At 40.4% G+C, this 61,638-nt stretch overlaps 1 protein-coding gene across 14 annotated transcripts; it reads left to right on the top strand.

Annotated features, from left to right (window-relative positions):
- The first annotated feature begins 3,864 nt into the window (after positions 1-3,864).
- Positions 3,865-45,674, top strand: EMSY (EMSY transcriptional repressor, BRCA2 interacting). Of its 14 annotated transcripts, none has more exons than XM_085074220.1 (22): positions 3,867-4,024; positions 5,034-5,142; positions 8,556-8,655; positions 9,296-9,370; positions 11,599-11,774; positions 13,031-13,183; positions 17,404-17,534; positions 22,068-22,332; positions 23,876-23,971; positions 24,339-24,608; positions 26,698-26,847; positions 28,577-28,750; positions 30,973-31,109; positions 32,682-32,855; positions 33,758-33,956; positions 35,249-35,413; positions 35,670-35,828; positions 37,488-37,547; positions 38,595-38,746; positions 40,201-40,764; positions 41,752-42,120; positions 43,720-45,674. In XM_085074220.1, the coding sequence occupies exons 2-22, from the start codon at positions 5,073-5,075 to the stop codon at positions 43,912-43,914; spliced, it is 3,834 nt and encodes a 1,277-aa protein (XP_084930346.1). In that variant the 5' UTR covers positions 3,867-4,024; positions 5,034-5,072; the 3' UTR covers positions 43,915-45,674. The 14 variants fall into 14 exon arrangements, with proteins under 14 accessions (XP_084930383.1, XP_084930346.1, XP_084930302.1 ...); XM_085074176.1 differs by having other exon boundaries at positions 17,404-17,663; XM_085074187.1 differs by having other exon boundaries at positions 3,868-4,024; positions 17,404-17,663; positions 35,673-35,828.
- Positions 45,675-61,638: the final 15,964 nt, after the last annotated feature.

The raw sequence follows: 61,638 nt of genomic DNA, 5'->3' as shown, positions 1-61,638 counted from the left end.
ATGTCTCAGAGAGAAGGTTTCAATCTTAATTGAAACCTTGGTTTGTATAGAGAACCAAGATAGCATAGGGGCTTCCAGCCTCCAGCTGAGAGGCCTTTAGGATGTTTGGTCTTCCTGCCTAGCAGAATACTGGAACTAAGCTACAATATTAGGCTAAAAAATTACAAATGTATGCTAAGAATACAGAGGTATTTGTATGAAAGGTATTTAAAGAGATAAAAAATCATCAGGCATCAGTAGTAGTGATTGATGATAATTTCCCTTTCTGGGAGGAACAGATTTTGTTTAAATGCATATAATTAAGCAAATTCTTGAAAAGAATACCCAGCAGTTTGCTTTTTTAAAATTAATCATGGAATCCCAGAGTAGTTTTAGTTCAAAGGGACCCTAAAAGATCAGGTTCCAACCCCTTGCTATAGGCACGGACACCTTCCACTAGACCAGGTTGCTCCAAGCCCTGTCTAACCTGGCCTGGAACACTTCCAGAGATGGGGCAGGCACAGCTTCTCTAGGCAACCTGTGCCTCATCACCCTACATCTAATTCCTAGTTTTTATATATCATTGTCTGTCATTAGTTTTTAAAATGCATTATGAAAGTGGGAAACTAAGGCACAAGAGAGGTCACAGCAACTTACACAGTGTTGCTCATCGGTCACAATCAGATTTAGCAATTTGAGTTCTTAGCTCCCCTTGACTGACAAAACAAATTAATTTCACCTTGTGGGTTTTTTTGACTGTTGAGCTTTGCTTCCGTAGGAAAGATGGCAAAATGTTGCTATCAACAGGTGTGTCTCTTGTTTTGTTTTCTGGACACTCAAAAAGTGCTCTGTAATTTTGGGCCTCCTTAAATGATGGCTCAGAGAGTGAGGACGTAGGTAATGAGAACTGAGAAAATTATTAGTATCTGTGAGGTACCTAAGGCTATAAAAAATGCTGGCATTTGCACACTGCATTTTCTTCCTTTACCTACAGTGACTTCATTTATTTTATATGAGTTCACTGAGAGAATGTGGGACATTTAGCCATACATCATGTTGTCAATGTATTCATCAATGTATTAATGAAGTATTAATGACATAAACCTAAACCCTTCTGCCTTTTTTTTCTTTTCATTTTTTTAGGCTATATCTGGAACACTTGATATTTTGTTCATCAGACAGAAAGAAATGCTGTCAAGTCTCAGTCTCCTGGATTAGGCTAGGAGATCTGAGCTGGCTGTGTGCAGTCATTCTGAGTCCAAACAACCCTAGTTCAGTTTTACAGAAAGATCTGTGGTGTTCTTGGACTGAGTAAGGCTGTACAGCAGTATAGTGATTCTTATGTGATGTGGGATTTGGCTCAAGAAGACCCTCCTGACCAGACTCTTTTGGGCTTGGGAGTAGTTCTGGTCCATCTGCTGGGACAACCTTGGTTATTGATCCAAGCTGATCAACCGCTGCAGAGCTCTTGCCTTTTTATACTTTTCAGGACTCATTATTTATGTGCTTTGGGCATTTTTTTACTTTGTCCATGCTATCTCAGCCCTCCCATTTTTATGGGTACTGGAGAATTCATTGTAGGCTAGTCTGAAGTAAATGGTAACATTATGGCTTTAACTATAAGGAAAAGTTGGCTTTTGGACTTTCTGAACCTCTCATACAACTCCAAGTCTGAGTCTTCATCTTTAATATAAGTAAGTATTCTTGGCAATCATCTTAGGACATCTGTAGAAATGCAGCAATCACAGCTTCAGATATTTCATACATATATAGCTGACTCATTTTTTACATTGCTTTTCTGTTTTGTGTGCCAAAGGAAATGAAGCAAATACCATTTTCTTGACTACATACATATGGCCATACATGAGTGTCAATGTGTGTCTGTCCACCTTGCCCACAATAACTTTGATTCTATTGGCTAGTTTCATCCATGTTGGAAAAAAATTAAAGATCTAAAAAACATACAAAATTTAGCTAATTAAGTTTAATGAATTTAGCTACTAAGCAGGCCTGAAAAAACATATTTCTGCTCCCTCTAAGCTGCATTGTTAGCAGTGATTTCACTGTGAGAAGAGAGTACTTTCATAAACATACAAATTCAACATGCAGCTAAAATCTAGATCTTAGTAGTTAAGTTTTCTTTTAAAAAGCAGGTTTGGTAGTTTCAGCTCGTGGAATAATTTATTCTACAAATACAGGGGCTGGCTGTTAAATGCCTTAAGTGCAATAAAATTGATACTCTGCTAGAGCATCATAGTTACAACTGATGAATAAACCTCAAAAAGTTTACATTCTGATAAGTGGCAAGGCTGTCCTTGCCAGTTCCTATTGGCCAGAGTAGTCTGACTAAAGGACATATTTTGAGCTACCCGGTCTAGTGGAAGATGTTACTGCCCATGGCAGGCATTTGGAACTGGATGAGCTTTCAAGCCCAAACCATTCTGGGATTCCATGATTTTCAGATGTGGAATTTGTGATTTCCTTTCCAGTCGAGTCTCTGACCTGGAAAGGAAAACTTCAACTTCTGGTACAAACCTGCATATTTACATTTGTGCAGATCTTAGGACATTTATTAGGCAATATTTTGCAAGATTATGCTACTTGCCTCCAGTTGCATCTGTTTTCTTGTTTAGGAAGGCATTAAAAGGAGAAAAAAATTATCTAGCTGTCTCGTACTGTTCAGCATAATTGTTTTCAAGTACTTGAGATTTATACATCTGTGAAGAATAATAGGAAACTGCAAGTAAGAAAAAGTTCATCGGTGATCACAGGGAAGAAACATTTCTATGTACAGTGAGGTGGAAAAACCAGCCCTTGGGGATCTGCTGGAAATAGGTGTCACGATCCAGTGCACACCATCCATCCTGCATGGGAAAGGTCCAGCTCTTTCTGGCATTCTGAAAGCAAACTGTAGCACACGATTTTCTGGGACAGAACAGAACGAGCGGGAGCCCTTCGTTCTTGTTCAAACTGCCTGGCCCCAGGCGCCCGTGTGCAGAACGCTTCCAAGGCCGGAAGCATGGAAAACAACTGCCTGCAGCAAAAGCGGAGCCCTACGAGATGGAGAGCCGGCACCAAGCTTCATTCTGAAGGGGTCTGGGTGTGATTTTCTAGCGATTTCCTAGCGGGCACTTTTATAGACCGGATTCTTTTATACTTTCTCGCTGCAATATGCAGCCACGACTGGATGTGTTGCTTTTCAGCTGCACCCCAGAGACATTTTATTTTCTATTTCTGATTTGATCTGAGGGCTTTTAAACAGATAAAATTGACGGTACTGAATGGAAATCTTCAGGAAGAAAAGTTATAATCGCTGTAATATCCAAACCAGGGGCCAGGCCCGGAGCTCTGACACTGGCACTCGCGGTGTTGGGGTGCAGGTCGTTGCTGTACTTGGGGGAACAGAGACACCCCGGGCGGCTGTGAGGGGGCTGTAGGTGCGGAGTTTATTCCCTCATTGTTCCCTACACGCGGTTCGCTACAGCCCCGCTCGCCACAGGCATCCGCTCTAAGAAAGCTGCAAACGGCCAAATGGCGTAGGGGTGGTGTTCTCCCCCGCCAGATTTAGTTCCAGAAGCGGCGGCCAGCTGTCAATTCCTGGAATTTGGGGGTACACGGCTGCTTTGGAACCCCGCACAGCGCCCCAGCCCGCGCATAGAACGCGGGGTGATTTGTCCCCTCCGGCTGCCCGTACCCGCCCGCCGAGCCATGGCGAGACAGTGGACGCCACTTCCCATGCGTCGAGAAACACCGAGAGAACTACTATTGCTGGCATGCTCTGCGTCAGGGCGCATGCGCAATTCTCACTCGAACGCCGCCTTGGTACCTGTTTCTTCCATCTCCGCACGGTCGAGGTGCTGCAGAGACTACAATTCCTAGCGTGCCTCGCGGCACCCACGCATGCCTAGCGCTCTCGTCCGCCATCTTGACCCAAGTAAACGCCGTCGCCGCCGCCACTAAACAAATGCGAGCGCGGCACCGGCGAACCGGCTGCGGGGGGTGAGGCCGCCGCGGAGCCTTCGATGTGCTGGGCACGACCGGTCAGGTAGGTCTCGCTGCCCCGCTGCCCAGGGTGGTCCGCTTCGGAGAAAGGGGCAACTCCGCTTCCCCGGACGGCGGGGACCCGCAGCTCCCTCACGGGCCCGGGGCAGCACCCCGACCCCCACCCGCCAGCGCTGCCGCTCCGCCCCACGCGGGGAAGCAGCGCCAGCCGCCAGCCCTCTCCCTCTCTCGCTTCCCCCGATCCCGGCGGGGACCCAGCGCCGCTGGCTCCGGCCGGTCCCCCGCGCCCGGGGCCCAGGAAGGGCGGGCGGGGAGTGCCCGGGTGGCGGCTGGCTTCGGGCGTCCTTTTAGGGGAACCTCCCCCACTTCAGTCCCCCGCTGGAAGCTGCAGTGATGCCGGGGCTTTTGTTCCCGGTGCCCACTCCTTCCCACCCCCCCGTCGTGCCTTTCCCTGCCCGGCCCGAGCCCAGCTCGCCTCCGGCTACTCTTTCTCGTTTATTATCCTCGTCGCATCGGGAAGATGCGCCCTCTCTGCCCGCCAGCCCCGGGATCCCGATGCACTGGGATCGGTCAAGGAGGTGTTCCCGTGTTTGACGTATTTTTTGGGTGGAGGGGTCTAGTGTTGGTACATGGAGAGCAAATTTTCACGCCGATTTTGCAATCCTGTCATATACTATAGGCTGGCGCAAAATGCATTCCCCGGGGGGGAAGGGAGAACGTGCGGTTCGATGGAAGAGCTCTTTTAATAGGTACTCTGCATAGAGGGAGGAGACTTGAACATCAATTTGGAGAGCGTTTAAGTGTGGAAAAAAAGCCTTGAGAAAGAGATAGGAAACTCGGTAAAAAGGCTCGGGCGATGCATTTGAGCGAGACAGTATAAAGAAGTCCATGCCCTTGTGAAACTGCTGAATTCCTGCATGCCACTACAAAGGTTGGGGTGGGGATGAGAGCGAATGTGTCAGTGGAGTTGTGAGCAGACTAAGAGGAGTTTACATTAATCGGCTTGGGAAATCAATAAATTATGAACTTGATCATTTATATTCCTTTTTCAGTGAGGCTGAGCTCTGTGGGAGCACAGACACAAGGGAAGGATGCCTGTGGTGTGGCCAACTCTTCTGGACCTCAGTAGGGATGAGTGCAAGAGAATCCTTCGCAAACTGGGTACAGTAAGATACAATTTGTGGGTCTGCACGTTTGCCCTTTTAAGATTTGCCTTCATGCCACTTCCATGAAATACTTTGTCTACAGGCAATTTGCAAGTAATTTCCTGCGTTTTCCAGCCCTGGCTTAAAATTATGTTTGGCAGATAGTTCCAGCCCCAAAAAAATGAGTAGAGAAGAATTGTTTTGGTTTGGTCAAATCTTTCTTGGATGTCCTAGCTGCAGTGTTGCAGAGCTGGGGTTTTTTGTTACTGTTAACATGCAACAAGATTCTCTGTGAAAGGAGAGCCTTTGGGGTTGGTTTACTTTGTTTTATTGGGGCTTTTGGTTGTTCCCCCCCGCCCAATTCTGTATTAGACACCTTTTTGTACCCCCAAAAATATCCTGGTTTAGCTGGCACTGTGGGACTGAATTCAAGTGTTAAAAGTTACTATTGCGAAGACAGAAAGCAGGATTTAAAAAAAATGCAGTTACACAGGTTCTCAGGGAAGTGGGATGCCCTCACTCAACTGCCGTAACCACAGGGACCTTTTTCATTGTTTCAAATGTAGCTCAGTATTTGAGGCCTCTGCCCAAGAGATAGACACTGGGAGATATTTTTGTGCTCTGTCCTTGTAGATCTAAGTGTATGAAAAGAGATGCTTTTGTGTTCTGGAAAGTAATAAAAAAATTTACTCTTTCCTCACACATCTGTTTTTGGCTACCATAGGAGAGAGAATCCTTTGTTAGACCTTTGACGTGATCCAGCACAGTTGGTTTTGAACCAACTTAGGGCTGAATTTATGTAATTAAGGGTTTGGGGTTTTGCCTGTTAAATGATGCATAATATTAGAAGGGAAATAAAAAAGCCTTAGATTTCTTTTCAGGCTTTCTTCTGAGGACCATAATTTAGGAGACAATGTCAGGAAGAAAGTTGAGGCTCCTTCTAACTTCCTGTGACCATCATGTGGTAGCTTTTCTTGTTCTTATTTTGCTTGAATGGTAACAGATAATATGCTGTATTTCTTAACTGTGCCAAGATTCTCATATGTTGTGAAGCCATCCAGTTTAATTTTTGAGAGTTGAGAATTTATTTTCCCTTCTTTTGCCTTTTTAATTTCATTTCTTGGGAAAATGGGGTTTGTGTTCTGTTGAAACAGTGATGCAGACGTTGCACACAACATTGCAACAAACTGTACAATCTGTTAAAGTGATCTGCCCTAAGTCTTAAGCAAGGCTCAAGAGGTACAAAAACTTGGAGAAAGTGCAGAATGCCAAAAGCTTTAGACCAGATCTATACTACTAAATATCATTAAGGTGTGCTGTGCTGGGTGGAAGTATGGAAAAAAAAACTTCAACCCGAGCTGATGGCAGTGTGCTGGCAGAACCTTGCTGGTGCAGCTGAGCCAAACAGATCTGCAGCTACACTTCCTTCAATGACATAACTTATGCTGACAGGAAGGAAAAGAAATTTTTAAATAATAATTTTTGTTTTGCTGGCATAAGCTGTGTCCCCACAAGGGGGCCCTGCCAGCGAGGCATGGCTGAGGCAATGCCTCTGTGAGCTGAGGCACACCACGGGACTGGGAGGTGAAGGAGCCACAGGCAGTGGGAGCAATAGCTGTGTGACAGTCACATCCAGCAGTAGCCATCTGCTTTAGAGGCTACTGTCCTGCTTTTCCAGCTCATGGCCCAACATCTCATTTGGCTGATGGTTCAGAAGTAGTGGGAGTATTCCTTCAGAAATGAAGCGCAGGGATGTAGGGGAGGTTGAAATGCATCTTGAGGTATGCAGGACCTGGTGTTGATTGTGGTTTATTACTGAGTGAGGTGATGATGGTAGCACCTAACACTAGCAATAATGATATTTACTTGCCAAATCCATTTTAGCTATTTGATGTGTTTTGTTGGAAAGGGAATGCACCAGTTAGTGATTGCATAGACCCAGGGGTGAGGAAGTTACAGCTGTTCTGTAATCATTACAAGCTTCCAAAAGACCAGGACATATATTTTGAGAGTTCTAATGTAGAGGATTCTGTTTATTTATCCTGCAGAATGAAAAGATAGCCTATCCTTGATAAATAATTATATGGTTGCATTTGAGAATTACTTTAAATTGTTAACAGAGGAAAATAATTAGTGTCGTAAATATTGTTACATGGTTGTCTAAATAAATGTTGATATTAATAATAACCATTGCATTAATTGGCGAACGTTTCATAACTGAAGCTGTAAATGCTCCTGTATGTCACTCAGCATCCCTATGCAGGCTGCACAGTGAACCAAAGTGATTCTGCTTTTTGTTTTGTCTACTTAATCAGGACAGGAGAGCAGAACTTCTTATCAGCAGAATTCCTTGATTTCATTTGTAAAATGTAGCTCTTTGGAATCCTCAACAGAAAGCTTTTCAGAATAGCATCAGTCTTTTCTTTTGCAGCAAACTTTAGTGATGTTAGGTTTTGGCCTGCACCTTTTACTCTTGGTTTTGGTTAACTGGGATCTGTTGCGGGGTTTGGGTTTGGGCTGGGTGAAATAGGGGTGTCAATTGAAAGGCACCTATGTAAGCATCAAAAGAATTTGTATTTCTGGTTTCCCCAAACTGTGTGAAGCTGAGAATAGCAAGTCATTCTTTGGCAAATTAGCAGCCTCCATTGTTTGTATTAGCTCTATCTTCACCCTGTTTAGTAGGACAAAATTTAAAAGTATCAGTAGCCTTTTACCGTTCCATTTTTTTTTAAAACACTGATGGCATGACATCACAGTCACCTAGAATTACACATTTCTGGTAAATCAGAGTCACATTTTTGTGAGTTAATCTTTGGGATGGCTCCATGTTTAAGAATATCTGGATTGTTTCTTTTGTGTAGAGCAGGTTTAATTCAGTGTACTGCATTTCTTTCAGATTCAAGCAGTTGTACCGTATCAAATAAAGAAGCAGAAAAGATTATGATGATCGTATTTAACAAGCTAGAGCTGGTGTTCTCCATGCTAATTAAGGAAAGGCATTAAGAAAAAAAGAGTTGCTCTTTTGATAGTCTATTTCTTTTCCAAGCCAAGCTTTTCCATAGAACTCTTAATAATGATATGTGTTAAGAGAATTTTGAACTACTCTCTAAACAGTTTCTTCAATCTTTTTGCCTGAACTGTCAAGTCAGAGAGAGCTTGACACATTCATTTGGGTTTATAAACTAGATAATCCTCTGTGATGAGACAATTGCTTCATAGAAATGCTTTATGCTGCAGAGTAATTGACTGAGAGAGTTCTAAATCATCAATCTGTTTTGAAAAAGCACTAAATAATTGAAAGACATGTTCCTCTTAATGATTTTGAAAATTAATGGGATACTGTCAGTAATATGGAAAATAGCATGTTTCCCCCCCCCCCCGCTTTGCTGTAAGCAATGAATAGAAATGTTATTTGTTCTAATTCTTCAGAACTGGAGGCCTATGCAGGTGTCATCAGTGCCTTACGTGCACAGGGAGACCTTACGAAAGAGAAGAAGGATCTTCTTGGAGAACTCTCTAAAGTGCTTAGGTAACCCTGAACTTTTCTAACTAAGAACCATGACCTGTTTTCTTTGAAGGTGTTGCATGCTTTTTCTTTCATCAGAATCGCAAAGTAAATCTGAATTTGGAGAAGTAATTCTTCCTGTTGCAGAGGTTTCATTCCTGTCCTGCTTGGAGTTTTTAATAAGGAAAATAGCCATGTTTCTGTGGTAGAAGCTTTACTGGTTTGTTGGTGCTTTGTGGGATACTGAGTGTTAGAATGATTACAGCCAGGTCATGAATGTACACTGGCTTGTGGTTTTGTCAAGGTAAAACCTTGTCTTTGAGCCCAGGGTACCTCAAGAAAGAATGCTGCATATCCTGTGTGAATTTTTCTGCTGTATCTTTTAAATGTATTGCTCTCATTAGGAGGTTGGATTCTAGCTGTTTTTCAGAGATACCCTGTGAACGGTAATGTTCTTTTCATTCTTCAGTAATATTTTTGGGCAATAATATAATTAGTTCTCTCTCACTGTGATAGCAAAAGTTAAGTGGCAGTCTCTTAAATGTAAAGTCCTGTTCCCTTTCTTCTCTTAAATTATTGTTAAGTTTAATTTTAGCTGGAATGTTTAGATAAATGTTCGTATCTTCCTCTGATTAAAGTGTGTTGCTTTATTGTTTTTTAATAGTATTTCAACAGAGCGACATCGTGCTGAAGTTCGGAGAGCAGTAAATGATGAACGACTAACAACGATTGCACACAAGTAAGTTACAGATCATTTTGTGTGTGATTTCCAAAAGTACCCTTTGGAAAATCCATTATGCCTTAACTGAGTGGTAGAATTTTGAAGATTGATGGTGGTTTAAAGAATAGTAGTTAAAACACTGTATGGATGAAGGAATTACTGTATCAGATCTACTTCAGCGGAGTGGAAACAGTTACTCAGTACCATTACATTTTGGATCTGAGGCCATCGCATTCCTTGTACAAGTACAATGTAGGAAACAGTTTTTTGGCATACTGACCCTTCTGTAAGATAGACCAGAATAAACAAAGAGTGGAGAAACTAGAGAAGCTCCTAAGTAGGATAAATATGTTTGCTTTTTTTTTGCTTGTTTTGCTTTTAGTTTTATTTTAATCAGTTTGGAAAGGCTGTATTAAGAGGAGCTGAACTATGTAGGAAAGATGAAGACTAGTGGAAAACAGTGTATCGGCACAGAAGGGAAAAAATGGTCAGAGTAGAAAAAGCTGCAGCAAGCTGATGACATCAGTGTCCACCACTCTCTACGATGTAGCTGCTGTGCTGGCATCAACTGGGCTGGTTCCTCCTTGCATTTGCTTTCACAAGTTCCATGTGATTTTGAGAGGTGGGAGGAGCAAGAGATCAAGTGGTTATGTATCTTTGATAATTACTTAACAATCTTACTATTAGGGACTGTCTTTAAACAGAGCTGCATTGTTTCTGTATTTTTTTTCTTTTTCTGTGTTACAGCAGTTGGTTTTTAAAGCTTGACTGTTGTAGCTTAGATGTTGTGAGAAGGAAAAAAGGGAAATCACAGGAATAACAGAACACTTGGAGTTAGCAATTTTTGATCCAAGACTAGTCAAAATCAGCATACTGGTTTAGTGCTGTAGAAGGACATTTAAGAATTTTAATGTTCAAGTTTAAAGATTTAGAAGTATGCTGTCCACCAACCTAAACCCACCAACTTCCTTACAGTCCATTAAAGAAAGGTGGGGTGGGGGGGTGAAGAAGGGAAATAATGGAAAGCATTTATTTGTCAAATCAGCATTCTTTCCATGAATCAGTTTTTCCTTTTAGTAGTACTTCTGGTCTTAGCATTTTGCAGAACATGAATAGTTTTTCCTGTGGTGTTGCACTTCAAGGAAATATTATAATCCAGGCAAGGTGCAATTTTGAAGTGCTGCTTTTCTTAATTTTTCCTGTGGTGATTTCTTATGAGTAATGGTTGGTAATGTAGTAGTTGACTTACATAATTCTCTAACTCACTAGGAAAGCCTACTTTGCTAGCTTTTGTACCTTTTATTTTTTGCTTTTACAGTGTATTTTTACCTCAGGCTATGTAGCTCCCTTTATATGATATGAATATGTGTGAGGAATGGTGAAGCATATCAAGATTTAACAACAGAGCAGATCCTCTGCACTTTACAAACTACTTTGTAGTAGCTTTTGCTGCAACTTGCTTGAAATATTTCATATGAGAAGTTATTTTTTAGAATATATTAATACATTAAATGGGTTGATTTGCTTAAGAGCATTACAGCACGAAAAATAATTTGCCATTTTGGTTTTGCTGATTTGACAAATGACCCATGTAAAACAGTCAAAACCACTTAATCTCTATAAGAACAGTGCTTTTATGGAACATTTTAGTGTGTGTGTGTAAGTACTAGGGTTAGCAGCAAATCAGAACAGAAGACTGTTTTCTGTTTAGGAAGATGCTCAGGGTGAATTTAAATAATTACATGTTCTGTCACCTTGTTTGGGACGACTTTAGTAAGTGTCAGAAACTCTTCAGGTAAAATAAGATTTGCCTTAGAAGCTGAGGGTTTTTCCCTGTAGCATAATCCATTTCAATAGTCTTTTATGAAATCTATTGGGTTTTCGGGTATTTTTGTTATCCAGAAGTAAAGAGTGTACCAGCTCTACCTGACTAGTAGCTAACCTAATGTGGGGGATTTAAGTATGGCATTCACATACCTCTGGCCTTTGTACGGCTCTGTAAAACAAAATAACAAAGAATCAACTCTTCAATTTAAAATGGGAGGTTTTATATATGAGGTAAGAAAAATGCAAGGGCTCTCGTGAAATAAAGGAAGTTGAGTATTAGTGCTGTAGTATGTTAACATCTCTCCAAGTATTAAACTGCCCTTTAGACTTGCACCGTTTGGAAAAAAAATATACCTAAATGAGATACTGAGTATTTGGAAACTTGTCAAAATACTTACAGAATGTACATTTCTTTTTAGTATGTCTGGACCAAACAGCTCTTCTGAGTGGTCCGTAGAAGGTCGTCGACTGGTGCCGCTGATGCCACGACTTGTTCCACAAACAGCTTTTACTGTTACTGCGAATGCTGTTGCGAATGCAGCCGTTCAGCACAATGCGTCTCTTCCAGTTCCTGCAGAAACTGGAAGCAAGGAAGGTGAGAGAAAGATGGGATTCTGCTGCAATCTATGGAAATGTAAAAACAATGTCACAGTAGAAATCGGTGCCTTAGATTTTAAGTGTTTAATATTAAAGGGTTTTTTTTTGAGGCCAGGTTGGAAGGGGCTTGGAGCAACCTGGTCTAGTGGAAGGTGTCCCTGCTGATGGTGAGGGGTTGGAACTGGAAGAGCTTTAAAGTTCCTTCCAACCCAAGCCATTCTATTAATCTATGAAAAAAAAATCCATATCCTTCTTATTAAACATTATTCACAGAAATATAAAACCCCTGGGTTTTTTTAAGCTACCTTTGTGGTATCTGCAGCATTAATCTGAATGCTTTGTGTTATTGATACTCTAGCAACTGAAATATAAAAAATCCTAATTTGTCCGGAAATGACATTCACTGATTAACTTCTTCAACTCTGTAAACTTTAAAGTCTTGGACTAATGGCTTAAGATTTTGTAAAGTTCTATAAGCGATGAGAGATGTTTCAGTACGCTTTATTTTAAGAATGCCAGGTAGGTTTTGATGAAAGTCAAGAAAATACTGCTTTGGGCTTTTTCTTCAGATTAAATGTGCTATGGTAACAATTAAAAAGGTTGCATTCTGCTTTCTCTAGGCTTTTTAAATAATGGTAGTGCCCATTCCAGCTAGCTTGGCTGAGCAGGCTTGAATTAGGCTTCATACAATTGGAGAATGTGTAACACTTCCTGAAACAAGCTGTTTTTATCCTGGTTTTGTGAGAAATACCGAATCGTTGTGCTATTACTTATAAGCAATGGTTTAAAAAAGCTGATTAGCGCAATCAGTTCTTCATTACTGAAGGAATATTTTGGGTTTTTCAGCAGATGTACTGTTGAGAGGCACTAGCACTTTTCTATCAGTTACTAGTCTAGATGTAGTCATTTACAGAAAAGCAAAAAGATCAACATATTGAATTAATGCTAAAATTAAAAATAACAAATTACAAAGTAAAACATCAGAATAATAAAAAAAAATCTCGCATTGGCAGCACAGATTTTTGGGGATGGGAAGAGGGGAGGTTAGACTTCTGTGTTGTCTTTGAAGACCATTAATTCCGTGGCCATGCTTAGCTCAAACTGGGGAGTATTCCACAGTAACAGGATTGCAGAGGGAAATACAGGGATAATGACCCAGTAAGTCTTTGGTTTCCATTTCAGTTGTAAAAATAGCGATAGAATAATGGGATTCTGCACTTCAGTTATATGGAAGGTGTCTTTTCTCCTCTTCAGTGGTGGTTTGCTATTCCTACACAAGTACCACTTCAACCCCAACATCTACCCCTGTTCCAAGTGGCAGTGTAGCAACAGTGAAGTCCCCCAGACCTGCCAGTCCAGCCTCCAATGTAGTCGTCTTGCCAAGTGGAAGTACTGTTTACGTCAAAAGTAAGTGATACTAGAAACTGATAAACAAAAGGGAAAGAAAGGGAAAGTGTGGTTGAAGCATAGACTGAGTTAAACGGTCAGACCTTGGGCAAGTCATTTAAGGCCTTTGTACCTTCGTTTAGTCTAGACAAGGAATTTATTGCTACCCTTTTTCAGAGATACTGTGTTCAGGATGAATCCATTCACTGCAAAATGCTGCAAGGAGCAGTAAAGCTAAAAGGACAAGTGAAAAATATTATGAAAATTGAATATAGACATTTCTGTATATCAGTGGATTTCTTATCCATCTTGTTGAGAACTTGTTTTTAAGGTGACTCTGCTAGTTGCTTCTTCAGAGAACTTCCCTCTTCTTTCTGCTTTAATAATGGATAGTAGTTGCTTACTTGAGTTAGAAAAGGTCCCTCTTTTCCACTTTCCCAGTTGACAGAGACTTGTTATTTTGGATGCAATTTGGCAAGGGTTTGTGCTTACATACTATGTCTGGCTATTTTGTGATTTATCTGGAAGTCAGTCTTAGTGAGGCATATGTTTCTGGGCAGCTGTGAAGGCTTCATACGAATTCCTACCAGATGCCTATCTTCATGTATTTGAATCTGGAAATCCAGTGCATAGAATCTAGAAACAGTCTTTTCTTGAGAAGTGTGTGTGTCTCTATCTTTGTTTAGCTAATAAGTCAGCTAGTTCTAAAAGCAGGTTATGTTCTCATATATTTGCCCTCATCATGGGTAGATTTATTTCACTATTAAAATGTTTCCATCAATTCTTATTTGCTTCTATCAAAACAACAAATAAAGATTAATAGTGAACTAAATAAATGCTATTTTTATGCTTGTTCTGGATACCTTTAGTATTTCAAAAATTATTTTAGTCTTTAATGCTAAATGTGTACGTCTGTATAAGCTTCTAGCTAGTCAGAAAGGCCACATAGTGCATAAATATAATGTTACCTGCAAACAGCCATTATAAATGGCTGTGTTAGCCCATGAAACCCATTACATTAAGGTTTTTCATTTTTTTGATCTATAAACTAATCACTGGGCTTTAGTTTAAAGACTCAGGGAGAATGTTCTTAACATCTTAAAATTTTAATGTAGACTTTATTGAATTATTACATGGTACTATCAGACCAGTCTAGACACTTGATAGAGGGATGATAATTTTTGCTGTCTGTCCCTAGATTTCATTTTTCCCTACTTCATATGCTTCATTTTTTTGTTATTGTTTTTATTTACCTTTTTTTTAGGGAATTGTATGTCTTTCAGAGTATGTTGCTTCAGTCACATTGATTTCAACAAGTCTGCTTTGGAGCAAATTGGGGAGGTCTGAGTTACAGTCAGGACTTCGCCATTGGTCTGTGGTGTAACCTCTTCCAAGTCACAGTCTGATTGAGCCATTAACCTTTCCATGACTGTGCTTCTTTACTTACCAAATGTGAATTACAGTCAGGCTGTAATCTTAACTAAATGTCTGTGGAACACTTCGTACAAATGCAATAATGCAATTTCTAACATGAAATTATGAGAATAATGTTCTTGCAAAACCCCACCAATGAAAACAGAAGATGAAATGAGCTGTACTTAACATAAAATAATGCTGTGTTAGTTTAATCTTACTTTCTTACTTCTTGATTGATTATTTGATTTTTTTTTTTTTTTTTGGTGGTTGAGGACCACAAACAAATAGTTTTCTCTGTTTCATGGTGGCCCACCAAAATAACAACTGTGTCCTAACACGGTAGCCGCATGTGGATTTTGGATTCAAATGGATTCTGAGATTTTTAAATTCCTGCACATGTTCAATATGATTAGTGCGCTCACAGTTTTAAGTTTGCATAGCACACTGACAGTAATATTTAAAAGCCTGTCCATAATAAACCTTAAGGTTATGTAATCAAACCTCTGCTTTATAGATGGAGATAACCATGGGGCTTGTTCAGGGCCATAAAGTAAATAGTTTATTAGAGCTTTGAAATCTGTTCTTGTAGATCCACACTTCACTTGTACTGCTACAGCCAACTAAAGCTACATTTTGAAGTCCAAAGCAAACTTAAAATAAAGCCTTTGCTTTTCTTCCGTGGTTCAGTTTCCTGTCTGTGTGGATACAATTGTCAGCCTTTGGAAGCATACCTGCTAATGAGCTGCTACTTCTACTGAGAGAGAATACCATTTTTCAGAAATTGCCTATTGTGGTACTGGGCAGTTTCTTGTCCATGTTAGTTCTTGCAACTTCACTTTTTGAGTGCCAGAATATTTAGTAATTGTAATTAGAGATTGGCCATAATTAGATCGTGGCCCTAATTAGAGATTGACTACCAACCAAGTTTGCTTTGATTACCAGCAAGACTGCTTTTTTCTGTGATGGTGTTCTTTGTCTTTAAGCCCCAGGCACATGGAACAAGATTTTCAATTGTCTTCTGCATAGGCAGGATTGCATCTCTTCAGCTTATCTCTGATTGTTTTTCTTTTTAAGTGGTTTAAAACATGTTAACATGGTAAGCCTAAATCACAGAATTGCAGATTTGTCAAGGTTGGAAGAGACCTTCAAGATCATCTAGTCCAACCGTCAATCCAGCACCATCATAATTAGCCCTATGCCACATCCCCAAGTGTCTCATTCAGTTACCTTTTGAACACTTCCAGACTGTCATCTCCCTGGGCAACTTACTCCAATGCCTGACTACTCTTCCAGTGAATTTTTTTTTTTCTAGTGTCTAATCTGGACCTCCCTTGGCGCAACTTGAGGGTATTTCTTCTTGTCTTGTCGTTTGTTACCTGGGAGAAGAGCCCAACCCCGACCTGGCTACGCCCTCCTGTAAGGGAGTTGTTGAGAGCAAGAATGTCCCCCGTGCACCTCCTTTTCTCCCGTGTGAGCCCCCCCAACTTCCTCAGCTGCTCTTGGTCCTTCAGACCCTTCCCCAGCTCCATTCACTTCTCTGTACACAACACCTCAATGTCTCTTCTGTCAGGAAGCACTCCGAACTGGCTCCAGGACTGGAAGTACCTCAGCAGTGCCCAGCCCAGGGGATGGTCACTGCCCTGGTCTTGCTGGACACACTATTGCTGGTACAGGTCAGGTGCCATTGTCCTTGACCACCTGGGCACACCTGGCACATATCCAGCCAGCTATTGACCAGCATCCCCAAATCCCTTCCTGCTTGGCAGCCCTTAAGCCACTCTGCCCCCAGCCTGTAGCTCTGCATGGGGTCATTGTGATGGCAGGATCTGGCACTTGGCGTCATTGAACCTCGGCCAATTGATCCAGCTTGTCCAGATCCTTCTGTAGAGCCTTCCTGCCTTCAATGCTACCCAGTAACTGTGAGAGGTTTGCAAGGTTATTGAACTCTGTCTTTCTGTAATGTAGACTAATTTATGAACCTGTTACTACTTGCTACTTCGGCAAGTTTCATTCAGATTTAAGATCCATTAATCATGCTGTTATCCTTTGCTCAGCTGAATATTGCAGCAGATTTTTTTCTATGTGTGCAGTAGATGATTGTGAGGAAGAATGAATTCTTTTGAGCCTGGACTTCTTTTGTTTTTCATGATTGTGTGTTAAGGTGCCATTTTATATCTGTTGCACAAAATGCACCAAAGAAGGCAAAAGCTCATAAAGTAAGAATTGACCTTCACAGTTAAACTATATAATAAAATAAAAGATTACATCTCAAAATGCAGTATTGAGATGAAAGGCTGAAGGGTAGTGTATGGATAAACATAACGTAAAAGTAGGTGAAAAAGCTGAAGTCCAAGAAGGCTGTAGGGGGATAAACTTTGGTAGTCCAGGTGTTGTAAACAAAACCACTACAAAAAAAACCAATGTAGTGTGAAGTTTTAAACTAAAATGTGCGTGGCATTACCCCAGTCACCTTGTGAGTGTAGTCTGACTAGTCAGACTTCTGAAGACAGAATGAAAACCCTTTATTGGCTCTTACATTCTTTTAGTCTCTCAGTCTGAGTGAAGTAACCCTGGAACTGAGTAGCTTGGGGTTTTGGGTTATTTGTCTTTTTGATTCCTGGCACTGCAAGTGTGGCCTGTATCAAGGACTAAGAGCATCTGAGGTGTGATACAGGTTGGTTGTGACATAAGATGTAATTTATCCTTTATTTCTTTTTATCTTATTTGAAAGAGGCTGTAAGACTCAAAAAGGGTGTAGTGTTTCAGAAAGCACTGAGATCTACAGACAGGGGAAACATAATTTAGAAAAAGTATTTATTTTCTAGGTGTCAGCTGCTTGGATGATGATGAAAAGCCCCGCAAAAGACGGCGAACGAATTCTTCTAGTTCTTCCCCTGTTCTCCTGAAAGACGTCCCAAAGGCAGTGACTCCTGTCACTAAAACTATCACAGTGCCTGTAAGTGGCAGCCCTAAAATGAGTAACATAATGCAGAGCATCGCCAACTCCTTACCACCACACATGTCGCCTGTGAAAATAACCTTCACTAAGCCCTCAACACAGACAACGAACACCACAACACAGAAGGTATGTGGGGGAAGCTGCCAAATGTTACTTTATTCTGGTTTTATCAGTGAATAAGATGTGATGTTTGACTCTTCCTTTCTGTGATCTGACTAGCTGTTTTTTAAGGATTGCACTTGGGATAAGGTAATCCCTCTTTAAAACAAACAAGGGCAAAACCAAACTCTTGTATGATTTTAGTTCACCTGTATGTGAAAGGACCTGGATTGACAGCCGTGGAGACTGAAGCCCTCTTTTTATCCACAGAACAGGTACAGCACAGGCAGCGGGAGTGCAAGCTTCCCCCAGACTGCCCCACCAATGTGCCTCAACCCTGACCTGAAGGGACCACTTCTAGGGATGAGAGGGGATTCAGTCTCCATGCTCATTCAATTCTTGGCCTCTCTGGTGAGACTGCCAACAAGGTTACCAGTTAGTACCATTTGTGGTGTTGGGTTTTGTGATATGGACACTAGTCCACTGAGAACTGGATCACATAGGCCACTGAACAGCCTTCAGATGGTAACAGCTGTTGGTCAAAGGTAATCTTTCTTATTTCTATTTTCCTTATTTATAATTATTCTTTGCAGTAGTAGAATTCCAGGAGAGATGGCATGGGCTTTCTCTTGCCAAGCCTTTTATCTAGAGATTAGTGGTTTTGGGCTCTATAAAGCTTGTATTCTTGGTGCTGGTCAAAGACTGGGGGGCTTTATTTTCTGTTCAGTACTAGTGTGCCATTTCTCATTCTACATTAACAGTGTTACAGCGGTCAAAATCAGTTGCATTATTTCAGCTTAGTGTGCCTAACTTTCACCACAGTGCAGTGTGCCAAATAGGTATTCTTTGTCTAAATTTTGATTTGGACTTAGATTTTTAAGTCCTTAATCTATGGTATGACTATTTTCCCATTCTTTAGGAGGCATTTCAGTTGTGTCTATTTTTCTGTTCTTAAAATGTAAAAAAAAAAGATGCATGGTTCAGACCAAGTTAATTCTTGGTACAGTTATTAATTACAGCAGACTTCAGGGAGGGGAGTGTCTCTGTGGAATTAATTTGACCTCAAAACTGACAGACTTATGGTAGGCTGGCCGCTAACAAGCACTTTTTTCCAGCTGTGAGAGTTTGACTACTGAGCTCAAACCTTTGGCATGGTATTTGTTCTACTAGTCTTCTTAATTGCCTTAATTGGCAGAGTTCCTGTGTCCTGATTTTTGGAAACTTTAAAACCAAGTAAGATTTACTGAAGTAGTGTGCAATAAAGAGCTTGCTTTCTGGCCTCTTCCCACTCCAGGCCTCTTTGATGCTTTCATTTGATTGACTGTTCTTTAACAGTGTCGTTAATCAAATTTCATCTCTGAATACATGAGTGTGTAAGAGGAATCTATGAGTGAGTATAAACCATCAAATTAAGTGTTCTGCATTCAGTGCAGCAAATACACAGCTGCTATAGGACCTAACCTATCCATCCTCTTGCACATTAGGGTTATCATTTGTGCAGGAAGAATTTTTTGCCTTAAATATATGTAGGATTGTATTAAGTGTAGGTGTTACATATCACAGAAGTTAAAGACAGAGCGTACTAAGTCTCCCAAAGAGTGGGCTATTGATAGGGCCTTTCCTGCCGTTGAGCCTGTGCTTGTTCTGAGATGGAAATTTTAGAGTTTGCTTTGCATTCTATTTATTTGATTGTCTTACTAATATGCAATGACAGGAAAATCAGTGCTTGTTTCGTTAGGCAGCCAGAGTAGCATTTGTATCTGAATTTGTCACACTGCCCTCTTTGGTTGCATTTAGATATGCTAAAATAAATAATGATCATTTTGGTGGGAGAAATTCCCTTTAGTAGTTTTAAATTGAATGCCAATCTTGTGCATTCATATCCAACTGCACACTTCCAATTTTAGTGTAAGTTGTTGGATATGAATGAAATTCTTTGTTTCTGCATGCCAGCTCTTTGACTAGTTTTGACATTTTAGTAGGTTGGAGGAAGATTTGTCATAACAACTAGTAATGTCACAGCTCCACTTTCTGGATTCTCTTGTAATAAAGTCGCCTGTCTAGGACACAGAAGGAATCTACCTAGTGAAGCAGGTTATAATGCCTTTATTTTTTCAGGGACTAAGTTTTGACATCTCTTAGAGCTCACATGACTAATTTCAGCGCATATTGGGAATTAGATTTTACTGTAACAATTAAAATCAGCATCAACAAAATTACCACCTTGACTTTTGTGTATGTGTGTATGAATTTAACTTGGTCAGTTTCTGTGCTGTTAAACATGGGATGTAGTTTTGCTGTCCATGATGAGATTATTTGGATCATTTCAACATATGTGAGAAAATAGTATTTCAGAAATATAATGTGATTTGAATTTTAATACTTCTAAATTTTTACCTAAATTCTATATTTTCTGGATATACTTCATACATGAAGATTACTAAACTTTGCTCTGCTCTGTTAATTTTGAAAGATGAGATAGAATAGACCCAAACCTGCTTCGTCAGAGTATAGCAGTCACTGTTGAACTGTAATGCTTTACATGCTTTATTCCTTGCATGATTAAATTAAGTGGTTTTAAGTGACAGTCTTGGACTTAAGTAAATGCAATGGTCTACAGGAGTTGCGATTATGCCCAGATTCATTCTGCATATCTGTACTTAGTTGTGATGCTGAACTTGCCCTGTTGCAGTATAGCTTATATTCACATTAATTTATAATTTGCCTTTTTTAACTGCAAGTTGTCCTTTGACTGTATTCCAAAATTAATTATCCTGGTGGAATGGAGCTGACCCTAAACTTCAGACAGCTGGGAAGAACTGACAGTTTAAGGAACAGGATGAAACTCCAGAGGCATATTGTAGAATCTTTTCACTTCCAATTCTCACATTAGAACAAGCTCCGTCATGTTCAGCTCTTCTGCATGTTTGTAGCCTAAGAGCCATTTGAGAAAGGCATTTTGATTAAGTCCAGATTAGGCAGAACACAAAAATGAGACTGATGCAGAGAGAATGTTCACAGTGGAGAATGCAATCAAGTAGAAAAGCAGCAGAATGGGGAAACCTTGTCCTTCAGACACTGGTTAGTTGTGGTCAACCTGTAACTTGTAACTTGTGGGGGTGGTAAGGTTTTGGTTTTCCTCAGATTAAGAAATTAAAGGTTCAGCTAAGCAGCAGAGACCATCAAACTAAGAGCTGAAGCAAAAGGAGAGGCAAAACCAGCCATGGTGGTGAAATTTGCTGCTTTTCTTCCATCCATGTGGCTATTTCCTTTTTTTAATTTTTTTTTCATTTTTCTTATTCTAAACTTTTAATCTCTTGCTGCTTGATCTGTCACTTAAGTCTGTTTCTGGTGTCATTATCATATTATTTCTTTATCAGGCAAGGTTTCAGTAGTGCTTGGCTAGTGGTGTAAGACTGTGTGTGAGCTGACACAGGTTTTCTTTCCTACTTTTATACCTTTTTTTTTCTATTGGCTTTTGTTGCATTGAATCATTAATAAGTTTAAATTTTCAAGTTTTTAATAAACAAAATCTTTGTTGGAACAATAGCATTAATAACATAATTTCTCAATATTCTTGCATGATAAACTCAAAATATGTTGTATTTTTGTGTTTTTTCTATTTTAACTGTGTAAGTACAAGAAATTATGTATAAGTTGAATAAAAGGAATTTCTTTATGTAAACAGTCCCCATGTTCAATACTTAATGCCTAGTTTTCTAGGTCAGTTGCATAAGGACAGACCTCTTCTAATGCTGTCATGAATTCTGTTTTTCTGTGTCATATCAGATTCGTGGAGTTTTTACTGTAACTCACACTGGGGTGATGTTTATTCTCTTCAGACAGGTGGTTTTCAGAATTTCATGTTATTGAGAGCACTAAATAAAGCAGAAATTGCTTCAAGCCTACAGCGTTTTCCTTTCACTGATGAAATATTGTTTACAGCCTTGTAGATCAAAAACATTACCCATTACTGACTCAGCAAGTGCTTGTTAATTTTTAAGGAGAAAAGAAATCATCTACTCTCATTGCCATTTCTTGATATTTTTGTAAGGTTTGGGAGAATGGCACTCAAAACTTGCTGGAAATACATTCAGTTTCTCTTAAAATGGGTTTCAAGCTTCCTGGCCCAGTTTAATGAAGTCAAGTTCACTCCTGTCTGTTTGCCTTCAGACACGAGATAATTCTGCTTTAATTGGATAGTAATTGTTTTCCTTAAAAAATCCTCCTAATTTTAAGAAAATGTTAATTACCACTTTTCCAAAATAACTGAGATGTTTTTCTTGTAAGCAAACGTGATTGACACTCTTAAAAGCTCTTAATAAACATGTCTCCATAAAACTAAATACACATACATGTTACTGAAATTCAGTGCTTCTGAGTAAATGCAAAGAACAAATGAATTTCTTCTTGTTTTTTTTCTTTTTTCAGGTGATAATAGTAACCACCTCTCCAAGCTCAACTTTTGTACCCAACATCCTTTCCAAGTCCCACAACTATGCAGCAGTTACAAAACTTGTCCCAACATCAGTCATTGCCTCAACTACTCAAAAGCAGCCCGTGGTTATCACTGCTCCCCAGTCCTCTGTGGGCAGCAGCAGCAGCTGTTCCACTCCCTCCTGCAATGCAAATACTATTGCTGTGACTGCTGTAGTGTCGTCCACACCATCAGTGGTTATGTCAACAGTAGCACAAGGTATGGCAATTCTCTTATAAAGGCTCTTTCACTGAGGATTTGGACTTTGCTTTGAGAATAGCATAGGGGAGATGCGCTTTATGTTTATGGATGATGAGTAAAGCACTAGACATGTGAAAGAAGTCTGCTGGTGAAAGTAATCCAAGAGACTCCACAAAAGTTCTTGTTTAACTCTTTTCTTCTTTACATCAACAGTTAATGTGCAGATCCTCTTTTTAAAGATGATGTGGTGACCTAGATTTAAAACAATATAACCTCAAAATGACTGGCTTTAAGAACTCTACCTGATGCATAGAAAGTGTATATTTCCGATATTTGAAGATGATTGCATATCTAAAAGCCTGATTTACAAAAATATGCAAAGTTAACATCGAATAAATATAACTTATTAGCATGCCCAGATGACAATTCTGAAAGGTAGAGAAGTGTATACACAGTTTTATTGGTGTATTTTATCAGCATGTCAGTTTTAAATCCTTTATAACTAAGACCTGAGTGGGCCTATTTAAAATTCCTAGGTTTCTGATTTCAAATTCCAATTGTGTATGGTAGCTTGACTGTTTCAGCTTCACAGCCACCAGCGAGTATTTGAAAGGGAAGCTGTGAATGAATGGATGAATGAATAAGCCTTAGTGAGCAGCACTTGAAAGAAAACTGCCTGACAATGACAAGTGCTAGATCACAATTTTTCCTTGTCTGTATTTTCCGTTCTTGTTCCATTCCACAAAATATTGGGTAGCTGTATCAAGGCTGTGGAGGTATTTTCCTTCCCTATTGCTTGTATTAATATAATCTGTGGAGCAAAAGGGCTGACAGCAGGCTTTCATATTGTTTGAACCATTGATTTTTAGTTGGGTTTGATCATGGGAGAGACTTTAATGCCAAAGTACATTAGGTAGAATATCTCTAACAGTTTGTTTTTTTCCCAAGACTGTCCATGTTATTGCAGAAGATGCTGGTGAAAAGTTTTGTGACATGAACTGATCTCTCCAAATGTAAAGTTGAACTCAGGAATTAAAAGAGCTGCCCAAGAAAATGGTGTAACCATCTTAAATGATGCAGTGAGAAAAGGATTGCTTATTTAGATTGCCAGAACTGTACATTTACTATGATTTGTGTCATTATGACTGCCATCTGTTTCTGTTTTCCACTACAACTGGGATTTAGTTAAAAATTGCCTTCATAAGATAGCCACTTTGTCTGTCTGTTTTGGTACTTACGGATGTGCAGTTTAGAATTATATACAAAGCCAAATTTTTCTGTTGTGACAGCTGTGTAGGGGAATGACAGAAATAAGTAATAAGATTTATTTGGAAACTTTGTCTTTCCATCTTACTGCAGATTTCTTTTAATCACTTTTACTTCTAAGATCACCTAACCTAACAGCACAAAACAGGTGTCCCACAGTTTTATAACTTACATACCCTTACTTGATTTTTTTAAAATGCCAACTAACTCTTGGTAACAGATACTTCCTTCCAATATTGATGGTTTTGATATTTGACATTCTCCTATCTCCAGCTTTTTGTCATCATTATTTTAGAATCATTGTATCACAGAACGGTTTGGGTTGGAAGGGACCTTAAAGACCTAGCTCCAAACCCTCTGCCAGGGGCAGAAACACCTTCCACTAAACTAGGTTGTTAAAAATATTTATGTGTGTGTGTATAGATATATTAAAAGTACTTTCACTATAGGTATTTTGCTGTTTTGAAGCTTAAAGATGAGACTTTCAAAATGTTATTATTTGTACTACAAAAAGTGTAGAAGTAGACTGGGATCGTAGTCTTTCCATTATCTGCTGTTCTGCTGTCACATTGAAAATCTGTGTAAAGCTCTCTTGCCTCCTAACAGAGTACTTCTGCTGTGTGGGAACTTTATATCCTCACATATATCAATGCATTTTTCAGTAAGAAAGATAGTTGAAATGCAAAATTACTTTAGAAATTATAATGCTTTTCTTTCCCATTGCACTGTTCAATCTTAAACCATTTACTCTTTCACAGGTGTGTCTACATCGGCAATTAAAGTTGCCTCTACCAGACTACCTTCCCCAAAAGGTTTGGTTGGGAATCCAACTCAGATCTTAGCACAGTTTCCCAAACAGCATCAGCAGTCTCCCAAACAGCAGCTGCACCAAGTCCAACAGGCCCAACAGCAGCAGCAGCAGCAACCGCAGCAGCAGCTGGTGCCATGTTCTGTAGCCCAGCAGCAGCCACAGCAATCTCAGCTGCCAGCTGGCATCAAGCCCACCATTCAGATCAAACAGGAATCAGGTAGTTGGAGTTGATCTTGGGTCACATTGGTGAGGTCTAACTGCAACTCAGGAAAGTAGGGCAGAATTCTGTCCCAAAATTTATGTGGGGGAGTGGTCATGAAGGTATCATTTTTTGAGTACAAGACTTGGCTTTAAACATGAATATAGGTAGATAGTGAGTATGCTTTAATGTTTTCAAGTAACAGTAATTAAAGAATTTGGTTGTTTCACTCTTGTTTGGTATTACAGACCATGCTTGAGGTATATGTTTTATCTTAGAGGTTGAGAGGTATGTAAATAACTTCAAAAGTAGCGTGATTGGCAACCTGGAACACAGCAGTTTTCTGAAGATCCAAGAGTTGTTCAACTATATCAGCTGGAAAAGGAAGTTACTCCACATTTTAATTATTTTCTTTGGTCCAGAAATCAAAATGTATTTTGAGGTACATGTCAAAACAAATACAATGGTATTTGTACAATTGATCTGGAAGTTGGACTGGATTCTTTTTGTGACGTTGATTCATTCAGCTGACTTTGGGCAAGTCGTGTAATCTTTCTTTCTTGGCTTTACTGTAGCACACAGTTCTTATCTCAGCAAGAAGAAGTAAGAAATAAGGCTTGCAAAGTTATCCAGTTCTAACAGAAGTGCTATAAAAGTGCAAAGTATTTTTATGTATATTAATATAAAATCAGTATTTTATATTAATCCTGCCAGTAAAATTACTATTTTATATCATACTTTTTATATGAATGAATTAAAATAGACCATAGAATGAAAAAGTAAACCGCCTGTCCTTTGATAAAACTACCTTTTGAATTGTAGGACCATTGCTTAAGAAAAATAATAGCTGCTAAGGAGGTCATAAAAAAGGCCTCCAGCCACTGAACAGTATTGATAGGAGCTTCATTTGCTTGTCTTCTACGATGGATTTAGGCTCAATGTGCTTTTTAGTTAAACATTTCTTTGAAAATACCATCTGATACCAATTCATTCTGGAAGATGAGAATCAGTTTTCATGGAGACTTTATTTTTTATCCAGTGTTGTCTCTGGATGATGCAGAGATGTCAATTTCTCTTTCAGTTTGGAGCTTATTTGCTCTTATACAGCTTTTATAGTCAATGTGGAGAGAAGAAAATGTCTCTGGAGGATATTCCACATCTTAAGTGGACAATACTGTTCACCTAGAAATACTTGTTTACAAATATAAGTGCTTTGTCTACATGGGATTCATCCAGGCTGTGTTTTCCATGACATTTGGCCACCACAATGCAATGTGTTTACCTCATCATGGAACAGATCATAAGATGCACATCTCGTAGATGTACTTTTGAACAGATGATGTGAATCTGCTGGTTTGCAACTGAAGTGAATCTCACAGAGGTCCCATTCCCCAGCACAAAATGGAGAGAGAGGGAGCAGAATCCTGGTGGTACTAAGGTGTCCTCATCCTTCATTCTTATGATTCTACTCATAGCTTAAGCCAAATTTCTTTGAGGCTTTAAGATCACCAGTAAATCAAGGGGAAGGAGAGCATTTTACTTAAAGTAGCCAGTTCCCCTAGCCAGTGTCACAGTTGCTTCCTTACACTCACTCCTTGTGGAGAAATGTTTTTAATTTATTCAGGGTGGTGAAATTTGTCTAGGCTAATTAAGACACCTTAGGATTTATAGACTGAATTGATGAAGAATTACTTTGCTTCTAGATGGTTCATTGTATATGAACCAATTCAGTCGTGGTTGTAACCTGTTGGCTCCTGGGAAATGTTCTGGTATTTTGTATCATGGACCAGAAGTTAAAAATGACATAACCAAATCAGTGATAGAATGGACAGGGGGAGTAGCTAGGAATTGAAACAGGCACATGAAAGGCAAAGATGATGCCTTTCTTGGTATTTGCAAAACAAACAAATAAAACCCAACCAAAACCAAGCAAAAAACCAAACCAAAACAAAAAAAATTAAATAACTTTTTTTCATTATAAAGAATTCATGGGCTCAGAATTGAAGCCTTGTGGGGCTACTTGCCCACTAGGCCTTGGTCTGAGAAAGCATTTCAGAAAGTAACTTACCGTGCCTGTATTTTAACAGTGACCTTTCTCCTTTCCTAGGTGTTAAAATAATCACTCAACAGGTGCAGCCCAGTAAAATCCTTCCCAAACCAGTTACAGCGACCTTGCCCAGCAGTAGCAATTCACCTATTATGGTGGTTAGCAGTAATGGGACTATCATGACAACTAAACTGGTCACTACTCCCACTGGTAAGTTACGGCGCTGAGAAGGGAAGGGAGGGTAAACCCAGACATACAGGTGATCAGACATGGTTTTTAGGGTTAAAAAAATCCACTTTCTTTTCTGAACAGTGGGCTCAATGGCACGTTCACAATCCTTATTTATTCTGTGACTTATTCTAGATCAGAATTTTTGTACTGAGTGCTCTTTTATTCCTCTGTTTGAATTGGCACACAAAAATATCATCATTCCTTTCTCACTGAGTTTATTTTAAAGTAAGTTTTCTTGCAACTTATGCAGATACTTTGCACTTCTGTAGCACCATGATTTATACTGATTTAACTCAAGCAGACAGGTCAGCACCATTTCTGTTTTACTTATATGGACTTCAAAAGACAGGTGACTTGCTCATAGTCCTGCAGTGAAGTTATAAAAAGACCAGTAAATTGAAATTTAAGCTACCAGTGTTCTTCTGGGTATCTAATTGTATTTTGGTTTCTAATTGATAATAATGCAGACTGTTCAGATTGTAAACTTGTATGAGGAAAACTTAAAAGGTAACTTTATCCTGGTTTTCAGAAAACTGTTTATTTCCTGATTAGTTTTTAGCATGGGCTGGGAATATTAGAACCATAGAATTATTAAAGTTCGAAAAGCCCTCTGAGATCATCAAGCCTAACTATTAACCCAGCAGCACCATGTTCACCACTAAACCTTGTCCTGGGTGCTCCATCTACGTGGCTTTTGAATGCTTCCAGGGATGGTGATTCCAGTACTTTCCTGGGCAGCTTGTTCCAATGCCTGACCACCCTTCCCATGAGTAATTTTTTCATACTCTCATACCTGAACCTCCCCTGGCACGACTTGAGGCCATCTCCTCTTGTCCTTAGCATAAACTAATGGTTAATATTCTATTTATAGCTTTTAAAGTATTTCATAAATACATTCTTGAGTACATTTGAAAAACCAGAAGTTCTGCAATTTGTTTAGTTGGTAAAATCTTTATTGTGCTCTCTTGGATGTGAACACACCTTTATTGACAAAACAAACTGTTTTGCTCTGTGATCTTTAGCAGTTGAGGGCACTGTCTGCAGCAGTAGAAGCAGAATGCAATTTCATTGCTTGTGTAGCTGGTGATTTCTTATTGTGGAACAAGTTTCTTTTGTGGACTCAGTTCTCTTTCCATCCAGAAAAACTAGTTCTGAAAAAACAGTATTTATATTTAGAGGTTTCTTTTGTGCTGCTGTATGCTAAGTCCATAAAATTGCAACATCATTGTAAATTATATTTTTCTCTAGCAGTGTTATTTAGACCAGTCATTGGTGGTGCTCTTTATAAACAGTCTGTTGTATAGGAGAAGTGTCTTCCATGAGAGGAGTGGATGAGTTCTGGTTGTGTCATCAGATGCCTGACTCCTGGACATCTAAGGGAGCAAGAGGCAAACCTACAGGCAGAATCTAAATATCTATTGAAAATTGCAATCTTGTGCACAGGACATGAATTAAAATAAGGGAGTCATGGAACATTTGTTAAAATACTCGAAAGATTGTTACCTTAAATTAAAGTTAGTGTGTAGTTGGATATTGTTCTTTGGGTTTAAAAATTACTAGAAGAATTGTATAGAGTAGTAATAGATTGCAGGGTGGGATATCTTTGAATAAATCTGACACTTTTTTCCTAAACTAGTGCATTTTTACACAAATATTAGTAAAGGATCATGTTGTAACAGTGAACTTCCTTTTTCTCTCTTTTAAACAGGAACTCAAGCAGCATATACACGGCCAGCTGTGAGCCCCTCTCTGGGGGCTCGGATGGCTGGAACTCCAGGGGCTGCTACTTATGTGAAAACTACAAGTGGTAGCATCATCACTGTAGTACCAAAATCACTGGCTACTCTAGGAGGGAAGATCATCAGCAGTAATATTGTTTCTGGTAGGTATATGAGTACTTTGATGTTAAGACTTTTATTTCAAAAGTAACTTTGGGCTTGCTTTAATTGTTTAGGGTTTTTCTGTGGGTTACATGCTCAAATAGTTATTAGGACCTTTATTGGAGAATTCAGAAGAAAATACAAAGTTAGGCATGAACAAGGTGATAGGTAGAAGTTTGAAGGTGAAGTGTTCTTAAGGACTGTAGTAGTTCTTAAGTTTAAGAAGGAAACAGCAAATGTGAAGGAAACCTGGGAGGAAAGAGAAATGTGGGGTGGGGGCTAGTGTATTATGCAGAGGGCAGAAAGATCAGAAAACACTATTGGCCCCAATTTAAAACATTCTATAATATCTGTGCTGCCGTTCTCTGTTCCACTCATGTTCAAAGAGCCAGAATAAGAATGAACTGTATATGTTAAATTCAGCTGTGCTGTTTCCACCTTATTTTGATATTTTATCAGTGGCAACCTGTCTTTCCTTTAGCCCATGTTCTACCTTAAGCTTTCCCTCCCAGCTTCATGCAGACCCTGCTGCTTACCTTTATTAGTCTGTTGACCAGCAGTGGTTCTCCCTGCTGGTTGTGTGCTGGCAGGCTGCCCAGAGAAGCTGTGGCGGCTCCATTCCTGGAAGTGTTCAAGGCCAGGTTGGGCAGGGCTTGGAACAGCCTGGCGCAGTGGAAGGTGTCCCTGCCCTTAACAGGGTGTGGAACTGAATGAGCTTCAAGGTCCCTTCAAACCCAAAACATTCAGTGGTTCTATTGTCTCTAAAGATAGGGTCTCTTTAAGACCAGGACCAAGCACACTTACACCAGTTACAATTTCTTAGTATATGTTTGGGATTTCAACTTCGTTTAGCAAAGACCTGATGTGGCACCAGCCAGCTCCAGTCACTGCCAGGTGCAGCACAAGCTATCCAGTAAACCCACTCTTGGGCTGTAATGTGGTAGAACAGTTTTTCAGGTTTTGGTTTCTACAAAATTGTATTTAGTGATGATACAGCATCTTCTTTGGGAACAAGTGACTTTTTTTAGCCTGTTGTGGGTATGATGAATTGTTAAGACAATTTCTAGGTCTTCTAATGAATTATACACAAGTGGAAGTATTCTCCTTAGCAGCTGCTACTGTGGGGAAACATGTGAGTGGTCCTGATGAGGATAATAATGATTGTCCTGAAAGAAAATAGGTTTTGGAAAGCATGCCTGCTTTTTTCTTTTTGTTTGCATAATTATTTTTGCTAAGGGAGCAGTCTTTAGATGCCTCTGAAGTCAGTAGGATTAAATAAATCATACTCTTGTCACAGCAAGTCTTCCCAGAATTAGTAGAAGTGTTAATCTGAAATATATTGTGAAGTATGCACAGTCATGACTGCTGGGTAGAAGGTAGTAAAGGGAGTCCTTGGGTTTGCAGCTCTGCTGTGACTGAATGTTGTTTTCCTCTGGAGAAAGGAGAGGAATTGGTTCATAAAAAGCAGTCTGAGTAGCTACTGCAATGGCAGTCTGGTAACACTGATGACTGATTCCAGTGTATGTACTTTTGTAGACTGTGGAGGGCTGACCAGAATTACTTGTCACTGCAGGTAACTAAAAGCCTGATACAGGGAATGGAACTAATTAAATGCTAACATAGGAAAAGAAACAGCCAATGCAGCTCTTGAAAAAAAAAAAAAAAGCCCCATACTTAACTTTTATGGACTCGTTGTAAAACAATAGCTTTTTTTTCCTTCTTTCAATTCACTGCTCATCACTTACATTACAACAGAGAGAGCTGGTGTTTTTCTTGATTGGAGATACGTCCTTGGTATGTAGATTCTTCTACAGAGGTCGTCTGTAGAGGAGTATTTGTCTGTGCTAATAGAACCTTGAGTTGAGTGTTAGTGGTGTCCTTATCCCACCCTAACTCCAGCCTTAGAAAAGTTCTACATGTGTGCCTGAGAAAGCTGTGTTAGTCTGCTCTGTAACTTGTGAGAAGGGGTTGTGTGTCCTAATATAGAATGTATTATGCTCCCCTGGGCACACCTGCTTTTTGTAGGTGAAAGATTTGTAGAGTTGGCATCTAATCTTTCTGTCATGAGTTGGGTGACGTGAATTCCCATTCCAGATGCTGCCAGTTTCTTGATATGCTGTCAGCTTTAAATACAATTCCTCTATAGCTCACTGACTTCTGCAGTGAAAGGAAATACACAAAATGTGATAAACTGCATGTTGTTTCTTTTCCCACAAAAATTTAGGAACTACAACCAAAATCACTACAATTCCAATGACATCAAAACCCAATGTGATTGTTGTGCAAAAGACTACTGGAAAAGGAACCACAATTCAAGGACTTCCGGGCAAAAATGTTGTCACAACACTGTTGAATGCTGGGGTAAGTGTTTCAAGTCTCAAATGGAGATTCAAGTGACAGGCTGTGTGATGGCTGCTGTATTCATTCTGCTAAAGGCTCAATTAAAAACAAACTGCATGAGCTCTTTAACAGATCCAGAATGCCTTGATGTCAGGGATGTTTGAAAAGTGGCTGTGGTTTGCAGAATATGATTCCATGCTTAAAGCAAACTGGGGATGTTTTCGAAGTCAGAGGAAAATAGAAACTTTTGAACTTGCTTTTTTTCCATGGGTAATGATTTTGTATTCCTGAAGCAATTATGTAGATGAAAATTACTAGAATCTTAGCCTGTTTGCTCCAGTGAGAACCAGGGTCCTGTGTTATAAACTTGCATCTCCAGCTATTTATCTTCTGGGTATAAAAGGCAGAAATAAACTGTGCCTTCATAGTAGGGGACCCACTTTCAATTTATGTGGTGTGTAACATTGTGACATCCTGTGCCTGAGTATTGTATAGTGGTGAATTATTTTTTTGATAACCTGAGGTGTACATAAGCATAAAGTCAAGTTTCCAGCATCAGCTGAGCTTACTTGTAAGTACCAGTAGATAAAAATTATCTGTATTCCTAGATAAAACTGAGATTTAATGCCTTAGTCCTATAAAATTTAAAAGGCTGCTTGAGTAGCAGAGCTACTGAGGGTTTTTAAAATATTTTATGATTTTTGTTTTAGATTTTGCACTTTCCTGGTTTTCAGAATTAGAGGTGTATTTGCAGACAAGTGGAAATCTTATGTTGTTACACTGTAGTAGCTACCAGGATGGGATGGTATTTTTGAAACAAATGTGGCTTGGGGGATTTCCAGCTATTTCCTGGAATTCGTATTATCCAGTTAATATTGGTAGGAATATTGGGAGAATTGGCTACTAATGGTGTTACTCAATTGGTTTATTACTGTGCAGAGCTTAAAAAAAGCATGCTTAATGTCTTTATTCTTCTTAAGCCATCAGGAATCTAGTCATATGTCAGCCCTATTCCATAGTCAAATGATTCCTGTGAAACAGCTGTGAATCTGCATTTTTTGATGAAGTGAACTTTTAGTTTAAAAAAGTCCCTATGTAATTAATGTCTTGGTCCTGAAGACAATATAAAAATACTATATAAATAATTTAAATATTAAAAATTAAATATATTTAAATAATTTCTTTTTAAAATCTCAGTTCAAGTTTTGTAGTTGTCTTAATAGAAATTGGTCGTCTTAAAAAACATTTGTGAAGTATTTGAAGAAAGTTCCAGTTTATGTTAACTCATTGAAGCAGCTTCAAAATACTTCATGTCTTTTAGTTACTCCTTTTTGTTCGCTCTTTCAGAACTGCTCAAAAGGTAAAGTAACGGAAAAGTAGATTTTGGTAGCTTTCTCTATTCAAAGCAATAGGTTCTTTTGTTCTTGGTCTTCTCATGTATTCTGGATCAAATAAGTGTAGTTGTAGCAACAGATTTATTTCATGGTACACACACTCACATATAACTGGTTTTTGGGTTTTTTTTTTTTAAGAGAATTGGGTCTCACTTAACAATTTCATTAAGATAACCTGTAAACTTTGACTTCTCTGCAGGGGGAGAAAACTATTCAGGCAGTGCCAGCAGGAGCAAAACCTGCTATCATCACTGCTACAAGACCCATCACAAAAATGATTGTTACACAGCCAAAAGGAATAGGGTCCACGGTCCAGCCAGCCACCAAAATCATCCCAACTAAAATTGTTTATGGTCAGCAAGGGAAAACGCAGGTACAGTGAGGACCCATTTCTGTATTGGAATGTACCCCTAAATTTTAATGGGAAGTAAATAATTTTTCACTGTGTTTCCTCATTTGTTGCAGGTTAAATATATGTCTGTGGGGAATGAGACTTAGTGGTATAATGAGGTGGCCTCAATCCTGATTTCTCAGGACAGTATTTGCATTTGTTAGCTTTTTCTGGAGTCCTAGAGCAAGCCAGAAGGATTTACTAAGCCTTTTCTGTAGCTGAAACTGTCTGGCCATGGCTCCAGATACTTTTTCATGTCTTACTGCTAATGGTTAGACCATGAGAAATAAAGATGCAGAGTCTGGACGTAGGTCACCCATCAGATCTGAGATTTTATTGAAGTTTATTTTCTGCTTAATATCTTTTCAGGCTGTCCCTGCAACCTTGTGTAGTTGGTGGGGCTATGTACGGAGAATCTGGCTTATTTCTGGATGCTTTCTATTTCAGCTTTTTCTCTGGCTGCACTTAGTATTTGAAAGAACTAAACTTTCATCAGATGTAACATTTTGTGTGTCTTGATTGTTCGAGACTGTATTTATTGTGGAAGTGCTTGTCCTTGTCAGTGCTGTGCATGTTCTACCTCACTTGTGTAGCTTTCCCTTACCACACTAGTTTTATCTAGTCCTGAAAAGTGACTGTTTAGTGGTTTATTGTGTGAAGTGCTTCAAATTACTGAGTGAGAAGTACATTCTTGTGCATTTCCATTCACTTGCCCTTTGTGGTTTAATAATTATAGTTGCTGAATTTAGAGGTAGACTTTTTAAGTAAAATGCGAATATTATGTAGGTGGTGTACAAAGATCTGAGTGGCACCCTGTACTCTGATTGCTCAGATCTGTTTTCTTGAGTGATTTTACTACAAACAAAATTTACCTTTCTAATTAGGTCCTCATAAAACCAAAGCCAGTGACATTTCAAGCAACAGTTGTGAGTGAACAAACCAGACAGCTGGTGACTGAAACATTACAGCAGGCATCAAGGGTAGCAGAGACAGGAAACTCGTCTCTCCAAGAAGTGAAAGAAGAACCACAAACCTACACTGACAGCAGCTCTTCTTCTACAGAGTCTTCCCAGAGCTCTCAAGGTCTGTATCGGTGTCACATAATGTATGAGTGGACTGTTTTCCAAGCATGCCAGCTGGCTCCAGAGAGCTCTCTGTGTCTCCTTTTAGCACAGGTTTCACTTCATCTGTTTGCAGTGAAGTGCCATTTTTCCCTTACTCTTAAGTTTTTCTTTCTCTTGAGCTACTTACAAATGCTTTCATTGCTCCTGAAAAGTGGTGATAAAGATGTCTTGCTGGGCTCCAACTTGCTGTTACAATAAAACCTGTTCCTTCTTTTTGGAGAGTCTGCCACAGCTAGGCAGGGTACCAAGTTTTAGAAGTTATTTTGGCTGTCCATGCTCTGCCACTGTCTTTCCTGAGTGTATCGAAGTATCTCCACTGCATGGCTGAAAGCTGCCATGGGACCAACACAAATCTTGGTTCTGTTGTAGACATGCTTATGTGCATCAGGACGTGCATTAGGCTTGCAATCCTGACGCAATTCTCCCCTGGCTTCAAGCCATGATACAGGTGCAGCTCTTTGTGTGGAAGAGGAACATAAATAATGAAGCATAAACACCAACCAGCCCTTGGTTGGGAGTGACAATGGGATGTATCACTGCAGCAATTAAAAGCAAATGTCTCAGTGAAACCTTTGTACCTTCTCTGTATAATTTCCTAACTGTTGGTCTATACTGCCATTTAAATAAACTTATAAAAGATTCTGAAGTTTCAACCAGCTTATCAAAATTTAGGTGGTGTTAGTTCAGGATGCTGAATACTTGCTGATCACCTGAAGTGCGAAAATCTTCTGGAAAAGAAAGTTCAAACCAAGGCAAACTCAACGTACAAAGAAACCTACAGAACTTTGATTTTTTTTAAAAAGACCTTTTACAAAAAACTAAGTTACAGGACTTTTGCTTTTTACTGGAATCTGCTCATAACATCAAAGTGTTTTACTTCAAGAATCAATTGTAATAAAAACTGAAGTGTTGAAGAATGAGAGTATGCATCCTTGGCAGTGTTCAAAACTAACAAGTAATTTGGTATAATTTTGAACTGTCACCCTGCTTTAAAGCAAGAAGTTGGACAAGAGCCCTCCAACCCAAAATGGTTCTGTGGTGACTTGAACTGGCACAGGTTGTCCAGGGAAGCTGTGGCGGCCCCATCCCTAGGAGGGTCCAAGGCCAGGTTGGATGGGGCTTGGAGCAACCTGGCGCAGTGGAAGGTGTCCCTGCCCGTGGCAGAGGGGTGGAACGAGATGAGCTTTAAGGTCCCTTCCAACCCAAACCGTTCCATGATTCTATGGTGTGCCTTTGTTCTTTTGCAAACAGATTCTCAGCCTGTAGTCCATGTGATTGCTTCAAGAAGTCAAGATTGGTCAGAGCATGAAATTGCTGTAGACACAAGCCCTGCAATAATTTACCAGGATGTATCCAGTGAATCTCAGTCAGCTACTTCCACTATAAAAGCTTTGCTGGAACTTCAGCAGACAACAGGTCTGAAAACCCATGAGATTCTTTAGGATAATTTTACAGGTTTTTTTTTGCTTTAGCTGCCCTTTGTAATAAGTTTTGTAATTAAAAAGTGCCTATCTTGAATCAGCTTGATTCCTTTCTTCTTATCCTGTATCAGTTTATTTGCATCCATTCTGTAGTGTTCACCAGTTAATTTAACTGGTGCATTTATATTGTAGGTTTATTTTATTATGAAGGTTTATATATTAGAGGTTGATTTTATGTTTTTCTTCTAAAGCAGTGAAGGAAAAGTTGGAGTCAAAGCCAAGGCAGCCTACCATTGACTTGAGCCAAATGGCTGTCCCAATCCAGATGACTCAAGAAAAGAGACATTCTCCAGAAAGCCCTTCAATTGCTGTTGTAGAGTCAGAACTAGTGGCTGAATATATCACAACTGGTAAGTGGCTAAGGTAGTGTGAGTGTGGCTTTGCAGTTGAAGTCTGAGGACTTAAATTTGGAGTTTTCTTGCAATAGGTTTCACTTTTGTGGTTTTGCTATAATTTTCTGTAGAGGAAATGAGTCTTTTCTTCCACTCCTGAGACCCTGTGCATGGGACAGAGATTGCATTTGCCTTGCTGGAGCATAGGGGAAAATATTTCTTACTGAAACAAAGGGTGGTTGCTTCAGGATATCCCACGTGAATAGATTTTCCGTTCCCTGGCTGTAGAAGACAAACTGTCCCACCATTATGCTCCACTTGCCTTAAATGAAAATGTCCAGCAAGGAAGAAGTGAAAAATGAAGCTACAGGAACTGTGGCCTAGTTTTTGTATGTACTGAAAGGAGTCAGACATTGAGTTTGTTAAAATTCATTTAGTTCTGAGTTAAAGCCAGGTATCCATTTAGCATGCTGATGTATCCCCAGTTTCTTCATTTGCTAGAAAGCTTTGAACAAATAAATTTGCACTTATAAAATAAGTAAGTTACTAAAATTCAGCTCTTTAAGCTTTTGACTCCTATTTGGACATCCGTTTTGTGTAAGTCCTTTCTCTTGTCTGATGTTCCCTATTACCCCAGGACACTTAGGTGTGAGCCACTTCCCACATATACATGAGAGGATCAGATTACTTATTTTCCATTTTCATTTCTTAATCCCCCGTTGTTGGTCTCCCTACATGATTTGGAAGATGAAATCAAAAGTATGTTGAAAGTCCACACTGGAAAAGAGAAATAAAACTTAATTGTATTAAACTGTATAAGTACATATCTGTAGCTCCAGTGGTTTTAGTGCTAAATGTCTAATCTGATATTTTTATTTTGTTCTGTACCTCCTCTCCTTGCTCCCACCCCTTGCATGACCTAAAGTTTTGTGAAATGGAGCTGGGGGGATGTTATTATTATTCTTTTACTGTCATGTTCCCTTGGATCTCTTTTAAAACAAACTCCTAAGTATAACAAATAGTGTTAAAATGCTTTCCAATTAACAGTCAGTTATCTTCACTGATACAGATACTGTACATTGAGCTTCTGTTTAAGGTTCAGGTTTTGATGGGTCTTGCTGTGAAAGTTGACGTATAATGGGGCCTTTTGCAGGGAGGATGGGAGATTACAGTCAATATCTTTTTAGACTTCAGTACTTTTCTGCAGCTTAGAAGTCATATAAAGGCTAAACATTTCCTGGAGATACTATTTTAAATATTAGGATTTCTGTAAACATTGATTTGAAATGCAGGAATCTACCAGAGAAGTGCAGGCTTCTGTGGGTTGGCAGCAACATGTTCTGCTGCAGCACTAAACTGGTTATTTTGCTCTTAGATTTTTGTTCCTTCCCCCAGTTTCTCTGAAAATTGTCAGGGAATGCAAGTAATTGAGTGTTTCTTTTTGGTTTAATTTGTTTCTCTGATTTTATCAGTAACCCACATAGCTGTATTTTCTGCTTAAAATTTAGTTGTAAGACAGTGACGAATCTATAGTCTGTTTGTGAAATGTTCTGCATGGGCCTAGACCTAATCCTTGAGGATTAGGCATTTGGGAGCTGGGATTCAGCACGTGCTTCCTCATGAAATGAAGGGAGCAATTCACACATCTTAGTGTTACCATGTTTTGTCTGTCTGCAGACTCAGGAAGACAACACTGTATTGGTTCACATTCGGAAGAGTATCTACACAACCATATAGGTTAGAAACTTTATTTTTAAATTAAGTTTTTAATTGTGTAGGAATTGTTGGGAGATATCGAGGATAAATCTGGCACAGCATGCAGGCCAGCATTGATATAAACCAGCTTTCTTGGAGTGAGAAAGTAAAATTGCCATATTAATTCAAAATTTGACCTTTCTTCTAACATTCAGGAAGGTCACTAGAAACTTCTTAAGTTATGTTACAACTGAGTTTAAACTTTGCTTGTTCTCCTTCAGTTATTAAATATTTTATAACTTAGAAATTAGGTAACACAAATACTTGCATATTAGTATGGACAGGCATAAAGTAATTTGCATTCATATCTTATCAGTGACTGCAATATAGAATGGTTTGTTTGGGTTTTTTTCTCAGTAGCACATGATTTTTGTATCAATCCACTGTTTTATTACAGGCCTATCATTGTAGCTCTGTAACTCAAGCTAGATCTGTTCTCAAAGGTGACATAGAACCATACAAGGTCTCCATTTTTTTATCTGTCATTTCTGATCAGCCTCACTTGCTTTAATAAGACCCAAACTTTTTCTGTGAGCTGATCTTTCAAATATAGCCTATGCTCTGGAGAGTATTTTGTGCATTGTATCAGCAGTAGGAATCTGGTGAGCAAGGCTTGCTGTTCTTAATTGCAGTCAATTGTGGAGATGCTTTTAACAGTGTAAAAACCACAGAATAACTTGTATTCTACAGCAATATTCTGTTGCTATATAAAGAATCCAGCTGAATATCAAGTATAAACTCTTCTTGCAGAGTTAGTGTATTGGTAAAGGGTGACCAGAGGAGGTTTGGACTAAGTGTGGTTACTTAGGAAACAGAGAAAAAAGCAATCCCCCCTGAGTTTCTACATTAAGAGGTTTCTCAAAATAGATCTATCCGCTAAGGTTGAAGCTAGTGCCCAGTGAAAGACATATTTCATACAGAGATCTCTTTCACTCATGTATGCTTTCAGTTGAAGCTTAACTGCAAAGCAAACAGTTGAAGTTCCTGCAGTTAGTTGTGGAGAAGTGCCACTGACCTCTTTACTTTCAGTCAGTCATCGGTCCCAGCCCCACCAGTCATCTCAGCCCCAGAGGACTCTGCTGCAGCACGTGGCTCAGTCGCAGACATCAACGCAGACTTCTGTTGTGGTGAAATCTATCCCTGCATCCTCCACAGGCGCCATTACCCATATCATGCAGCAGGTTGGACCCTTTCTTTTCCCAGCAGTCTATAAACAGCAGTAGGTTATCTGAATTACACAAGATCGGGGTTTATTCTGAATGTATGTATCTTGGTGCTGCCACCAAAAGCGCTTAGCATACAGGCAAATTAGTGATTTTAATGTTGCTTCTATAGCCTTAAACTAAAGCCGAGGAGGTTTGGATTAAATATTAGGAAGAAATTCTTTGCTGTAGGGGTGGTGAGGCATTGGCACAGGTTGCCTAGGAAGTTGTGGATGCTGCATCCCTGGAAGTGTCCAAGGCCAGGTTGGATGGGGCTTGGAGCAAGCAGGTCTAGTGAAAGGTGTCACTGCCCACAGCAGGGGTGTTGGACTACTTGGTCTTTAAGGTTCTTTAAGGTCTATTCCAACCCAAACCACTCTGTGATTCTGTTTTGATGATAATCACTCTGTGATTGTATTTTGATGAATACCCTGTTGTAGTATTGCAGGGCCTGAGCTCTTTAGGTCCTGTTGGTGGTAGTGTAGGGGGAAGAGGGCTGAAATGGAATCTGGTCACTAAACAGAGCACACAGTGTCTTCCATTTAAGGGCTTTAGTTTGTGAATAGGAAAACTTCTCTGAATCAAAAAGTCAGATCATATTTAGATCAGTGCTGTGGGGATTCCAAACAATTCAAACAAATCGTGCAGCTTGAGGTGAAATCTTGCTGAAGCCATTTGGATGACTTTGATCAAGACCTGCTCAACTTTGCAGTGGTTTAACTTGTGAGAACTTCAGCTGCAGTCCAGAACAGTACTGTGTTAGGGTTATAAACCCATGTCAGGCAGTGTGTTTTCACAGGTGTTGGATTAGGCTGCTTCATCTTGCTAAGACCATTTGTCAGTACGTTTATACCATGGTTTACAAAGTGTAGGTTGCTTGCTCCCTCAAAATTCAAATGTTTGTGTAATGCCCAAGAAAAATTGCAGTACTATTTTGAGAAAGGAAGGAGAGGATCTCTGCTGAAATAGGATGGCCTGTAGTTATATGGGACTTTGCAGAAGAAACTATAGAGAAGATGACTAGGCTTTCACGAAGTAGAATAAAAATTTATTGTGCAGAGAGACTCTGGGTTTAATAAGGAGCTATTGTTTCAGCCACCTGCTACTCCCTGCTGCTTCATATCCAACTGCCAGGCAGCCTTAGGGGGCTTTGAGCCTCGGTTTGACACAAGCAAGGTCTAAGTAATCCCACTGAGAGTTAGTTGTGGAGCTCATGTTCTCACACAGAGATATACCACACTTTAACATGATAATAATAGCTCTTGATTGCTTATATATTGTGAAATATCCATGTAAGAGTATCTTTTTATACATTAACTGGGAGTCTGTAGTGGTTAAATAAGTTTTAGTAGTCTAAAACATTAAAAATTACTTCTAGATTATGTAGTCTTATATTTCTCTTTACTAACTTGCTCTAAATTCTTCTTCTTAAGGCCTTAAGCCGTCACACTGCATTTACCAAACACAGTGAGCAACTTGGAACTGAGGAAGGAGAAGTGGAAGAGATGGACACCTTAGATCCTCAGACGGGCCTGTTTTACAGATCTGCCCTGACACAATCACAGGCACAAAAGCAGCAGAAACTGAGTCAGCCACAGCTGGAACAGACTCAACTGCAAGTGAAAACTCTGCAGTGTTTCCAGACTAAGCAGAAGCAGACAATCCACCTGCAGGCTGATCAAATTCAGCACAAACTCCCACAAATGCCCCAGCTTTCCATAAGGCATCAAAAGCTAACCCCCCTGCAGCAAGAGCAAGCACAGACCAAACCAGATGCACAGCACCCCCCACACCACATGATGGCCAAAGAAAGGCAACTCCCTACCTTAGTGGCACAGCCACAGCAAACTGTAGTACAGGTGCTTGCAGTAAAAACCACGCAGCAGCTGCCCAAACTGCAACAGGCACCAACGGCACAAAAAATCTACGTGCAACCCCAGCCCCCCCAGAGTCAAATGCAGCTACCTGCCTCTTCAGAGAAACAGCCAGCAAGCCAGGTAACGGAATATTGATAGCATGCAAAATACACGTCACTGTTCAAGGAAAAAAAATAAAACACTGACCTGTCGCTGTAGCAGTGTTTTGTCCTGGCAAGAGAGAATTCCTTATTCCGCTGGTAGTAATTACCCCATCAGAAGGTTGACACCAGGAGAGAGAAGCACATGCTAGGGGGGAAAAATCCATAGAGCTCACAAACGTGTTTTGTTGGACAGTTTTTATTAATTTCAGCCACCATTGGCGCATGGAATTTGTCCCTAGTTATTTTCTTTTCATTTTTAGATATGACACATTATTAATTTCCATTCGCATAGCACTTTTTATTTCTGTGGAAATAAAAGATGAATACTGCAGTCTCCTAAGGCTGTCCATTGTTCCTCTTCCTTTGTAGTTTACATCTTCCTGAAGTTATATGGCTTTCATTTACAGGAGTAATGATTTTCCTTGGGAGGGAAAAAGGTAGCGACTGAGGAACATGGAAAAAAAAATTGTTTTATCTAACTCCAGAAAAGTACAATTATTTTTGGCCCTTTTGGGAATAGATGTGAAAACTAGAGGCATTAGCAAACATCCCATGGGCTGTAAATCCCAAAGGAAAATGAGGCTGCTGTGATATTATACTGCTACAATCCTTATCTAGCAGCCTAAAAAGCTGCTTTTCCCCAGGCTATAATTAACTGTTGCCCTATCCTTGCTAATTCCTTTGTTAAAACACTGAGTTTCAATTGTCTTCCTAATAGCAAGTCTGTTGTTTGTACCATTCTGTGCTTGGAAGTATGGATTAGATTTTCAATTTAAAAAAAAGATTAATTGTAATATGCACAACAAACAATTCGTTTTCAGGTGGAACATCTAACTATAATGCAAGGATCCACTGTTACAGAGTGGATTTTGAGGGGCGTGAGCCTCCTTTTGTTTCAAAGGTAGCAGGTGGCAGTTCTGTGCCCAAACTGGCATTGCTGGTTACTAGCCTATTTCCCATGCAGGCATCCACGGAGACAGCAGTAGCAGATATATTGAAAGTGTCTATGGTGGAAGCTCAGATTGATGCAAACATAGAACATACGATAGTGGATCCCCCAAACAAGGCCAAGTGCACTAGTAAACCCGCTAGTGAAGCAGAATCGTCACCTTGTATCCAGGGCCTGAGGGTGGCTGCAGTAGGGATGACGGCACCTTCCATCCCCCAGCAACAGACACATACAGAATCCAGCTCAAGTCCTCCTGCTGTTGGTCCCAGTTTAACAGAGAGGAAACTCGATGCACAAGGAATGCCTACAACAAACCAGTTTATACACATTCAGAATATATCACAAAAGAAAGATGAAGAGAGCTCATCTGAAATTGTTGTCCAGGTAAGAGAAGACAGAGCAAATAAGGCAGAGGTTGAGCAGAGCAAACACATGTCTGATGCGATGATAGTCACTAAATGATGTTCGAGTTCTTGTAGGTTTGTTCCGCAGGTTTTGGTTCTGTTTCTACTCTTTGTTGCTATGTTGACATGTAACTCTTAACTGGGCTCAGGTTTCTCTAGCAATGTATCATCCACATGTATCATTCACTCAGTTCTCAGTGTCTTCCTTCTGTTAAGAAAACAGCCAGGCTCATCTCATTTTACAAAGTACTTTAATTTGAAATGCGTAAAACTTCTTCAACACTTAGTATGACATTATGTTCTAGAATCTTTTAAATTAGCTAATAAAGTTTCCTCTGAGTATAAAATTAGTGTAAAAATTACATATTAGGGTTGTGCTTACTGGAAAAGTTCAGCAAATAAGGTCTGAAATCAGAAGAAACCTTTTTAACTTCACTTAGAATCAAACTTATCACTTCTGCAATAAAATACTATTCATCTTTAGCCTAAATGCTTTGAATCATTGCCTAACTGATGCTTGATATTTACATTGATTCTTCTGCCTTAAAAATGATGGTTTATGTTGTAATAAGTTGTCAGAATGTCAACTGAGGAGGTGTTTTAGTCTTCCAAGTGGTATAATGTGAATCTGTGTAGACAAGTTGGCATGGTGTATGTTCACACAAATGATAGTGTGGATTTAAATTGTTTTAATATGTACCTTATTTGTGCTACAGTGAAAATGCTTCTGATGTCGGGAAACAGTTTGTGTACAGAGGTTTCAAATTTCTCATGCTACTTTGTGAAGTCTTTACTAACCTTTCTTTTGTAGAAATTACCATTTTTGTCCTCACTTTTAGCTGTCCTTTCCTTAAATAGACAAATGTAGCTTTCTGTTTTACTTCAAACCTGTATATTTTGAGAATCTGTACTATTTTATCATTGTGGCCTGCTACGAGCTGTTTCAAAAGTCAAATACTGCCCAGAATTTCAATTGTATAGTCATAGATTTAGCTTCTAACCTATGAAAGTCTAAGAAAAAAAAAAACTTAGATATAAATAGTAATCATCACCATCTATTTGATAGCTATTGTGTTTCCTTAGCCTCTGAGCTGCAGCTTTGAGCAAGGCCAGAGCTTGTACTCTGTTGTATACAAAAAGCATAGCTAGTCCTTCTGGAGTGGTTGGACAACACTCTCAGACACCTGGTGGGATTCTTGGGGTTGTTCCAGGGCCAGGACTGGATGGTCCTTGTGAGTCATTTAACTCAGCTTATTGTTATATCTGCATGTCTTGTCTGAAAAAGATAAGGCTGAAGAAAGTATTATCTCTGCTTTGGGTTTGCGGAATGGTGGATGATGGGCATTGGTTATACTGTCACAGACCTTTAGGGAAGATCAAAGGCCAAGATCACTCCCTGGAGAGCAAGATTATTCAAGTTATACCTTTCACAGCCCAATTGAGTGAAAGGGTGTTTTGAAGCCTGAGGGAAGATTGCCCTTGGAAACCAAATATTCCCTTCTCCACAAGTACCTGTGCTTGCATAGATGCCTTTACCTTCAAAACTGTTTGTTAAACTTAAATATTTTCTTTCTTTCAGACTATCCCTCACTATTCCATCCCTTGTCACTCCAGCTCCAATGTGGTAGTGGAACCCAGTGGGCTCCTGGAGCTTAACAACTTCACCAGTCAGTGCCTTGATGATGAGGAGACAGCAATGGAGCAAGATGTGGACAGTAGCACTGAGGATGGCACTGAACCCAGCCCCTCTCAAAGTTCTGCTGAACAATCCTAAGGAGCTGGGACACTGGAGTGCACTTTAAAATATCTTGGGATTTTGAATATCCGAGATGCCCTTGTATTGTGATGTCTTAGAGCACTTTGCCAATTAGAATTGTTCATTGGACTCTTGAAGCATCAGTGTGTTTTAACAAGACAGTATTGCAAAAGCTGCATCATAAAAATTGTTTTAAAAAAATGCAGAAAAGGTGTAGTTACTGAGATTTAGTAAGCCTGTGACAGTGGAATGTACTCCTGTTAAAAAACAAATCTGCAATGAATTCTACAGTTTGTGCTATTGAAACCCTTGCCCAGATACTGAAACAGCATTCAGTGAAAAGGGATCATTATTTTGCTGTGGCTTTCTAGCTGTTGAGCAAAACACCATCAAAAAAAGAAAACATTTAATAAATACTTGTATTTTCAAATAGCATGTGAGAGAAATAATGTCTCTGACAGTGCTGGAAAAGCCCCAGGAATTTTGGAATTGGCTAGCTTTCTTGCAGTCACGCTCACTTAAAATTTTTTCATAAGCCTAAAAATATTTTTTTTTACATTCTTGTTGGTGAATGTTTGGAAATAAGCAAAATTGCTAACTGGTAGCAAAGTGGATTTGCTAGTGAATTTTTGTTTTCATGCTTTACAAGAAGTAGGGTAATGGTAGGTGAGGCATTTTTTGTGTCATAAGCACACAAAATGCTCATGTACTCTAGTTAACCTTTGATTATTTATTTAAATTAAACTTTTAAGTGAGACAAGTTGTTGAAAAAGTTCCTGTGAAACAGGCAGTTTTATTAATTCTAGTACAAACTGGGGAGAAGGAGGTGTCTTTTGCTGTTAATCAGTTTTTCAAAATTGGGGATAAGTGTTTCAACATCTTTCCAAGTTGAACTTAAGAATTTAGAAGTGAGCTAAGGCTTTTAAAAATCTGTATTTTACTCTTATATGTTGTTTTAAAAGTTGTCCATTTGGGGAGTTTAAAAGCTTAAATGTGTGTACAGTGGTAGATTTCCTAAATTAGCCTTATGCCTTGGCTTGTTGAAGCAATACATCGGGGTTTTGTGATAGTTACAAGTCACAGAGAGAGGTTTGGGTTCAGATGGGACAAGAGAACCAGTTTTAATACATTCTGGTAATCAAGACAATACCTTTTTTTTCCAAAATGTATATAAAACCATGTTTTTACTGTTTTGTAAAGATTTCATTATAAATAACTAAGCATTTTATGACTTTGACATATCATTTAATTGTATATACATGTATAAGCCTAACTGCCCACGTTTTGGTGCTGAAATACTACTGTAAGTAGATTTCATCCAAAGTCTAATACAGCTTTTTGCATCAGTCTTTTTTTAAGCTGTCATTTTACTGTTGATATTGTAATTAAGGATAAATTCCAAGTGGAGTAATGCAAAGTAAAAAACACAAACCCTAAAAACCATTTATCTTACCTGAGTATCTACCTGTTCGAATTTGCAGTAACCCCTAGATGGGGCTCTTGGTTTTCCTCTAACATCAGTTATCTTATAAATTAAGTCAATAAGACTTTCATATACATCTTTTTCCTTCCGTTTTGTTTTTCCATCAGTGTTAGTTCCAAAATAATGTAGTTTATAATTGTGGAGAAGTGTCCTGATAAATTCAACATCCTAATACTGGAATAGTGGGTTGTGAAACTAATGATTTTTGTGTTACCTTTATATTGAAATAAGTATTGTTTTGGGTTCTGCTGTCCATAGTGCTCAGGATTGAAAGAATAATATGTATTAAATGAAACATTCCACTTTTTTCTTTCTTTAGTTAAATAATAACGCCTTCAGTACACCATTGTAGGTAGTTCAGGTTTCCATAACTGTTTGGGAGTTTTTACTCTTGTAATGAAATTGCAGCTATCAACAGGAGCAAACAAGTTATTATCTAAATTGTGAAGGTTCCACATTGCTACAGAATGACAAAAAGTGGCTCAGTATTGATGTTGCTGACACTGGACAGTCTGTTTTGCTTTGAATAAGCCAGTGTGAGGAGTGGTCTGCATCATAATACCCGGTTGTGAAAAGCCCAGAGCAGGTGACACAGTTCTTCTGCCTTGTATCAAATTTTAATTGTCACCTGGGCTCTTGCAGTGCTTTGACTATCCCTGGCATATGACTGGAAGGCCGAGAATGTAAGAGAGAACAAGTTTTTTGTCTAAGCACTTGTGACCAAAAACATTGCCCTAAGTTACAGTTTCAGTTTTAGGTGAAAGTATATGCTTTCCCCAGCCAAAAACATACCAAAAATGGCCTAAGGTGAATTTGACACCTAATGCATTCACTGTATTACTGAGTTCTGGTCCTATTTACTCCAATTATGTAAGACTTTTGTTTGCCTCTTTAGTGATGACTGGAGCAAAGGTATGGACAACTACAGTGAACTATATGACAGTTCTTTGAAAACAGCAAATTGTTAAACACCTGAAAGCTTTTCATGTTTCTATGAGAAGTGATTGATTTCTGGTTGGCAAGTGGAAGCACATGGTGGGGATGTCTAGGGGTGATATAAGAAATTTAGAAGAGGGAACTTTGGTAGTGAGTGTATTCATTCTTGAGAATCTTGCTGCTTTTGCAAATTTCAACTTGGTTTTCTTCAGATTCTTTTATTGAATTTGTCTGCTTCAGCACTTCACCATATGAATACCTTTAAAAATAAGAGACAAGGTAAGCTAAAATGTAGGGCAGATATGTTAATTTTGTTTTTACTTGTGTCATGGTTTCACCCTGGCCAAATGCCAGGCACCACCATCTACTCACTTGCTCTACTCTGCCACAGCTGGGCAGAGGAGAGGAAAAAATAGTTAATAAACACAGGGCTTATGAGTTAAAGTTACAAAGTGAAATTTATTACTAACAGAGATAAAGGAAGAAAATAAGAAGTAAAATAAACCCTTAAAGACACCGTTCCTGGACTCACCCCCCTCCCTCGTTCCCACCACCAGCACAGGGGCACAGGGTATGGGGGTTTGGTCAGTTTATCACCAAGACCTTCTACTTCTGCACAGGGAGAGAGGTCCTTTTTTCTGCATAGCCATGAACTCCTCCAGTGTGGGTCCAAATCTCATGAGCAGCAGTCTGCCCCAACCTGCCGCAACATGAGCTCCCCCCACAGGCAGACAGTCCTCCCAAAACTGCTGCAGTGTGGGTCCCCCATCCACAGGGTGCAGACCTCTGAGGCCAGGCTGTTCCATTTCAGGAGCAAGGCATCTCTCCCCACTGGGACTTCCACTGGATCACAGCCTCCTCCAGGCATCCACCTGCTCCAGCATGGGCACCTCCCCACGGGCTGCGAGTGAATCTCTGCATCCCCCGTGGACCCCATGGGCTACAGGGGGACAGCTGCTTCACCATGGTCCTCACCATGGCTGGCAGAGGACTCTTGGCTCCAGAATCAGGAAGACCTCCTCCCCCACCTTCTCCACTGACCTTGGTGTCTCCATGTTTTTTTCCTCACATGTTTTCACCTCCTTCTCCAGCCCAGAAGAACTATGTGCACCCATTGTTTTGATGTCTTCTTAAATACGTTATCAAAGAGGCGTAACTAACATCTCTAATTGGCCCAGCCTTGGCCAGCGGCATGTCCATCATCTTCAGAGCCATCAGGGATTGACTCTGCTGGACATGGTGAAAGCTTCAAAAAGCTTCACGCAGGAGCCATCTTTGTGCCCGCAAAACTGGGCCAAGAAAAACCAGCACATCTTGATTTTTCATAATGATGGTAAGACAAGGTGCTTGGAGCATTTGGCCTTCTCCCCTTTCCATGAACTCCAGGCCTCACTGCCTGTTCTGTGCTGCCTGGCAGATGTGCAGCTTTTTGTACTTGCCCTTGGGATACTTCATCTTCCTGCAGCCATGTATCCACTTCTCACAGCCCTATAAAGGGAGATTATGAACTAGAAAAATACTGCTTTGGGGTTTGCCTGTATTGGAAAATAAGTTTGTTTAGTACCTGTGTGTCTACACTGGGCTGCTTTCCCTAAATTTTGGCATAAACCATGAAGAATGTTTGCTAACAGCCTGTGCAAGGTTTTCTTTTACACTGTGGAACTGAGTTTTTCTCCCTACTCAAAGTCTGTCCTGAGATTCTTTGAATCTATTTTCTTCCAACAGAAAAGAAACACTTACCTTATGACAAATTTTAGATCTTAACGTAGATTATCAAAGAGAAAGTTAGGGAAGAAGTACCTTTAGGTGTATTTATGTGTTCCTTTGGAAGAAGAAGTTGTCATTGAGGCATTTCAATCTGATACAGAGGAAGCATATCATCATCAAATTATTTGGGTTGTAACAGACCTTAAAACTCGCCCAGTTCCATCCCCCAGCCATGGGCAGGAACACCTTCCTGTATATCAGGTTGCTTCAAGTCCCATCCAACCTGGCCTTGAACGCCTCCAGGAACGGGGCAGCCACAGCTTTCTCTGGGCAGCCTGTGCCAGGACCTTGACACACTTAACAGTAAAAAAAAAAAAATAAAAAGTAAACTTGAAAAAAAATTTAATAGTAATAAGGAGTATAATTAACTGGATTGAAAAGGGTTATAGCGTTTTCTGTCATTTGCAGTCTTTTCTCTCCAACCAGCACAAAGACTGCAGGTTGAAGTCCAGTGGCCTCATATCTCTGATACTGGCAATGAATTGAGAGTTGCATTGGTATGCTGAGGATTTAAACTAAAAAAAATAAAGAGAACTTGGGGGTACCTTGAGACCTGTAGAGCTATGACTGGCATGTGGAGATGATTAGGCATGTTGGATGGGTTGGGAGGAGTTGTTTTCACTGTACTTTGGTGAAAAGTTGCTGAAGTGTTACAATTGGAAAATGAGTACCTGGGAACTTGCTCATTAATTCTAGAGAAAAGGGAACTTTTAATTATTTGGTGCAGAAAAGATATTAACAAGTTTTTAAGCACTGTGGACTGAAGAGTAACCAAATGGTCTTGAATAATTTTTGAAGCCCAGGTCTGCCCACAGAAAGGGGTTGAATCAGGATGATTTTTAAGCTCCTTTCCAGCTCAAATCATTCTGTGATTCTGTGATGACTGTTAGAAATGTCCACAAATACTCCTCCAGATGATTTTTTTTTCTTTTTTTTTTTTCCTTTTTTGGTGTTGGTTGATTTTCTTTTAGGCGTCTTGGCATTTTTGTGAGCTTTGTAGCTCAGTAAGTTTTTTAGCAGTTTTTAAAATTTTCTGTGCTCCCATTTTCTGTAGCTGCCTTTATTAAATGACTTTAGAAAAGCTACTCTCGTTGCCCAACTGGGAGTGGGTGATTAGGACCATGGCTTTGTGGGCTATCACTGAATCCTTTGGGGAGTGGTAGGCACATCAGCCAGTCTCTCGTGGACTACATATGGGATTTTGACTCCACAGAACCGTTTGGCTTGGAAGGAGCCAGGATCATCTAATTCTGTCACTTGAATGCTCAACCTACCTAGCATGAACCCTCTTTGATGGCACTTCTACTAAAATTTCAATAATCCTTACTTGTAAGAGCCTAGTTTATTACTCATTAGAGCTAACATTGTTCAGAAATTGTCTTTTATGGTAAAAAAAAAATCAATTTGTCACAGTTCTTAGGCAGAACTGTCCCAGAGGCTTGTGATGAAATTAAACAGTACAAAATCAAAGACAGATATTATAATGACCCCCAAGGACCTGTGGAGTCTCCTGTGAGGAAGCTAACATGCCTTCCTCCACAAATAAATGAGTCCACACTGTGAAAACATTCCCCATTGCTGGACATCCCATTTGCTGCTGCATCCTATGAAAATGCCCCTTAGAACAATGACAGCTCCTGCATTGTTTTTTGAGCTCACTCATGAACCCTGGGATATAACAGGGTATGGAAACACCAGGATGCATTTGGACAGCCTGGATTTTATTCTTGTGGAAAATGGTGATTGTTTCTCCTATAGACTTTACAATCTGTTTCTAACTTAGGTTTCAACTTTTTAGTTTGATGATTTATGAAAACTCAGTCTTGTGATTTGAGCTCTCTTTTTGTTACATTCCACCCATCCTGCTCATCATAGTATTTCTTGTAGAAATACAAGTTTCTACAAAACCAGTGTGAGGAGCCCAATGAAATAAAATAGTCTCACTCCTGAAATTCTGGTATGTGTCTTTCTGATGTGGCTTGTCCATAAGACTTGTCTTCTGCTTCCCTTGGCCAGATATGTTTTGTAATAGCAACTTAAAATAACAAAACACTCACTATAGCTGCTGTTGGAGTATCACCAAAAAAGGTATTTTGGTATTTAATTTCTGCAATTAATTTCTTGACACCAAAACAAATTTTCCTACTCAGGAGAGCTTAATGTAGATATCTTCTGGTTGGCTTGGCAGGGACCCAGCCTAGAGAGGTCCATAACATGTTCCATGTTGTGCACAGTGTCTTGGCTACGGTCTTGTTCCTCTTAGTTTGTGGCTACAACATCCCCACCTTGCTATTGTGGGGTGTTCAAACTCGTCCTATTCTTTCACAAACAACCCATTTTTGAAAAACTTCTTCTTAATGCTAGTGCTTTGTGTTAGTCCATCTTCTCCTCACCAGACAGGAATCACCAGATGGACTTCTTGTGAAAGAAACTCTCAGCCTTGTCCCTGCTTCCTTTTCCTCAGAGTCTCAGATTAGCACACAGATTTAGTTTTGCATTACTATTAATTACTGTTTTGTTACTATTCAGGTAGCACCAGTGCCTTCTGAACGATGTAGGATACTGCTTGTCTGTGTAATAAAAAAGCAAGGGGTCTCTGCAATTTCTAATGCAGAAAGGACAAAGAGTAGTTTAGGTCCATGAGTAGTGTGGATGGGTTAAACCAGAAAACTAAAGGCCAATTATACCTTGGATTTCATAGAACCATAGAAAAGCTTGGGTTGGAAGGGACCTATGAAATCATCTCATTCCAGTCCCCCTGCCATGGGCAGGAACACCTTCCACTAGACCAGGTTGCTCCAAGGTTGTCCAATCTTGAGCACTTCCAGGGATGGGGCAGCCATAGCTTCTCTGGGCAACCTGTGCCAGGGCCTTACCACTCTCTGGGAAATGACTTTCTAATCTTAAAGTTCTCCTCTTTTAGTTTAAAACCATTGTCCCAGATCCTCCCTGGATAGCCACTGGTTTCTCTGCCACAGGTTCAACTTCTGTTTGCTTTCAGGTGCAGCTACTGAGAATACATTGTTTCATATGAAAAAAGTAGATTATTTTGCCAAAATAGTAGAACTTGATTATAATGGAAGTGAAAAAAAGACTGCTGTTTGGGAAAGACAGACTTGTTTAATTGAATGCTTCATTTTTGAAACATGAGCCCATGGTGTTGTATTTTTGTGTTTTTCTTTTATGAATGCGGAAGGATTTTGCTGGCAGAAAACATGTGAGTTTTGAATTAAACATACAATTTCACCCTGTCCCCCTCAAAAACATATAATTATTGATGTAAAAGACAAATCAAAGGGCCAGGTGTCTTTATTGTATGCCACCTGCATTAAGTTCTTTAGGAATGTAGCCAGGCTTCTCCAGCCATGCTGCAAGCTCCCTCTTGTTTTCCAGGAGTATAAACAATCCCATGCAGATGTTTCACAGCAAACCTAAGCCAGAACAGCACAAACTGCATCATGCTGTAAATGGTTTATTGAAGAACAATACCTAATCACTTTTTATGCTGCAGTTTGAGCATGGTGGTCTTCTTATGATGTCATGGCAGGCTGGTCTTCTTCATGATGTCTTGAAAAAGAAATGGCTACAAAAAATCAAGTTAATATCAGAAAATCCCCAAATCATTTAATCTGGTCATGCCATGTACCATGACATTATAAATTCGAATTTTTCACTGTGAGAATGTATTCACTGTATTATTCACTATGGGATCGGAACTAATCTCGGATCTTTAAGGCCCCTTCCAACCCAAATCATTCTATAATTCTGTGTGTCAACTGGAATAGAAAAATTATGCTCTTTACCAATCTGCAGTTAATTTCTTATTCTGCTGTTCATGCATCTCCCATACTCTGCTTTTACAGGTAAACTTTCATAATAGAGTTTCTAAGCACAAAAGGCTTGTGCTGAAGCAAGGAATTCCGTCCTGGAGCAGAGTGATGGGAACATCACCTAGCAATGATCGGTTTTGTATCGGTACTGAACTGCCACAAGAAAGGAGTGTTGTTTTGGGGAAAATGTGTTAACCTCACCAAGCTGTTCAGATGGTGGGAAGGACAGCTGGACAGCTGTGGCTTCCAAGCCAAGGAGTATGCAGGAGTTCTTTTCATGTAGCCTATTGAAAAAACCCCCATGAATGGCTGTAGTGGACCAATATCTTGCCTCTCATCAAGACCCATCCCACTACTGTCTCTCATGAACTGACCCAACAGTATGATGCAGCAGGAGCTCTGCCTTTGCTTGATATATTTATAATAATGTATTTCATTTTCCAGTGGAAAACTGTTATCATAACAAGGTGGTTGTGGCTTTGAGTGTGTGTCACACTTCTCTGTGATATGGCAGCTGGGGACATGGTTTAGTGGTGAACACAGTGGTGCTGGTTTAAGCAGTAGTCGATGACCTTAGAGGTCTTATTCCAACCTTAATGACTCTATGATTAGTGTTTTTCTTATCCTCAGGCCTTTCTTCTCAAATAAACACCAATAGGTTGCTGATCAATTCCCTCCTTTGAGGAAAGCATGCCTTTGTGGCGAAGAGCCTTAACAAGGGCTCACATCACCAGAATGTATATGACCCCAGGCTAATAAATCACCTGCTCTGCTCTTCACCTTGGCCTCCCAAGCCTTTGGCCATCTACCTTCTCCACAGAGTGAAGATAAAATCCATTTGTGAATCTGAGTTGCTTGGATATTGTGGGCACTTAGGGCGAAATTAAAAGTACATAAATAGAAAAATGCATCTTCTACAGTCTTTTCTCTGGTTTCCAACCATCCTCATGTAATTAACCAACTGCTGTATCTTTCCTTGGGCCAGTTTGCCATCCCGAGCTGCTGTTCATCTGGTGTCCTTGCTCAGAAGCTCTCCATGGGGCCCTGCAATTTCTCTCACTAATTAGAGGCTTTTAATTGGCAAACCATCACTATCTTTCAGCACAATTCCTCCCTTCCCTGCAATGTTCCTGGTGATGCCTGAAGAATAAGACCCAACATCCCCTTCCAGGGCTTTCCCTACACTATGTGCTCCTCAGAGGAAGCTGTGCTCAATTTTAGCCTTATTTTGCGATTAGATTATATGTTATTTACATAGAGAGAGATTATCTGACTACTATCTATAGCCTTTGTTACTTAATTCAAGTCCAAGTTTCTGAGTTAGACTAAGAAATCCATAGAAGTCATAGCTATGACTGTACAATTACAACCATTCTGTGATGTCCAAGGTGTTTGTAGTCTTGATATGAGATAAAGTGTTTTGCAGGGTTAGGTTAAGATGATTTAGCTGAATTCAAAGGAACTGTACCAAGCAACCAGTCATGCTAATTGTAGTAGAGCTACACTGGTTGAAAGCTGCTTATGAGCTTCAATTACATTAATTTTTTAATATTTTAAATTGCCTTTTTCTCTCTTCTCAAATGATCTTCGCACTATGTAGAAGGCCAGGAAGTACCACTTCAGTGACTATACAAGAAGTGGAATGTTGGGGAAGATGAAATAGGAAAGCCTTATAGATATGATGACCTTGCAAAAGATGCTGAGGATATGGAAAATATGAGTGAGGTTGAAATGAAGACAAGATTCGAGTTGTAGAGTAACTAAAAAACAATGGTATGGCCACGGAAGGTAATCCCCCTTCTTGATAGAACAATGCCCTCTGCCCAGGCAAGTCCAAAGGTCAGAGCAGACCCTACCTGCCTGGTGGAGATCCCAGAAAGCAGTTTTTTAAGGTTTGAAACAGGACCCCGTATAGTAATGTGATGATTCTTATAGGTTGTATGTAAATGCTGTAGAGTTGCAGCTTGTCTTAGATTGGTTAAAGGGAATTAGAATATTCAACAGAGAAGATGATTTATTGCATTGTAAACAGCAAATCGCTCTCTTTTTTACTCTCTTTTACGCTCTTTTACTCTCTTCTTTCTGCTCTCTCTCTCTTTCTTTTCTCTGGCCTGCTTTGGGCTGCATCTTGCAGCCCAGCAGGCCTCTCACGCCCATGCTCTTTCGCAATAAACCCTCACGTTCTAAAACTCATCTTTAGAGATCTCTTGTCCCTATTTTTATCCCCATAACTAAACCCCACGGAGTCTATTCTTATAGATGGCGCCATAACGTGGTTGGAAGACCAACCCAGCTTCTCCCTGTAAGACGCTTCTCCGTGGATGGTAACTATTTTACCAGTTTAAAGCTACCTAAATAGTGCCGGGAGCACGGCGTGGTTGCACAGCAACAGAACGCCGGAGCTCTTAAATCACAGAGGCACACCTCGAGCACAGCAATTCGTTACTAATACGGATCAGCTGGAGCTCTCAGAGGAGTTTGCCTATTTGCCATCGAGCACGGGCAATTGCTGCTGCGCGGCTCACACCCGGAGCTCTTTAAAGGACCTTACCGTGGAATCCCGTGTGCGCTGAGCATAGGTGGGCGCTGCTACGCACCGCTTACCCTATAGCTCTGAGCGCTACTGTACCCACGAGGTCCTGAGCACGGAATGTCGTTGCTGAGCAACGCCAAAACCGGAGCTCTTAAAAGAAACTCGGAAGCAGAGTCCCGAGTACGGAAAGCCGCTGCCCAGCAACGTCAAAACCGGAGCTCTTAAAAGAAACCTGAAATCAGAGTCCTGAGCATGACGGAGCTCTGAGGATGATCCCCCCTGCGGCACCCAGGTAAGCACCCCAGTAGACCCACCATGGGTCAAACCCATAGTACACACGATAGAGATCTCTATAAACTTAAACACCTATTGAGCTCCACTCCACATAATTTACCTAAACAGGAGCTAAAAAAACTCTTAGAATGGACCTTACTTAATTTTCCAAACGTGGAACGTTCCATTGTCTTTACTAAAGATTTCTGGGAAATAGTTGGGAACAAACTTTTTAATAATATTTCGCGCCGCGATTTCGCCGTCGCGGAGCTCCTCACAGCCTGCAGGGCACTAGTGGAGCTTTTCGCTTCAAAAACGCCGCCCGAAGCACACCCCGCATCGGGCCCCCTCGCTTCCGCGATTCCGCTTCCTGCCGCCGGAACCCTGCAATGCACCGCGCCCCACACCCCCCCGCCGGTCCTCCCTACCCCAGTACCCGCGGTCCCCACACCGTGCCCCATGCCTTCTCCCATCGCTTCCACCATCTCTGCACCCACCATCCTGGCCCCGGCCTTCCACTTACTTCCTGCCGTCCCCGTACCCTTATCCCCGGCCCCCAGCTCCGTCAGTGTCACCGCTGTACCACCCTGCTTCCCCACCCCCACGGTCCCCTCCACTGTTCCCGTCACTGCAGCGACCCCCCCCACCCCCCACCTGCGCCGCCTCTCTCTCCCTGCCGCCACCATGGCGACCCACCCCAATCCCTGCTCCCCGCACCCCTCCCCGCTCCCGTCCGGCTGTACCCATGGCAGAGCCCAGCGAGAGCGGCTCGGTCACAGCGGCCTCTCCCCTCGCTCCAGCTGCTGCAGGCTCCCTCACTGATATAATTGCAGCTACCCCCCTGCCCCCCCCCCCCACCCCCGCGGGGCTGGCCGCTCCCCTCCTGTTTCCCGCAGGCGAAACCCCTGTTCAGTCTGTTGTCACCGCAATGCCTCACAACCCAGTAGCTATTCAGCCGCCTACGACCCCACCGCCCACCAGGGCATGCTTGCAGCACACCCCCGCAGCCGGCACGCCGCCCCTCCTGCCCCCCGACACCCCAACATCTTCTCCCGCTGACGAGAGTGCCGCGCCGCCGCCGCCTTCTGCAACCCCTGATGTCCCAGCACTGCCGGCCACAGCTCCAACCACCGTTCCCACGGCTCCACCATCCCCTGTGCCGGACAATCCGCCCTGCATTCAAACGCCCGCCACCATGAAGCGTCACGCGAACCCCGTGCAACAATCAGTGCATGCGCAGCTCCTACAACGCCCGATCACGACAGCCCCTCTGAGTCACCTAATCCAACATCCCAACACTCAAGCCGTGCAACGAGGAGAGGGAGGCTACATTATAACACCTGCGTTAACAAATACAGAACACTCCCAGAATTATTTTCATAATTTTCAATTAACTGACTTGCATGAAGTTAAACGCCAAATTTGTGAAGAAAAAAGTCTAAATCCTTTCACCATGCCTGAGTTAAAAATCACTGCGAATGAACTTGCTCCACTTTTTAATTTGTTGAGAGGAAACAATAGCATCAAATCCTGTATATCTCTCACTCCTGAAACTTGCAACGCCTTAGAAAAAATCATTCATGCCTTACAAAACAGACAGGCATGTCACTGTATGCCTGATAAACTCTTTTTCCTTGCGGTATTAGAAAAAGACCTGAGACTGTGTAGTCTCATTTTTCAATGTGATTCTGCTACAAAAGATCTGTTGTTAATAATTGAATGTGTTCTTCTCTCTTACAGGTTGCCAAAGACATTCATGACACCTTTAGAAATGATATCTCAAATCATCATAAAAGGCAGAACAAATCTTCTCTCAATAGCAGCTCACAAATTTGCAATTATTTATCTGCCTGTAATCAAAACTTACTTTGACTGGGCAATGCAAAAATCAGAAAACTTGCTGTGTACCTTGCTCGATTTTCCAGGCGTTTGCTCTATTCATTATCCAGCACACAAATTGATCAAAGCTAAATTATGCTACAAAGAGAAACCTATGATCAGTGAAGAGCCTTTAAATGCAGTCACTATCTTCACCGATGGGTCAAAGCAAATGCACAATTCAGCAATAATTTCGCAAAACAAACATACAGAAATCTGGAATCAAGATGTTCAAAAACTTAAAACCTTACTTCAGGCAGCAGTTGTGAGAGCTTTTCAGCTCTTTCCAAAGTCTTTCAACCTAATCACTGATTCGGCATTTGTTGCTAATATTATTAAAATAATTGAAAGATCTGTTCTAAAGGATGTGAACAACAAGTTGTGTCTTTGGCTCACCTGTCTTTACCAAACTCAGTCACACAAACCTAATCCTTGTTTTTCACACATCAAGGTTTTGTATGTTTACAATTCTTTGACTAGCTCTGCAGAAGAGCCTGACTCCCCAGTTTTAGTTGAAAATGTAGAATCAGAACAAATAGAAACACCATACAATCTTGTAACCTGGGGGAAGAGATTTGCTTGTTTTTCCACAGGTGAAAGCCTCAAGTGGATTCCAGCAAAAAACGTAAGGCTGTGTCACGTATCCAAACCTGCCTAAGCCTCCACATCAACCAGCAGCCCTGCAACTGAAAAGCAGGAAGCAAGTACCCACACCTGAGCCAGCAGAACCATCAAGAAAAAGTATTCTGCCAAAAAGCAGCTCAAGAAAAAAAATGAACTTTAATCATTTACGCGAATGCATGTTACTTTTTTTCCTTTGTTTTAGTTTCTGTAGTGAAGCTTTACCTGTAAATCAACCAAAAATTCTAATAGTAGTAATTGTAGTTTTAGTAGCAATACCCTGTATACTTCAGTATGTACATTAATGAGTTAGACTGTATCCAATATCTTAATTGTTCAATGAAGAGGGGGAATTGTTGGGGAAGATGAAATAGGAAAGCCTTATAGATATGATGACCTTGCAAAAGATGCTGAGGATATGGAAAATATGAGTGAGGTTGAAATGAAGACAAGGTTCAAGTTGTAGAGTAACTAAAAAACAATGGTATGGCCACGGAAGGTAATCCCCCTTCTTGATAGAACAATGCCCTCTGCCCAGGCAAGTCCAAAGGTCAGAGCAGACCCTACCTGCCTGGTGGAGATCCCAGAAAGCAGTTTTTTAAGGTTTGAAACAGGACCCCGTATGGTAATGTGATGATTCTTATAGGTTGTATGTAAATGCTGTAGAGTTTGTAGCTTGTCTTAGATTGGTTAAAGGGAATTAGAATATTCAACAGAGAAGATGATTTATTGCATTGTAAACAGCAAATCGCTCTCTTTTTTACTCTCTTTTACGCTCTTTTACTCTCTTCTTTCTGCTCTCTCTCTCTCTCTTTTCTCTGGCCTGCTTTGGGCTGCATCTTGCAGCCCAGCAGGCCTCTCACGCCCATGCTCTTTCGCAATAAACCCTCACGTTCTAAAACTCATCTTTAGAGATCTCTTGTCCCTATTTTTATCCCCATAACTAAACCCCACGGAGTCTATTCTTACAGTGGAAGTCATCCTGGCTTCTTCTGAATTTTCAAAAGCCAGTTTTATCTTCTGTTATTCTCTTTCTCCTGACTTACGGAAATACACTTGGTCCCAGTAGCCTAACTGCATGGGCTATAAGTCTCCCAGTAAGCCAAACAGGGTCCGAGCATGGTCACGTGGTCATCAAGACCTTAACTGTTAACACAGTAATTGCTATTCATGCAAAGCAACCTGAAATGCTTATTCACAGGTCTGAGCACGTGCTTCAGAGCAAATTCCTCCTGAATGGAAGCCATGAAGCAAAACACAGCATTTTGCTCAAATGCAAAAAAGTAATTTCTTCATACTACAAAGCAAAATCTCACTTGAACATTATAGAGTCACAGAATGGTTTGGGTTTGAAGTGACCTTAGAGCTCACCCCCTATCCAACCCCCTAGTAGACCACGTTGCTCCAAACCCTGCCCAATTTGGCCTTGGAGACTTCCAGAGGTGGGTCAGCCACAGCTTCTCTTGGCAATATGTGGCAGGGCCTCATCACCCTCACAGGAAAGAATTTCTTCCTAATATCCCATCTAAATCTACCTACCTTCAGCTTAAAACCTATTCCATGTTCTCATGTCACTGGGTTCTTTGTTTTAGGCTTTAAATGGTGAACTTCACATCTTAGCTGGTCTTCCTCATCCATTTGTAGCTGATCATAAATACATTGCAATGAATTCCATTTATTAGATAACATTTGCAAGGTAATATGAACAGTATTTTATAGATTGCAGATAAGACATACTCCCTGTCTAGGACACTGAAATCTAAAGTAGTCAAATTAAATACATGGCAGGGCATGAGAAAATATTTCATCACAAGTGTTATCTGAGGTTGCCAGGGATTAGAAAAGAGGAGTGCTGCTTGGTGAGCTGAATTTAAAGCACTGCTTTGAAGAAAAAAGGATGTTTGACAGATGAACACAGAGAAAGGGCAAAGGCACAAGGCCAAGAATATGAAGACATAAAGAAGAAATCAGATGAGAAATTAGAGATAAGCCAGTGCACTGTGAAATAATAGTCTGGATCTTGGTCCTGGCAGGAAGAACTCCAGTTATGAAGGCTGAGGAGTAGTGCAGGTAGAAAATAAGTGGTCTTAGGACAGCTGTACTTATAACTTCAACTCTGTGACTGAATACTGTGTGATATGTTGGTCTCCAAGAGGGAAGTATGGACTTGGGAATGAAAGAAAAGCATGAGTGACATGCTGCACCAAGGACAGAAAAGGAGGGAAAAGACTCAAAGGTCTGGGAGTCAATGGACTTGCAGAAAGGTTTGTGGGAAAATATTCAGCAACACCTTCTCCAACTTTGTTCTGTCAAAGACAATGTTCCCTCTGCCCTCTCCAATGTAGAGAGGCCAACTGCTTCTGCCTGGATGTGGCCATTGTTGCTTATCATAGAATCATGGAATGATTCGGGTTTGAAGCAGCATTAAAGATCATCTAGTCCAACTCCCTGCCATGGACAGTGACACCTTCCACTAGATGAGACGGACTTCCAAAACCACAACTCTGTGCTTTTCCATTCTGTGCATTGTCCTTGATAAAATTTCCTTTCAGATAAATCTACACCTTGCAGAAACCTTGATGGCTTTTGTTGAGTGTGACTCTTGCTTCCCTGTATTCCCCTGTTTGTGTTCACTTCTCTGCCCCTTGCTTTATTCTTTGATTGTGAGTCAAGCAGACTCTTCAGCTGACTTTCAGGGTGCTGCAGTGGTGCAGGAAAGCCATGTCCTGGTCTAGGTTTTCTGCTCTGATAGCTGATGCAGAATGGGTTATCACCCTTCTCTTGGCAGGACTGGTGGAGTTCTCTCCTTTGGGTATGGTTATATGCATCAGAAAGAACACTCCGCCTTTATGTTGCTCTAATTTGTACAAGAACCTGAGTTAAAAATTAGCATCATGATGTGGATTCAGGAATTGGTTTGAGGCACCTAGCTGGACACAGGATCTTAGAAATCTCTTGGTTTAGCAACATAAATGCACAGAGAATGAGCTGTCTCCAGCAGCACCAACATAACAGAAGAGGACTACCAGCAACTGATGATTGGGGAGGTGGGTAGATTAAAGACAAAAATAAAGAAACCCATTTAAAAATCTAGGAAGACAGTTTTTGTTTGGGGTTTTTTCCCCCCTATTTTTTTTTAAATGCCTATGCTTGGTTCAACAATTCCCAGAAAGAAAATGAGGCTAGAAAAACAACAGCCTTTCACAAAGCCAAAATTTGATTATGAGTGGGAAAACAAATTCCTCTAACAGCAGCTGCTCTTTTATGTGTTGGCCTTAAAGCACATAGTATTATGAAACTTAGAATAATATTTAGCAACTGCAGTAATTCAGTTAATTTTTTAATAGATGTTCACTTACATCCTGTTTATAAGATATCCCTAAGCATCTGCAGTATTACAAAGATGTATTGTCATGACAAGGAAATTAGAAGAGATTGTTTACTTGGGGTGGTGGTGATTAATTACAGTTTGATTTACAGTCTAGAAAGCAAGTAAGCATGTTAACACTTTGGTTGATAGGTCTTCAGCTGGCCCAAGCTGACCTGGGCTATTTGAAGACTAAACTCTACTCTGCCTTGGTTTTAATCAAAATCAAGTCATTTTATAGTACCTTGTAATTTGTTTACCTATCTGCACTATGGTTTATGACATTATTTATGCTGTGTTTTATTTGATGATGTTACCCAAACCATTTAAATTGTCTGGAATTAAACTTGAGTGTTTATAAAAAATCTGGTATTTACCTTCAGAGCTTTAAACCCAGGAAGTCAGAACGAAATAGGGAATCAGGAGAGGGCTGTGTAGAGATTCCAAGTTCAGTGCAAATGTACCAGGTTATAAAGTTTTCTTCAGCAAACATTTCCATTCAAGGATGTCCTAGAAGCTATCTGTGCATGACGGAGGTATTTTACGCTGCTTGTGGGACTTGCAGCTGGGGGCCAAGTGCTTGCACAGCTACTTGAATGACTGCAGACTTACAACATAGGCAGGAGGTAAAAGACTCTGTTTCTTACCAACCTGAGACCTGAGCCCTGAGCATCTTCACTGACATGTTGGAGGCAGCAAGATGTAAGTCATCAAGCAGTTTAGCAAGGTGGGCAAAGCTTGCAGCCAGTTTCCCTGCTGGCATAGCTGATTTCACCACTTCTTGCAGCAAAAGAAGCAGTAGAGCAACAGCAGAGCCTGTGTCTCATTTGACCATCTTGGTGGCTGCCTTTTGCCAGTGTAGAGTAGGGACAACCCACATGGCCATAGTCTCTCCTCCATTCGTCCTGCAGACAAACAGGAGGATTCTCTCCCAAGACCTATTTTGCAGTTTAGCAAACAGCTAACCAACAGCTCTAACCTTTTTAGAAAAGGAGGGGGATGTGGGGTGTCGCTGTTGAGCAGCTAGCAGAGTAATGAAGGCACCAGTTCTCAG

This window comes from Lichenostomus cassidix, chromosome 1 (genome assembly GCF_008360975.1).
Source record: "Lichenostomus cassidix isolate B80296 chromosome 1, HeHo_3.0, whole genome shotgun sequence".
NCBI lineage: Eukaryota > Metazoa > Chordata > Aves > Passeriformes > Meliphagidae > Lichenostomus > Lichenostomus cassidix.
This window is presented reverse-complemented; position numbering and strand designations above follow the sequence as displayed.

What these genes read in the sequence shown, in the direction of transcription:
- EMSY (XM_085074298.1), top strand. Translation starts at nt 5,073, where the DNA reads ATGCCTGTGGTGTGGCCAACTCTTCTGGACCTCAGTAGGGATGAGTGC. An exon ending in AAGTACTGTTTACGTCAAAA is followed by an intron (nt 13,184 to 17,403) that starts GTAAGTGATACT and finishes TTTATTTTCTAG; the next exon opens with GTGTCAGCTGCTTGGATGAT. An exon ending in TATGTCAACAGTAGCACAAG is followed by an intron (nt 22,333 to 24,338) that starts GTATGGCAATTC and finishes ACTCTTTCACAG; the next exon opens with GTGTGTCTACATCGGCAATT.